The sequence below is a fragment of the Archocentrus centrarchus genome, chromosome 4, assembly GCF_007364275.1.
Source record: "Archocentrus centrarchus isolate MPI-CPG fArcCen1 chromosome 4, fArcCen1, whole genome shotgun sequence".
Taxonomy (NCBI): Eukaryota; Metazoa; Chordata; class Actinopteri; order Cichliformes; family Cichlidae; genus Archocentrus; species Archocentrus centrarchus.
Genome location: NC_044349.1, coordinates 31,012,815 through 31,084,903, shown reverse-complemented (window position 1 = coordinate 31,084,903; position 72,089 = coordinate 31,012,815). Strand labels below are relative to the sequence as shown.

At 40.1% G+C, this 72,089-nt stretch overlaps 2 protein-coding genes across 6 annotated transcripts; one reads left to right on the top strand and one right to left on the bottom strand.

Annotated features, from left to right (window-relative positions):
* Positions 1 to 22,630: 22,630 nt before the first annotated feature.
* Positions 22,631 to 27,938, top strand: atpaf1 (ATP synthase mitochondrial F1 complex assembly factor 1). 2 transcript variants are annotated; one of them, XR_004019906.1, is made up of 10 exons: positions 22,631 to 22,845; positions 23,575 to 23,683; positions 23,919 to 23,981; positions 25,229 to 25,291; positions 25,398 to 25,448; positions 25,793 to 25,840; positions 26,060 to 26,155; positions 26,598 to 26,705; positions 27,162 to 27,405; positions 27,522 to 27,938. XR_004019906.1 is itself a non-coding variant. In XM_030728356.1 (9 exons), exons 1-9 carry the CDS (start codon positions 22,631 to 22,633, stop codon positions 27,342 to 27,344), a joined length of 936 nt encoding a protein of 311 aa, XP_030584216.1. In that variant the 3' UTR covers positions 27,345 to 27,938. The 2 variants fall into 2 exon arrangements, 1 of the variants encoding a protein (XP_030584216.1); XM_030728356.1 differs by having other exon boundaries at positions 27,162 to 27,938.
* Positions 27,939 to 32,778: 4,840 nt separating this feature from the next.
* rhpn1 (rhophilin, Rho GTPase binding protein 1) lies at positions 32,779 to 54,412 on the bottom strand. 4 transcript variants are annotated; one of them, XM_030728351.1, is made up of 16 exons: positions 54,290 to 54,412; positions 53,789 to 53,873; positions 51,013 to 51,128; positions 43,753 to 43,881; positions 42,811 to 42,886; positions 42,405 to 42,482; positions 42,061 to 42,185; positions 39,794 to 39,960; positions 39,293 to 39,480; positions 39,054 to 39,210; positions 38,529 to 38,642; positions 38,180 to 38,374; positions 38,019 to 38,095; positions 37,767 to 37,913; positions 37,098 to 37,250; positions 32,779 to 35,984 (listed from the first exon to the last, which is right to left on the bottom strand). In XM_030728351.1, the coding sequence occupies exons 2-16, from the start codon at positions 53,861 to 53,863 to the stop codon at positions 35,772 to 35,774; spliced, it is 2,010 nt and encodes a 669-aa protein (XP_030584211.1). In that variant the 5' UTR covers positions 53,864 to 53,873; positions 54,290 to 54,412; the 3' UTR covers positions 32,779 to 35,771. The 4 variants fall into 4 exon arrangements, with proteins under 4 accessions (XP_030584211.1, XP_030584208.1, XP_030584209.1 ...); XM_030728348.1 differs by lacking the exon at positions 54,290 to 54,412 and adding an exon at positions 54,058 to 54,282; XM_030728349.1 differs by lacking the exon at positions 54,290 to 54,412 and adding an exon at positions 54,058 to 54,282 and having other exon boundaries at positions 32,779 to 35,981.
* Between the last annotated feature and the right edge of the window lie 17,677 nt (positions 54,413 to 72,089).

Here is a 72,089-nt window from a genome sequence, read left to right as displayed (position 1 = left end):
CAAATCTTTCATTTGAATTTGAAGATGGCACTGAACTCTCTTTGCAGACCGCTGTGAGACAAGTGCACAGGAACCATCCACAAAGTGCAACAATCAGTATGTCAGTAGTAACAGCATCACAACAGTTTGGAAAACCACACAAATCTCAGCAGGTATGAGCATGTAAGTAAAGTAAGTTGATGCAGCACTCTGCAGACATCTAAGAGGACTAAGTCAGAAGTTTGGTCCTATTTTAGATTCTATAAGAGTGCTGAGCAAGAGTAGATCAAACACATTCATTGTGCCTGCAGAGCACACTGAAAGAAAATCACATCACAACAATCAGCCACTATTTTATAGCAAATGAAAGGAAACTTTTAACTCAGTGCCTGATATGGCAACACGAGAGCAGTGACAGTACAGTGGGAAACAACACTTCATGTTGCTCCCCATTATAGAGATTAGGTACTCAGACAAAATAGTTAATGACAGATTTGTTGTAAAGAACTTCAACAGCACAGCGTTCTCTGTTTCACCAGTTTTTTTGGCTCCATTAAAACCTATTATGGGTTACTACATATACTCAAATGCAACCCAAGTGGAAAATGAATAGAAAAATAAATTCTACCAATTTTATTTACATATATTTCTCAAAAGACTTTTCTCATATTGTGATTTAAAAGTGGCTCCTTTTCTCATGGATCAAACATATAGGAATTAAGGATGAATCTAGTAAAGATAACTTGTGAAATAAATTGATGAAGTCTCATACCAAATGAAAAAGACACATTTAAGTTTTTCACTTAAGATAAAAGAAAACCTGGCAATGTTCCAAGTTAAGAACGGCAAATACTTCAGTGTGAAAAATATACTTTTACGGGAGATATTCAACACTAATGGATGTAAAGAAAAGGGTCAGAATCGAGGTGCAACACAACTGTTTTGAAAGTAAGACTCACCATTGGGAAATGTAGAATGACCAACTTAATAAACTGTCAGGGAAGCATCATATAAAGTTGAACAAAGGAAAAATAATAATAACAAAAGTGGGAACCACACTTGTGGTGGAAACTTTTTTTTTTTTCAAAAGTAGCTGTAGCTGCAGGAGAAGAGATGAAAGATGCCTGCGAGCTGTCAGTCCACATCTGGACTGGATTGTCTTGTGAGCTTTGTCTTATGTCCTGATAACTCCCATGTCTGAGGGGAAAGGGGTACAGTGACAGGAAGCACTCGAGGGACGAGGTCCTCATCAACGCTGACAGGAAGCATGAGTGACACCTGACACACGGACGACCTCAGAGCGCTGTCTGCTGCTAACAGCTGCTCAGAAAAAGACCTGTGATTGACCAGACCTGACACAAACGCCAGTGAACACACACATCCACACACTCACACATGGAGCCGTGATAATACAGCTGAGAGGTAGATGTGGCTCAATAACACAAATTCCTTTCAGATAACAGTGATAACCACTACTGCTGCAGCTGTTATATTCACATTGATTTATAATTGTCTCAGTTAACTACCTGATTGTATCATCTACGCGTGTGTGTGTGTGTGTGTGTGTGTGTGTGTGTGTGTGTGTGTGTGTGTGTGTGTGTGTGTGTGTGTGTGTGTGTGTGTGTGTGTGTGTGTGTGTGTGTGTGAAATAGAGAGAGTAAGTGTAAATATCCAGCAGCAGCAGTCTGAACCTTCGATATGAGCCTGCTTGGTTAGCAAGCTGCATCCATGAACTGTACAGGTGCAACATGCAGATGCTGATAGGTGCCAGTCAGTGCTAAATAACATACTAACTAAATACTATGAAATACTTATCTCATCAGAACTGAGGCACAAATGCCTTATGATGCTTTAAAAAGCGCCAGCAATACAAACAGTGTATAAAGACAAATGATGTGGTTCTACTTCCTCCCACTGTACACAAGTGAAGCCAAAATTTCCCGCCTATGGAACTGCCATGTTGCATGTTTGAAGCCAAAGCCTGGGCTGTAGTGATTTGGGGTGGAGTCAAAAAGATCAAACTCCAACCTACACTCCTGCTTGACTCAAACACACCCTTGTACTTTTTAAATAGCCCAGCTACTCCAGTTTTAACATTTCTGCTGATGGGTTTGCTGATGGTGAAACAACCATGTCAATATATTTAAAAAGGCAAGCACCTTATCATACTACAGTACCAGACAAAAGTTTGGACACACCTTCTTATTCAATGTTTCTCTGATGAGAAGCTACACACTCCCTGTGGGAACTCCTTCAAGACTGCTGGAAAACTGATGATCACCTCATAAAACTGACTGAGAGAATGCCAGGAGCGTGCAAAGCTGTAATCAAAGCAAGAGGAGCCTTTGTTTAAAAATCTAAAATCTAAAACATATTTTGGTTTGTTTAACACTTGTAAGTTTACTACATGATTCCTTATGTGTTCTTTCATAGTCTGGATGGCTTCACTATTAATTTACAATGTAGAAAAAAACCCTAAAAACACTGAATGAGAAGGTGTCCAAACTTTTGACTGGCGCTGTATATTTCTATCCAAAAACACAATTTTGTAACTCCTACTGTTACCATATGCATTCAGTGTTTTAGCAGATTGTAGTTAACTAGTTAATTCTACATGCTCGTGCAATATGTTTAAATGGACAGCTGGTCACTTTAGCTTTTATCTTCATTTTAGCTGGGGCGGGCTCCAGCTGAGGTGCTGAGGTCCATATCTGAGGGCAGCTGCTGTGAGCGCATAAAGAGAAAAGAATCATCAAAAGCAGTAAGTCGTGAAGTTTATCCCTCAAAGATGACGGCAAGTCTGATCCTTTCTTGTCCTGACAGACTTCAGGTTCTGAAGTTCTCTACATTTTTTCAATCTGCAGTTCTGCTGATTCTCATGAAGTGTTTTTTTTAAAAAATATTTAAAATATATATTTTCCCTTTACTTTTTGGGGCGCTGTCTGGTCCTCCATTTTTTTACAGAGACTTGAGAGAAGTCCAGCTCAGTGACTTGATTCAGCAGACGTGAGGCCTTGCAGACAGCAATTAGTTACAGTAGCCTGTGTCAGCTGATCTGTCAATCAAAGCAGCCACAGCCCCAACTTGTCACAGTTGTTATGAAGGCGGACCCTATACGTAGAGGCCAAAATCATTTTTTGTATCAGTGTAAACATGAATTGAATGCAGCATCTCACTTTAGAGGAGCTGCAACCACACTGGCTTCATTTTTTTTTCAGCCCTTGAGATCGCTCCTTTAAATAGAACTTTGTTGTTTTTTGTTGTTTTTGTGTGTGTGTGTGTGTGTGTGTGTGTGTGTGTGTGTGTGTGTGTGTGTGTGTGTGTGTGTGTGTGTGTGTGTGTGTGTGTGTGTGTGTGTTGTTTTCTCTTGCATATGTGTTTGATGTGCTTTCTAAATAAACTTGCCTGGTGCTGACTCGCAGCTCTCACATAAACTAAACCTCTGAGCCGACCTCCGACTGCTCCCTCCTGCTTGTGCGTGCAGAGTTGTTTGTAAAGTCCTGTGTGAGAATGTGTCTAAAACGCATGTGAATGTGTGCAGTGAGCCGAGTGAATATGCATGGCCGCACCCACTTTAATGTATGAAGCCTATCTGCTGCTCATTCATATTTATCTGCTGCACATGCATGCATGCTGGCCCACAGCTGTTCCACTGCAGGTAATCATACGCTCACTGTTTCTAATGTGAAGCAGCATGGGTTGTGCAGCAGTGTGTTGTGTTTGCAAACAGCTTGCATTCTCACTGTTGGTGTTCTCTGTGAAGCTACATCATTTGAGTGTGTGGTGATCCAACCCACAGAAGCAATAAGACCCTGTCAGAGCTTTCAGAGGTTGCAAACACACACACACAGACGCACACACACTCAGCTACTGTCATTGAGGATATTGACTTGGCAATCAAGTGGTATCAAGGATTATCTTAACCTTCGCCCTACTCCTCCTTGGACTGCACAAACATACAGGACACTCGATCACAGAGAGAACTATGGGGGATCAAACCTGACACTGACGTTCTCACTTTGTAATATGTAGCATTATCTAATCTGAGCTTCATTCCTGGCCCATAAAGACATGGCAGGAGTGGACAAAGTATATCTGCTTATGCATTTATCTGCTTATCTCCTCCCCCCTCTGTTATGCTTTACATTCCCTCACCATCTCTCCCTCTCCCACCATGTCTCCCCCCTCCCCCATCTCTATCTCTCTCTGTCTCACGCTGCCTCTGACACCCTGATCAATTCCCCATCAAATCCTAATGCTGCGGTTTAACTCAAGTGTGGCATCTTAATTAGAACGATAACTGCACACTGTCAGGGTCATCGACTGCGCCGGCCGCCAACCAATGCTTCTCATCGACAGGCTGCCAGCGCTCAGAGAGCCTCTAAAAGCAGGGGACAGGGGACAGAGAGGGATGGATGGACAGAGAAGATGGACAGGTGGGAAGTGAGGGCAAGTTAAAAAAAAAAATAGGAGTGAGTGAGGTTTACCTGAGAGGACTCAGTGACTGTGAGGCTGGGAAAACCTGAGAAACATGTGACTAGAGGTTTGGTAACAGTGAAGATGGAATTAATAATGCTTTAGAAAAATTGTTTTTCTGGCCATATCAATGCTACCAATGTGCAGAAATTATGGAGGAGAGAATGAGTTCTGGCCCCTTTTCTCTGGCAAAACAGTGTTTTCCTCCTTAGTACATCACTGTACTGATATATGCTAATTATGCAATCACCAGACACTTTATTAGGTGCACTGGTTCAACTGCTCATTAATGCAAATGTTTAATGAGCCCATCACATGACTGAAAATTGGTGCAATTAGGCATGTAGGCATGGTTGCAGCAAAATGGAGAAGAACGTTTAAGAGACTTTGAAGGTGGCATGGTTGTTGGTGCCAGTTGGGCTGGTCTGAGTAGTTAAAAAGTTGTTTGATCTACTGGAATTTTCCTGCCCAGCCATCTCTACAGTTTACAAAGGATGGTTTGAAAAAGAGAAAATGTCTAGTGAGCGTCAGTTCTCTGGGCAAAACTGTCCTGTTGATGATCAGAGGAGAATTACTAATTCTAGCTGAATGGAAGGCAACAGTAATTTAAATAATACAAACAACACAACACATCAAACCTTGAAGCAGATGGCCTACAGCAAGAGGTGACCACACCAGGTACCAATCCTGACAGCTAAGAACAGGAAACTGAAGTGATGATTCACATGGCTTCACCTAGAGGACCAGAAAAACTTTGCCTGACCTGATGAGTCTCATTGTCTGCTGCAACATACTGATTGTAGAGTCAGGATTTGGCACAAACTACATGAAAACATGGATACATCCTGCCTTGTATCATCTGTCCAGGCTGCAGCTGCTGCTGGTGTCATGGTGTCATGGTGTTATGGTGTCATGGTGTCATGGTGTTATGGTGTGGGGGATATTGTCTTTATACACTTTGGTCTCAGTGCCAGTTCAACATCATTTACAGTTTTTCTCAATTGTTTGATGCTTTGATGAAACGTGAATGATTTATTTGATACATTTTATCATTGCTGAAACTGACAAAACCAAGATGATACATATGAAACTATCTTCGTCTTGTTCCAGCTGCTCCCTTTAGGGGTCACCACAGCCGATCATCTGCCTTCATCTCACCCTGTCACATCAATCCTCTGCATTTCCTCCTTCACTGCATCCATGAATCTTCTCTGTGGTCTTCCTTTTTTTTTTTTCCTCCTGCCTGGCGGCTCCATCTTCAGCATTCCTTGTTCAGTATATCCACTATCCCTCCTCTGCACATATCCGAACCATCTCAGCCTTGCCTTGCTAACTTTGTCTCTGAACCGCTCAATGTGAGCGTTCCCTCTGATACATTCACTTCTAATCCTGTCCCTCCCAGTGAAAATCTTAGTATCTTCAACTCTGTCTCCTGTCTTTTTGTTGCTGCTACTATCTTCAACCACAAATCACAGCATATATATACTTAGATTATAGTATCAACTACTATATAGTACGGTAAAGTCGCACTAAATATATGTACAGTATACGCTTGTGTGTAATTAGCAGTGCCATGACATGCACCTGTCATACAAGACTGAGGGCACGCGTTTCAGTTTGTTTCATGCAACTATTTGCTTTCAATTACAATTTTTCTCGGTGGCTTTGGTGCAGTTCTCACAGCAGAAAAGTCATTCTCACCATTCTTAATGCAGTTCTCAGATCAGTAATGCTTTTCCCCACCCACATTAGCCTTTCTCATTGTTTTAGTGCACACTGCTATTGTTTCTATGCATATTTCATGACTAAAGATATTTTAGTGTTGATGCACTTCTCACTTGAATCTCACAACTCATCAAAATACAGTAGTTTGCACTTCTGTCGCTCACAACTCTAGCTCGCTCATTTTCCTGAATACAGTCCAGCACTGCATCAGTGTTTTCAGTCAAATTCCTTCAAACGTTTTTCAAATGTGTATAAAAGAGCAAAGAAGAGGTCTAGTTGAATCAAATAGAAATACATACTCTTTGTCACAAGTGCATGTCATGGCACTGCTAATTGCACACAAGCATACACTATACATGTGCACTCATTGACCAGTTTATTAGGTACACCTTCCTTGTACAAGGTTGGGCCCCCTTTTACCTTTAGAAGTGCCTTAATTCTTTGTGGCATAGATTCAACAAGGTGCTGGAAACCTTCCTCACAGATTTTCCTCCATAATGACATGATAGCATCACACAGTTGCTGCAGATTTGTCAGCAGCTCATCCAAATTTCTTCTTGTTGTGCATTCATATATGCTGTTCTGCACACCTGGTTTTTAGTGCATTACGTGATTGAGTTACTGTTGCTTTCCTATCTTCTTAGCTTGAATTAGCCCAGTCATTCTCCTCTGACATCCACAAGGCATTTTCACCAAGAGAACTGGATATTTTCTGTTGTTCAGACCATTCTATGTAAACCACAGAGGTGGTTATGTGGGAAAATCCCCACCACATCAGCAGTTTCTGAAGTACTCAGACCAGCCTATCTAGCACCAACAGCCACACCATGTTCTACCCCCTTTCCCCCCATTCTGATGCTTGGTTTGAACTTCAGCAGGTGGTCTCAACCAGGTTTTGAGTTGCTGACATGTGACTGGCTAATTAGATATTTGCATTAATGAGTCCCAATAAAGTGGCTCCTGAATGTACGTAGCATGACTTTAGTGGACTATACAGTAGTTGGTGCTGTGTTCTCAGATTGTAGAAGTTATATATAATATACAGTACCAGTCAAAGGTTTGGGCACACTCAAGTGTATCCAAACATTTGACAGGTTCTGTAGTTTCGCTGTTTTCTGATCCAGTTTCCAATGTACCATTTTGCTTTCCTCAATTTCAGCAGTTTTGTTAGCTTTTAAATAAATCCTTCATATTTCATTTTTGTGTCTTAACATAGAAGAGTACTGCAGTACTCTTTCCAAAGTCAGTACGGTTTTGATAAAAGTAAAAAAAAAAGAAAAAAAAACAAGCATTTGGTAGGCTGGAGCTGATCCCAGCTGTCAAACATATTTGAAAAAACGCTTGAAGTAATTTGATTGGCAACACTAATGCAATGCTGAGCAGTTAAAGGAAAGCGAGCGACCTAAAGTTGTGAGCGACAAAAGGACAAACTGTTTTAATAAGTTGTGAGATTCAAGTGAGAAGTGCATCAACACAGTAACAAATGTCTTCAGTGGTGAAGCAAGCACAGAAGCAATTAAGAGAAGCGAGAATGATTTTTCCGCTGTGAGAGCTGCACCAAAGCGACCGAGAAAACTGTCACGTAAATGTCTAATCAGCCACTGACGGCTCAGCAATTCAAAGCAAGACAGCCTGCTGAAGTTCATCCTGAGCATCAGGAAGAAAGGTGAGTGAAAGTGGTCTGAGTGTGGGACTTTCCAACACAATCATCTCTAAGGTGTACAGAGCGGTGACAGGAAGGTGACAGTAACTCAAGTAACTTATTACAAACAAGGTGTGCAGAAGACCATCTCTGAAAGCACAACACATCTGACCTTGAAGCAGATGGGCTACAGGAACGGAAGACCACACAGAGGGCCTCTCCTGTCAGCTAAGAACAGGAAACTGAGGCTACATTTCATGCAGACTCAACAAAATTGGGCAATGGAAGATTGGAAAAATGCTGTCACCAGTTGTCAGTCCAGTAGAGCAGGAAGTGGTTGAAGGGGAAATTTGGATGACAAATCTGTAACAGCTGTGTGACGCTGTCATGTCAACATGAAGCAAAATCTGTGAGGAATGTTTCCAGCCCCTTGTTGAATCTATGAAGGAAAGCAAAGAGCAGTAGGAATAGAAAGAGGAAGAAAGGAAAGACAAAAAGACAAGAGTAAAGGCCCATCCGTATATTTGCCCCTAAGCAGAGAAATGAAGCTGGAGTCGCAGATCCCTCGCAGCAGACAGGAAACTCACTTTCAAATGGCAATTTGTCCTCTTTGCTTTCTTCTCGGAGCAGAAAGAAGGAGAGAAAAAGAAGAAGAGAGGTTAAAAAGAGACAAAACACAGAGACATTAAGTTTCCCTTTATATGTGACAAATGTAGAAATCAATAAATCATTGTGGGCCTTTGACAGGTTGTGGCGAGGACGGGCCGCTCGTTCCTCATCGACTATTTATGAAACTGTCAGTGCTGTCTCTCTCTCTGCTCCTCTCAGAGCATGTGTTGGCTGGCTGGCTGGTTGGTTGCCAAGCAAAAGTACTGTCTGAAATATTTAAATGTTTTTGTGTGCATTTCACACTGGACCTGTGACGCCCACAGAGGGAACAGTTCACGGCTGCATGAGGGGAGGAGGAGGAGAGGGTCACAGGTTCCCTGTGTTTATCACAGGCTCGACCACCATGACTCATCGTGGTATAAAGAAAACCTCCATGTTCATGCATGTCTCAAAGCCCAATGCTGGTACTTGTAACATGTATAACTGCGTATGCATGTATTTCTGTTTTAAATATATTTAAATACAGCATGTCACAATATTAAAACTACTGACGAGTGAAGAGAGTAGCAATTTTAATCCTTTCATTACAGAAATTCATACACAGCAAAGCTGGTTCATCATGGTTTACTGGCTTGGGTTGTACAGTAGTGGAGTGGTTATTACACAGTGGTTTGAACCCTGGCTGCGGCCTTCCTGTGTGCCGTGTGTTATCCCTGTGCCTGTGTGGGTCAGCCTCCTCCTACAGAGTTAGACTCAGCAAATAATTTAAACCAGGAAATTAATAGAAAATACTGATTTCATAAACAGGAATATAAAATGGGGCAATAAGGGCACAGGCTCTGTACTAAGAAGAAGCTTCATTCAGCTGCATCTTTATTCACCAGGATGCACCACAGCAGGTTTGATTTGGCAGATTTTGTGCACCAGATACTCTTCCTGATGCAACCGCAAAGGGTTTTGTGTCCTCTTTCTTTCTCTCTGCCTAAGCGCTTTCTGACATTCCCACACACACTCTCACTCTGACGGATGCATCAGGAGCAACTTGGGGTTCGGTATCTTGCCACAGGACACTTCGGGATGCAGACTAGAGGAATCGGGGATCAATCCACCAAGCCTCCGCTCTACCACCTGAGTAACAGCTGCCTCTGCCGTGCACACACACACACACACACACATATAAACATACATGTCACACAAACCAAATCTTTGAATGCCTGTAAAATCAAATAATGAAGTAATGGCTGTGTTCTCCCACTGCAGTGGCAAATGTTGGGAGCTGGTTGATAATTTTCTGACGATGCAATTAAAATCATTGCAGGAGAAGAGAATGCAATAAAATGATGTAATCAAATGTGGATATAATAACTGGATACTGGAGAATTGGATGCTTGACATTACAATAAAAACTGCTCATCAGCTAAAAAATCTTTTCCAAGTATTTTCCACAAAGGAAACTCTCAGAGTTTTAGGGCTCATAGAGCATGTTCATTATCACCCTTCTCAGCTGATACATAGAGCGTGTAGAAGCAAGATTCCTGGCCCTGCCAGCTTGTTTTGTGTTGCCCCCCAACACACACACACACACACACACATACGCATAAGTGTGCCTAAACAAAGGAATTACGTGACTGGTCTAATCTTTCACAAAGCTGTTGGACTGAATGAATCACTCATTTATTCATTTTCATTTATTCTGAAAAGTGTGAGATCAGCTGCACTGAGCCACAACCGCAACCTTCACCTACTGTTATGATCACTGATCAAGAGTTGTTTCCACAGGCTGACTCCCTAATATCAGCTGAGATGTGGGAATATGTTTCCAGGGCCAGCTGAAGGACCTGGAAGAAGACTTAAAGAAAACTGAATAAATCCAATTTTTGACAAAACAATTTACATATTTTTTATTCTCAGAAATTATTTGCTGTTGAGTCCTGGTACACATGAATGGAATGAAATGTTTCAAATCAGTGGCCTGCAGCTGCTGGACCAAATACTCCAGAGTACCAAATGTGGATTATTCCTCAACTCCTTGCTAAAAACTTCAGTGGCTGTTGGAAATTATGGAGCCATCTCAGTTTTTTTTATGATTTCATTTAAAGCGTTGTTAACTTGTGTATCCTTAGTAGCTACCAGAGATGTTAAGACTGAGAGCCACAGAGAGAAGGAAGGTCAGGAAGTACTGAGAGACAGGCCAACACGCTTAGATTTTAGTTTAAGAAAATTAAAAGTATAGAATAACACCAGCTTTACCATCTGAAATTAACATCCGTGGACAATGATGACGGAGGCCTGAAATTCCACTTCTCAGAGCTCCGCTGAGTCCCTCTCTAAGCAGGCCATGAATGGGCATTAGTTAATTAATGAATTCGTGTTTAGATTCAAAGGGGTGCTCTCCCAAAGAGTGCAGTCTCCCTAACCTGCTGTAATCCAGCTATTACAGACAGATTATCCTGATTATTACACCAGTGCAGATTTACCAGACCACGAGCTCAAATTACCCAGAGGGGATGGATGAAAAATTTGTCAGTTTTTACTTCAGGATAATCCCTAAATGAGAGTGATTACCCTAAACCTCCACTGTGGACGTGTTAAATACTGAGCTCCATATATTTGCCGCTCCATGCTTATTTTTATAGATATATTTAATTCACCCCTAATGATTCTGACTAGAGGGTTAATGACTAAAAAAATAACTAAAAAAAAAAGTAATGACTAAAAAATATATATACAAAAAAAATATTAGTTTTATAGGTTTGACCTTTTATTAATCACATCTTCTGATCAACTATTTCTATCTCATCATAATTTCCATAACATAACCAAATTTTTGTGATTATGTGGAAAAAATACAGTCACAAAATATCACATATGAGTTTTTATGCATTCTAACCCATATGAATTCTTTGCATTCATAAACTGGATAAATTCATAAGTGGGTAAATTGCTCCCAGGTGTATTCATTATGCTACATCATACTAATAAAAGTTTGAACCATTTTAGTTAATTAATTGAATTATGCATGCAATGATATTTCTGACTTTGTGTTATGAGAGGAGCTGTCCAAACTGTTCACTTCATCTGAGGCAGAGGTGTGAAAGACACAGCCTGTCACACCACACTGAAGTAAGAAGGTCGAGCTTTTATTTTGATTTAAAAGAGTATAGTAATGACAGTAGACTGCCATAATATTGCTGAAATTGCACTGCACATCTTTACAGTTAAAAAAAGGCATTTTTGTACAGATTGTCACACAATTGTTTTTCTTCTTTTACCCACTTGGGAATCAGTCTGAGTTTGACATACTTGGACTTCCTGTTGTCTCAAATGAGCCCCTGAATGTCCCTAAAGCAAATTATAGGACCATTTCCACTTGAAAGGACTGACAAAGCCTGCCTTAAGAGGCGCTCGAATACCCCACCATCTGAAGGTGTCAACAGCAGTGCATATTTTACACTTAATCCAAACAGCCTTATTCACGTGAAGCCCGTCCAGCTTTAGGGTGACCCCAGATCCACATGAACTAAACCTCCAACTCACCTGACATCAGCAATAGCCTTCAATAATGCTCAACAATTCTCGTGTGTAAACAGGAGCAAATAAGCAGTTATATTCCTGGAAGCCTGAAATCTGAAGATGGCGTCTGCATGTTGACTCCTACAGTGTTGAAACAACACGTCAGTGCTCAGTCTCACCTGCTTCTCTCGCCCAAAACTAAGTCTGAGCAGCAGCTTTACATGAAGCTTTTAATAAAACATTTTTGTTTCTTACTTTTGTGATATGCAGTGAGTCTTCATTCATAGTAAGTGTGCACCTGTGAAGCCTGATGTGTGCAGAGAGAGAGAGAGAGAGAGCAAAAAGTAGATGAGGCACTTTGAGAGCTTGCGGCAATGCTGAGATTTAAACTCATTCTGTCTACGGCTCCATCAGATAACGAGCTGAATCAGCACGCACTGTGGATATGCACCGAGTGGGACACACACACACACACACACACACACACAAAGTTAAAGTGAGCATGCATCAGACATTCACAGAGATGCAGGAGGAAAAGACAAAGTCTGACACTGGCTGTTCTCATGATCAGGGGTCCTTTCAAAAACACAGCTGTCACTCCTTCATACGCCACTGTTTCTCTTTCCTCAAAATAGCTCTCTCGTGGTGTCTCAAGGGTCACAGGATAATTAAAGGTAACTAAATTGGTGTGTTTATCCTTGATATCTAATGTTTCCTGCATTTCCTTCCTCTCAAAACATTTGCAAAGCCAGATTTAGGAATAATGGAACCACTGTAGTCTTTACAGTGATTGTCCTCCTTATCTTCCTCTTCCTTGCTTTGAGGAGTGCATTGCTGGATTAAATTGCTGGGCTACTTTAAGCTCATCATGTGTCTGCACACCATAAACTGTATATAAAAGATGGATGTGGCTTCCAGGTCTGAAGCTGAATGCAGAAAAGCCTTAAACCTGACTTATGTCTGCTGGCCAGTAGGGGGCCTTTGGTTCCCTTACTCTGTGACTTCTGTACACACTTTTCTGATGAATTTCTGGTCTCATTTGTTAGTTTCATGCCCTGATTACAACATGAAGTTCACTTTGTAAACAATCGTTTGCAAACTGTGGTAGTAGGATGTGCTTTATTGTGACTGAGAAGCCAGTAGGCAATCAGCTGCTAGACAGTCCTTTGGTTTCTCAGTCAAACACCAAGACAGCAACTCGAGGCTTCTCAAGAGGGCTCTACTAACGAGTAGGTGCTGTCATGGAGGTTATGTCCATCTTTTATATACAGCATTTGGTGTGCTCTCTTTGATCTGCAGAACAGCTGGTGGAAAGCTTTACTCTGCAACTTTAACATTTTTAATTATAAAAGATTTCTGCTTCAAAATGACTCTCAGGACCACTTTTTAATAAGATGTCCTTTACTGAGAGTTTATAAGTTGTTTCAAATGGCTTAATTAGCAGGTAATAAGCACTTTAATGCTATAGATTAGTTACAAGCCAATTATAGGAACACCTCATTTTGTCTCATTAGATGATATTTATGCTCCACCTACATGACACATTAATGATATATGAGAGTGGATGGTATTCTAATTACATACACTATACTTGCTAACCAGCGTTGATTCCTAATTTATGATACTCCATATGCAGTCAGCGTATGGGGAAAATAACATCAAAGATCAGCTTCAGGCTCATTTATGATCAGAAAGTGAAATGTTGTGATTAAAACTTTGTTCCTGGAAATGATGATGTAGTAAAACTGATCTGATAACTTTCCAAGGTCCAAAATACATTATTATTTTTATCATTATTTTTATTATTATTATTTCTGACCTGATTAAAAGGTTCAGATTAAGAACGACAGTCTAATATTTTACACCTTCCATAAAAACCTTCCTCTTCCACCACTGCTCCTCATCCTCCCTCCTTCTTTTCCTCTTTCTCGCCCAGGCTTGTTTCAGGCTCTGTGTGGGATCACTTTCACAGCCCCGCTGTCAGTGCTAACCACACCTTGACCCTGCTGGCCCCTCTTATATCCTCTGCCTTATCTCTCCCAACCCGCCACAGCACCTCAGCCCTCACCACATACTCTGCTGCTACCTTCTCCCTGTGGAGGAGGAGGAGGAGGAGGAGGAGGAGGAGGAGGAGGAGGAGGAGGAGGAGGAAGGAGGCGGTCAGTGACGCACTCAGCTACAGGCCTGTCCCTGTTCATTTCAGGTTAGCCCATCTGCAATTGCACCAGCCAAAGTGACAGCTGTCAGCGCCACTGAGTGTGCTCCACATGCTCCCCCCTCCATCCGTCCTTGGAGCTCAGCCAGGACGAAGGAGAGGAGAGGAGAGGAGAGGAGAGGAGAGGAGAGGAGAGGAGAGGAGAGGAGAGGAGAGGAGAGGAGAGGAGAGGAGAGGAGAGGAGAGGAGAGGAGAGGAGGAAAAACAAAGCTTTAACAAAAATAGAAAAGGAAAGCAGGTATTTATAATAAAAAGGGAGGGAGGACAATATACTGAGGAGATAAACAAGTATAGGTGAAGAAGAAAGAGGTGACTAAAGGTGGGACGAATTATGAGCGAAAAGGACAAGAAGAAGATGAGAGTAAATGAAAGGGAAAAGAAGGGCCAAGAGGGGATCCAGAGAAGGAACTTAAGGAAAAGAGGAAAAGAAACAGGATGAAAGGCAGTGAGGTGAAGAATGAAGGAGAGGAAGGAACAAGGACATTTGATACAAGGTTAGAAAAAGAAGATGAGATGAGCAGAGAAAGGAGACGGAAAACACAGATGTGACAAAAGGACAGATGAAAGGAGGAAAAAAATGAAATGAAGAAGGAGAACAAGAAAGGAAAGGAAAGAATCCTCTTCTTTCCTTAATAAAAAGTGAAAAACATTTTAGTAGAAGCTCGAAAGTTCATTTCCTTTATAATAACCAGAAGGTGTGGAACTGAGCTTGGTGTTTGGTCTGTTTTCGCATCCTCTGTGACCTCTCCTGTCGGGTCTATTATCTGGACCGGCTGCTCGTCTTTGGCCTCTTCTGTGGCCTCGGAGCTGCTCCGGGTTAATGTGCGAGCAGCGCCGCCTGCTGGTTGGAAGCGCAGCAGCCCGCCGCAATGTTGCCTGTGCTGTCGGCGCTCTTCCGAACATCATCGCAGCGCTCCGTGTGAAGGCACGGAGAGAGGACAGAGTAAGTATTTGAAGGAGACAAACGAACCAGGAATGTGAGCATGACTTTGGTTTGGTTTGTGCTTGTTTACGTGTCTGTTATTTGATTCGCATGAGCTGCAAAACTGCTGCAAAGGTGGGATTGAAAGGCAATCGGAGCAGGGAATAGAAAAGAAACTTATGTGCATTGTATCGCTAATGTGGATGCAGGTAATAAACGACAAGTTTATGATGTCTGCATGCAAAAAAGTAATGTTTGCATCATTTTTGAAGAAGGAAAGCTTTCTTTATCGTTTTCTTCTTTATCTTTATCTGCTTGCTTGTTTGCTCATGACTTTATGCTGCTGAATTTTTTTTTTCCAGATTCGTTTGTTTGTATAATTTATATAATTAATATTTTGTTTGTGTTTTTTTGTTTGTTTTTTTGTTTGCAATTTTCTTACACATATTACTTCTCAGCTTCACTTCACTGGATGCCCATCATGACATTTCAGAGTGTAATTACTTTGTCTTTTATGTTTCACTTTCAGAGCAGAGTAAATGGAGAGTGTGTATCTAGCTTAGATAGGTAAGTGACGGACAGTTGCAACATAGAAACAAAACAGAGGCTCGACTTAACTTAAATGTTGCACCATTAAAATCTTTTTTCTTTTTTCCTTTAATTCCCACATCTTTTTCAAACTGTCCTCCCGTGTCTCCGGTTCTCTGAAAATCAGTCAGTGCTATAAAAATTCAACATGAAACTCGGGTGCTAAGCTCCTCACCTCCAAGAGTGAGTATATTGTTTCCTGTCCTTGGATGTGACTTAAGGTTGTGCAGACTGCATGCTTGCAGAGGTCAGAGGTGAAGGTAATGATCTCATGAAGACCCCAAACCCAGAGATAAAACAGCTGTTGTTACATTCTCGTTACAACCAGCACAACTGAGTGATGCCTGCCTCGAGATGCTCTAATAACTGTGTACATGAATAAATAACACACACACACACATACAGGTACAGAGCTATCGGCTGAGCAGCAGCAGAGCGGGTGTCTTGATTCCTAGACAGACACACTCATGCACTTTTAATGGGATCCCTCTCTAAAACCATGGGATTCCATCGCCAAGTCCAACCCATTTTCACAGAGTGTGTATGTGAGAGAGTGCTTAACCGTGTGTGTGTGTGTGTGTGTGTGTGTGTGTGTGTGTGTGTGTGTGTGTGTGCAGGAGGTGTGGATAAGGGTCATCCCCCGGCCCAGGGGTGCGATTTCAGCTTTCCAGAGGGAGGGTAAGTGAGTGGTCCCAAGACCCTGAAAACCCCAAGGCTTGAAATGAAACCTCATCGCACACGTTGTGCACTCAGCCCGACGCCTGAGAGTGTACATGAACTTATCACAAATATAATGTGCAGCTGGATCATTTTTAATAATATATGGGGAAAAAAATAATCATGCATTTTGCTGACCACTTTTTTTTTGGTGCCCCTAAATTTCATTTCCATCTCCGCACGTACAGGAAAGTCTGACTGAGTAACAAGATCACATGTTCAGTGTAGTTTTTCAGACTTCTGCAGAGGTCACACATAGTGATGCATTCAAAGACTTCTTAATGTTTCTGCATCTTTCCGTCAAACAGTAATACTGCCCACTTCTTGTGCAAAATTTTTAAGCCTGGATTACCGATTGAGTAAAAGCGCTAAAAGCAGGAGTTGTACTTCATATCTGTGGGGATTAAACGATCACAAATCAATCAGAAACTTGGACAGCTGGATCAGAATATCAACTATCCTCCATCTCATCACCTCCCTGTCAAACAGGAGCATAACAGTATTATCGTTATTATCAGGCAACTGCTCAACACATTTCAGTGAATGAGGGGATGAACAGTGGAAGAGTGCAGCCTCAGAAGTGGGGAGCTAATATGACCTGTAAAGAGTGATGGTAAATTACTCTTCTACAATTTAGCCCTGAGTCTAAAAGTGTTTATTTTCTGCATTGCCACCATTTATTTTCTTAGTTAATTGATTCACATGTGCTGCTTTCATCTTTGGTGTAGTGGTTGGTTCCAGGGGAAAATACTGAAACTGTGATGTATCCTGGGGTGAATCTGCAAAATGAGGTTCTGTCTCACATATCCAGTGAAGGTTTCTTTTTAGTGGAGATCCCAATTTTATGAAACTGTGTATAAAAGAAGGAACACAATCACATCCTTAAAAAAAAAAGAATCTTAATCAGATTAACATTTAAAATTCAGCAGCTTCACTGAGATACTAAATGCAATATTGAGGAGTAAACTTGCATTTATGTGATTCAAATGTCTGAAGTTTTCAGAGAGCATTTATTGGAGGAAAAAAAATCATGATCTTAAATATCTGAACACACCTTTCAACTCTTTATGTCCTTTTATCTCCAATTTATTGATATATGTAGTCTATTTAAGATGCTTTTTCAAAAGACTGCATATTTAATTTTTGCAAAATTATTGTTTTTATTTGATTTTATCTATGCAATTAAAAAAAATTCAGATGCACTTTTGTTTTTCATGTCTTGTTTGATTGTGGGGGTGGCCGTGGTTCAGGAGGGAGAGCAGGTCACCTGCAAATCTGCAGGTATGAAACACAAGCATTATATAAGAACCTGTCCATTTACCATTTGTAATGAGGAAATGGTATTTTGCTGTAAAATAAAAACTCTATTATTACATTTTTACATTAACTAACTGACTGTTATATAGCTGCAGTTTATTAAGAATGTATTTTGTAAAGACCAAGCCCCTCACGAGCTGCTGGAAATGAGGTCCTTTAGATTTTAAACACTGGCATCATTCATGTCATTTGCATTTTTCAGTTAACCCATTAATACAGTCATAAAATGTTACAAAATAAATACTAATGATGGAAATATTGAAGGCAGAAGTTCAGTAAAATGTCTCCCCTGTGTGTTTGACCAGCCACCAGATAAAACTCTGTACAAATTTTTATGGAATTTTCAAAAATGCCGTTATTTAAAATGTGATTAAAGCAATCAGTTATATTTTTGTAAACTTTATCAGTGATATTGCAAAGCTTTTGCTTCTCTGCTCAGTCTGTTTTGTTCCGGGAGTGAAAAAAGAGATCAGATAATCCCGTTTCTTATGAAGATTCTGTCATGGCTCAAACCAAAAAAAACAACATTTTTTAAAAGATGTTGGCCCTGTGAAAGGCTGGCGACCTGTTCAGGGTGTACCCCGACTCTCGCCCTATGGTAGCTGGTATTATTATTATTATTATTATTTTTCTCCTCTGAATTTAGACCAAATAATTCAACTTGGAGATTTTTACACCCCCCATTGTTCAGAAGCTTAAGAGTGTTGCATTTTGTGTGTGTGTGTGTGTGTGTGTGTGTGTGTGTGTGTGTGTGTGTGTGTGTGTGTGTGTGTGTGTGTGTGTGTGTGTGTGTAGGTGTGTGTGTGTGTGTGTGCGTGTGCGTGTGCGTGCGTGCGTGCATTTGATTTTGTGATTTTGTGAAATACTTTGGGAGGTTGAATAAAAAATGAAATGATAGAGCAGCTGTTCCATATTTATTACACAGAAGGCACTTAAAGGTGGAACACCGCGGAAGAAATCTGTGCATGCTGCTGTGTGACATGTCTGAGCACGCAGGAGCAGTGTACCAAATGTTTGTGGTTTTTGCTTTTTCTTTCTTTCTTTATTCATTTATTTATTTGTTCTCTGGTGAGCGGGATTACCTCTGAATTATGGAACAGTCCCCTTTCTCTCCTTAAGTAAAAAATAACATCTGTCCGGCAAATGGAGAGCTTAGTGTTTCTCTATAATTAATGGTAAAAGCCTCCAGAGCCGCACATAAAATATACATCTTCCATGCAGGACCCCCATAACAAAGAGAGCAAGAGAGGAGGAGGAGGAGGAGGAGGAGAGCAGCAGGTCAGTGAGAAAGGAGGAAGTGCTGCTCTCTGTGTCTGACAGCAGACAAAATGAAGATATTTATTCACAGACCTAAAAAATTAAGTCAAGACTGAAGTTTCTTTAAGAACTCCTTTTTTACTCTGTTTTAAAGGCCTTTGAATAACAGTGTGGTCCTTAAACAGGGAGCAATAAAACCTATATGTGCACCTAACCCTGCTTATCTTTTTGCTTTATATTTTTATATTTGTTTTGTATTTGTTCCTCACAGTTTAACACCATCTGAGTTGCAGTTGGATGAATAAAGCAAAAAAAGTTCTTATGTGTAATTAGTACATACCAGTAGCAAACAGTGCTTGCTCAGTGAAATTAAAAATAACAAACAAAAAAAAACATTTCTTTAAACACGCCAAAGTCAAACAGATAGCTTTACTTACATCGCAAACAATGTTTTGTCCCATAAAGTGTCTCACGTTGCCTCTTTGCATACATTCTATTAACACCTTATGGCCACAGTTGGCTATTTTCACTGGAAGCTAACTTGACTCTGCTTGACTACGAGCCATTGGAATCAGTAGTTTCTGTCATTTTCGTGGGTGGGTCCATGTTCCATTAACAAAGGCTGGGGTTGGGCCAACTGAGAGTTCAGCAGCTTTTTCTGGTTGTTTGTGCATGCACATTGTGGATAAACCTCTGGTCTTTGATGGGAAACTGATATGGGACCAGCATGCTAGACAAGCTTCTCCTGGCTCTGCTTTCACTGCTCTGAGATCAGTTACAGTTTGCACATTGTTGTATCCGGCAGATATGTGTGAAAACAGAACAAGTAACCAAGCAGAAGAGCGGGCGGGTCTTCCTACACCCCTGTTTCCTGCGCCCTGCCCAGGGTGGGGGTGAGCTGGTGGTTCAGAGGCTGGGTTGGCTGCATTCTGGGGTTGCTCCTGGCTCTGTGGCGGTGCCCGTTTGCCTACACTTAATAGGTGGGGCCTTTGTGTGTCCTTGTGTGAGTGAGTGAGTGAGTGAGTGAGTGAGTGAGTGAGTGAGTGAGTGAGTGAGTGAGTGAGTGAGTGAGTGAGTGTACAGCTGGGCCTGGGTCTGGGGCTTGTTTAGCTGTGGCCCTATAGGACATGGTCATGGAGGGTGGGGGTTACCCCTCCCTGGGTGTAGGGTGGTTCTCGGGTGCCTGGGGCCCTGTTCTCAATTCATGCTGGAACTGCTGGCCTCTGGCAGGGTGGGCTTGCCTCTGGTTCTCGTGCCCTTTGGCTAGGAGGGTCCATCTAGGGCCTCCCTCCTTCCTCTTCTGTGGTCCACACACAGTTGCCACCTGGATGTGTGGCCTTGGCTCTTCAGTGCTCCTGGGGGGGCTGTGGACAGTCTGATTCTCCTGGGTCTTTCTCTGTCTGCCTTTGGTTCCTGGGGAGTGCTGTTGCGGCTTTACACCCATATTTTTTGGTTTTGATTTTACTTTTTGTTTTGTTTTGTTTTTTCAGGTGCTGTTGTTGTGTGTGTTTTCTTACAGGTGCAGCACTTGATGCCTTTTTCCTTTTCTCACTGTCTTTTTTTTCCTCTTCCTGCCTGTCAGCCCTAATATTGCTGTATTGCACATGTACACAAGTGAATAATAATAAAAATGAATACATAAATTAAAAAAAGAAAAATAATAACAGGAGGAGCCTATAGAGTTTATAAGCTCACCTTGGAAAATCAAATGTGGCACTGCAGTGCATTCAGATCATGATTCTGATTCCAAAAGCTGGAAGACAGGACAGGTTATTAAAAAAAACACTGTGATTTATTATCTTAACAGATGTTTTCTCTTACTAATCACCTTGGCCAACATGTATGATGTAGAGGAGTTAGAGTTTAATATGAGGAAACTTTTAATAACTTCAGCACATCAGAAAGCATTAATGATGGATGGTTGGTAATATTTTTAATCCCACTGTAGATATTAACAGTTAACTATTTCATTCTGTTGATTTGTTGTTATTAATACATTTTAATATACTTTTTATAATCACGGTGCAGGCCTGTTTTTCTGATTTAATTAAAACATTGTACAGTTCTTTAGGTGAAGACTTCCATGCAGAGTGCAGCAAGACGCATGAAGCTGTCATCATAAATAAAAAAATGAAAGACAACAAAAAGTCATGAAATGTATTTTAATCTCATCAGCTTTGGTTTGTTGGTGTGGTAAACAGAGGAGAAAATTCATTTTTCTTCTTTTGAATGCGGTGGTGATGATTGTCTCTGCTTCGTGCCTTTCTGTAAAGCCACGGCACACCAGTGGTATATGCTAAGTTCACTTCTTCCAGTACTGAATAGATATGCTGATTTTTAAATTTTTATTATAATTTTTTTCAGCGTGCTGTGACACATCATGCATTTTGCCCCTAAAATAAGTTCAACAGTGCTGCTGTTGGGTCAGTCAACAGAAACTTGTCCTGCAGCCAAAACATCCTTCAAAATTCATCATCTCTGATTTGGAATCAGCTCACATTCTTAACAGTGTTTTCTATTATGCAGCAGCTGCTGCAAATGCACACATAATCACACACACACCATAATCATCTGCTGAGGCCCAGATGCACCATGAACTGCTCCCAACTGCTTTGTTTATTGATTAGTGATTGAACAATGATTGGCTGTGGAACGTAAACACAAAAGCACTCAGACAGTCATCAGGGAAACACACATCTCATTCAATATACAGCCAGCATGTCTTTCAGTGCGCGCACACACACGCACACACACACACATAAATGCTGTCACCCTCTATAATGGCGTAATTTTTTAATGAAAGTTTTATTTTTGCCTAAATCATCATATTTTCAGTGTTTTGTTCAATTTTTTGTCTTTTCTGAAAAACCGGAAAACATGATTTTAAGTTATTTTAAGAGGGTGACGGTATGAGGCAAAGATGAGAGTCTGAGCTGTAAGTGAGTATCTGGTAGCTGATAGTCCTCAGTAAGTCACGGCTTTAATGTTAGGAGGCTGTTTGGATGCGCGGTGAAAACATTGAAGGTTTTATTGAAAGTAAACAGTGACCTCTACAGGTCACAGCGTGACAGAACAAAACTCAACCAAATGCCTCAGATTTAAAGCTGCTCGTCGTTCACGTCTGATGTTTGATACACGTAGAAATAACGAGAAAAATCCTCCAGTTTTTAGGAGAATGGCTGTAATCACAGCACTGCAGGCTTAACAAGATTTGTGTCTGTATATTTAATGTATTTACATTTTTACATATTTCTTACTCATATATTTATTAATGATTGTCTGGATTGTCACAGACAATACAGAAACCTGCATGTCTTTATCTTATCTTGCTTATTGTTAAACTCTTATATATTTGAAGTTGCATTTTAAAGAATTATGTATTGTAAAGTATTGATTTTTGTCATTTATTTTCACTTAATTTTATTTTATTTGGACATTTTGATTTTATTTTTATACACCTTCATATTTAGTTTTATATATTTTATCCATTTTTATTGCAATAAGGAAATTGTTATATTATATTACTACAAAATATGACTTTATTATTGTGGTTTAAAATAGATAGTCAAAGCACAAACATATTGAAATAATTCAGTACTTCATCTGTAATCGCTGGTGTTTCAGCGGAACCAATAATGTATAAACCCAGCTCTCCGCCGGAGCATTATATATGTGGAACGGGAACGATGAAAAGATGGCGGCCGCTATGGTGCAAATGTCGTGTTTGTACCGGGGGATGTTAGCGGTCAGGGCCACTGGCATCAGGACGCTGATTCCCGGGCTGGTCCCGGTCCAGTTCCGAGCGTTTTCAGTGCGGAAGGAGCCTGAGCTGGAGGAGAATCCGTACTACAGCAAGTACCAGGAGAAGATCCAGAAGCTGCGCAGGTCAGAGACCAGCGACGAGTCCGAAACCCCGTTACAAAGTCACAGGTTTTTAAATAGAATTCAGTGGTTCACAATTTCACCTCAACGCTGACGGACACGCAGCAACTCTTCAAAACTGTGGCACGCTACTGCAAAATTCTGCTTACATCATTTATTGATATTAATTATTAATTATGGAATTCTTAATTCATCATTCTTAAAACTACAACCCTTTGGCATCAAATCAGTCTGTCACATACATAGTGATACCAGGTACAACTAGCAGTGAAATGCTTTGACGACTACCAATACACAATAGCACGAAGATGAAAGATGTAAATGGAATACTTTACAGAATATTATCAAAATATACTCCAAATATACACTAAGATAAAATGAGTAGTAAAGTAATTAACAAAATATATACACTAACATTTGTATATATGCACTCAGACAGGGTATGCTGGGGGGGATAGCTCATTGCGAATGCAGAAATATGTGGAACTGCAGAGAAATCCTGCAGTAAAAATAGAATATGTGAGTATGGCTACAACCAGTCTTAACTGTTACCTTTGACTGGTTGATCAGTTGTTTTTAATGTGATGTTTTCAACAAAAGTTCCCAGAGATGATGATAACTGATGAAATGATAATGATACACTCATGGTAGAATTGTGATCAAGCTGATAATTTAAAAAAAAATGTATTTGTTTTCTTGAGTTTACACTAACTTTGCCCAAATCTTTTATAGTGCTAAACCGCAGGAGTACGAGGCCCGAATGGAAAAGCGGCATGAAGCCAAGAAGGAAATGCTCGGACACTCAAAGCAGGCGGAGTTCGTCAGATTTATGGAGCAGGAGGTGGAGTATCAGCTGGGCTCAGAACTGACCAAAATGAAGGCCCAAGATAATAGAAACAAAACAGAGTTTCTAAAAAGTCCCACTTGTTAGAAACCACTTTTATTCGGATGTTTGTATTTGTGGAATTGTGATTTAGTTGTGAAATAACTGGCATCAGGTTGCACTGGGATGCCCTGGTTGAAGTTAGAGAATTTAAATTTCTCTATCTTTTTTTTTTCTGTGGGAATCTTTGCAGCTGGAAAAAAGGGACAAGATGGCAGCTGGTGACGGAACATCAGGAGGTTTTACTAAGAACAAGGTGAGCTGAAGAGAGGAGCAGTTTAGGGCTCAGTCACACGGGCCTAGGTTGGGAAACCCTGGCAACCTCCAGTCTGTAGGGAAAAATGTGCATTCCCTAACCGGCTAGCAAGTGGCTGCTGGGTGAAATGAGTCGCAAAGAGGGTGCTGGACCAAAAACCTTCCTGTGATTGCTTTGTTCACTAACAGATCGCTGTATTTGCCCGTAGTTTGCATGGAAGACAGCGACGACTCTGAAAACATTCGCTGAGGACCAATAAAACTTAAATAAGTGCGACACAAACCAGAAACTGAGAATGCTCACCTTCAAAGTAAAAGTGGTTCCTCACTGCTACAACCAACTCATTTCAAAAGGTGCAGCTTTTACTTTGAAGGTGAATGGCCTCTGTTTGCAGTTTGCAGTGCATGCTTCAGTTTCGGTGCTTCCTTTATTACCTCCTTTAGCATAGGATACACTGAGACCATCCTTTTATGAAAGGAGAGGAAAAAATGCGTGCCATACTTCATAACGTGGGGCAGTCATAAAAAATTACCAACAAAACTGATGAAGTGCAAAAAATCATATAAATGTTCATTAAAATAGCATTTTCCATGTCCTGCCATAACCTGATGAACTGACTTTTCAACGACAGGCTGTTAAACGCACACCTGAACTCTGATCATCACACTGCTGCAAGAAAATCTGCTTCTTGTGCAGGTGTTGCATAAACATAAATTTATACAAGCGCTCTAAGATTAAGATCTTACAGAGCTTGTATAAATTTATACATTATTGTGATGCCACAGCTGCAGCGTGATCTACTAAGAGTGCAATATAATTCACATACAAAGACCCAGCCAGTTCACTTCAGTAATAACAAGCATTTTACCAAGAGCAGCACAAACCAGCATCTGAACCTTCAGCAGACATCCAGCGTCACTCTGAGGAGAGTCGTGTAAGGTCGTTTGGATTCTCAGGGCACTCATATTCTTTTTTCTAAGTCCTGATGAATCTTTCTTCCCACCTTTCCTTGAACTTGTGCACATTTTCATTGAGATCAAGTAAAAGAGTTGTTTTTTTTGTTTTTGTTTTTTTTGAACACATGCACCACTTGGCAAGCAGCTTACAGGTGTTTGCAGATAAATTGGTGTCTTCCTTGCAAGTTCCGAGTGACTGCAGCTAACGGCCCGGATAGTAACTAAAGGAATTGCAGAGTCACTTTTTCCAGTCTGGTGCGTCTGTTTCAGACTTTGATGTGTTTTCTTTAGACTTTGGGCTCCATCCTCAACTTGGAGATGATCGGGGACAAGACAGGCGAGGAGATTGCAGAGGTGAGTGTGTGAGTATTGGTCTGTGCACATCAGCCTCACATTCACTTTACAGAAACCTTTTGAAACTTGTGTGTGTGTGTTTTCTCACTTCCTGTTTTTCTCACAGCTCTGGATGAAGTATTATTCCACCAAGGATACGATCAGCGCCGTCATCCCAGTGAGCTTAACACTTGTTATATTTTTATTTCCTTTATTTTCTTTTTGGATCTAATTAACAAAATAACGATCATGTTTGGTGTCCTTGTTTTTTTTTTGTTTGTTTGTTTTTTTTTGGTCTGTTAGCTTTTTAGTATAGATAGAGAAAATCTGTTTTATTTCAGTGAGCTTTGGTGGAAAGATGTTTTTAAACACGTGATGTGACACATGCTCATAGGCTAAAGATTTATGATTGACATGATGCCATTGCAGAAACATTTTGATATATTAAACAGTGATATGCAGTGTTCACACTGGATCCCACCTGGTAACGATCTAATAGCCTCTCTTCCCTTACATTTGCAGACACAGACCTATGAGATGATTTTCAGCAGATCGAAGTCCTGCCCGATGGTAAGCTCACTGCTGCAGGAGCTTCATAAGCAGTAACAAAGCTGATTGGCTGCAAAATGCAAGATTTCAAATCATCCTTCCTGTGATTATTCACTAATCCCATCATTAAGACTTCCATGATGCTGTTATCCTGTTTTCAGACGGTCTAATTTTTTGTTTTCTTTTAATTTTTCAAAGTCATCGCCTTAGTGACCTTCCTCTCTGTTTCCTTTATCTCAGTTTCTTTACGCTTTGCCTCAGAAGGAGGGTTACGAGTTCTTTGTGGGTCAGTGGTCCCAGCACGAGCTCCACTTCACCTCCCTAATCAATGTCCAGGTAAAGTGCTTCACACTCACACCATCTTGACATGCTTCTGGGATTTCTGCTTTCATAGCTTGTTCATATCAGGAAATAAAACACTAGCAGACTCTGTTTCATCAGCTAGCTGAATTTGATTCTTTTAGTTTCTCATATTAAAGTTCATGTCTGTTTTGCTGCAGTTTGGAAATGGCTTGTCCAGGATTTTTTAAGAATGAATATAAGCTTAAAGTGCATTTTCAGTTAATTTCCACAGCACCCCAACTTCTTTGGAATTGGGGTTGTCGCTTATATCTGTATGTAGCAGGTCTGGACTTGATTGCAAGTGTGTGTAATCATATCTTCAGAATCTATAGACATAATATACATAAAGTTTTTTATGTATATTTTTATAGGTATGAATGAGTTTTGTGAGTATTCGCATGGTAAAATGATGTCACCTGATGGTGTATGTGTCCAGACGCTGGGCGAGAATGCTCCCAGTCAGCTGATCATCCACCACTACCCAGACCTGAAGGAGGAGAAGGGCATCGTGCTGATGACAGCAGAGCTGGATCTCAAGTTCATAGTGAGTCCACAGAATGAATGAATTCAAACATACATGCAGCAGTTATAGTGTATCACACACGATACACACACACACTATACCTGTATTAGTTTTAGTTTAGTGTATTCTTATTCTATTTTACTTATTCTAGTTTATTTATTTTATATATTTAAATTCTATTTAATTTATTATTCTAATTCTATGTTTGACCTACTACATACACCAAGACCTTCATTCATATTATGAACATTATTAGTAACATATAATTAACATTATATGTGATGTGAGCACATATTATTATTTATATAATGTAATGTCATAATAATAATAATAATAATGTCATTATAATATTATTATTATTATTATAATAAAAAACATTATCACATTATTAGTATTATAGTCTGAATGACATTACAGCAGAGTCTGAGTCTGATGATGCCTATTTAAAGACTCACCATCTGTCTTTCATCTCCACAGAGTGTCCACCAGGCTCAGTGCTTGGCTAATCAGGTGCAGCTCTTCTATGGCACCCAGAGGCAGGAGACTTACCGATTGGTGGAGCTATTTAACCACCACCCTGCAGAATTCAAGCACATGTCAGTGATAGCAGAGCTGGAGCAGAGTGGTTTGGGGCCTGCAGCCCCCCCCAGAAGTTCCTGAGATGGGCTGAAGTCACCACCAGGCAACCTGCTGTCAGGAACTGTTGGTCTATGTGTAAAGTCACAAAGATGTTTGTGCTTCTTTGCTCAGCACTTTCAGTGGGATTCAGCTGCTTCTTGTTCTGTGTATCCAGTTTGCAACAGCAGCTGCGAGTTAGGAAAAAAGAACTTAAAGAAGCACAAATAGCTTCTCTCAAAATTTGCTCCACATCTTGTGTGTTATCAATGTTCCTCCATGAAAAAATGATGTTCAAATGAGCAGTTCTGTAATAAATAAATCTTACTGTATCCTGTTCTTCATATCAGACTGAGAGGTGAGCAGGAGGACATGACTTGGCTGTAGCTAACCAAAAAAGCCCATATGAAATGTAATGACATGTATTAAGAGGCTAAAGTGGAACTTGGTACGTTGGGAACCCTTGGTTCTGGTGATGCATGTAAAAATGACTCAAAGGATGTGGCAGATGACGCCCCTCCCTGAGCCTGGTTCTGCTGGAGGTTTTTTTCCTGTTAAAAGGGAGTTTTTCCTTCCCACTGTCATCAAGTGCTGCTCATAGGGGGTCGTTTTGACTGTTGGGTTTTCTCTGTATTATTGTAGGGTCTTTACCTCACAATATAAAGCACCTTGAGGTGACTGTTGTGATTTGGCGCTTTATAAATAAAATTGAACTGAATTAAATGAACTGGTTCTTATATAGTGCTTTTCTACTCTAAGCACTCAAAGCCTGTTTTTTGTTTTTTATAAATCTTTTACAGATGCATCATTTGGTGACCTGTTGTGCTTTGTCCTTTTCTCATATTTTCCCCCTGCTCCTCTTTTTTTAAATTTCTTCTTTGTTGCTTTGCCTTTTTTTGTGCTAATTTGTCCCTCCCTGCCTGTCAGCTCTGGCACTGTTAAAGTACACATATATTATTGTGACTAATAAAGTAAGTAAATAAAAGAAGAAAACTAACTAGAGGAACCTATAGAAAGTTCAAGTTCTGTTACTGAATAGCAAGATTAAAATACATCCAGGCACTTACTTGGGCAGCTATATTTATGGATTATCTACATTAGCTTTCATTTCAATAGTCAGTATGACATAAAAATTGCATATACAGAATATCTGATTAAATCTGATGTTTGGAAAAAAAAACAAAACCCTTCAAACCCTTTGCATCTATAACAGCTTCAACTGTTCTGGGAAGGCTTTCCACAAGGTTTAGGAGTGTGTTTATGGGAATTTTTGACCATTCTTCCAGAAACGCATTTGTGAGGTCAGACACTGACACTGGACAGAGTCTCCACTCTAATTCATCACAAATGTGTTCTGTCAGGTTGAGTTCTTTCCTTTGTGCACTGGTGTGCAGTCATGTTGGAACAGGAAGGGGCCATCCCCAGACTGTTCCCACAAAGTTGGGAGCGTGAAATTGTCCAAAATGTCTTGGTATGTAGAAGCATTAAGAGTTCCTTTTACTGGAACTAAGGGGCCGAGCCCAACTCCTGAAGATCAACCCCACCTCATGCCATGGAAACCCATTCTACGCACTGTTCTTGAGCTAATCTGAAGGCCACATGAAGTTTGGAGCGCTGCAGAAAGTTGGTGACCTCTGCACCCTATGTACGTCAGTGTCCACTGACCCCACCCTGTGATTTTACTTGGTCACTTCTGCTTTATAATAATACCACTAACAGTTGACTGTGGAATATTTAGTAGTGAGAAAATTTCATGAATAAACTTGTTGTACAGGCGACATCCTATAACAGTACCAGCTGGGATTCACTGAGCTCCTGAGAGCGACTCATTCTTTTACTGATGTTTGCAGAAGCAGTCTGCATGCCCATGTGCTTAGTTTGTGTATACACCTGTGTATAAAGGTGTATAAACACCTGAATTCAGTGATTTTAATGGGTGAGCAAATACTTTTGCCAATATAGTGTATAATGAGGACATTATACACTATACTGAGTAAGATTTCAAGTTTAGCAAATTAAAAATGATCTTGCTGAAAACAGTGTTTGAACTGTTCCTGGCCTCTTTCCTACCATAATTTTCCATGGTTTCCTCTTTTCTTTTTTCATTTTAAATTACAATTCAGTTCAATTTATATATATTTTTTATATTGGTAAGAGTATATTGTATAAGGGAAGGACCCCAACAATCAGATGTTTTTATGCCGATTTTAGTGCCAGAGGAGGTTTGGAACTCTGCAGTCACTGAGTCAGCAGTGCATTGGTGACTTATATGCACCTCAGCACTCTGTGACCTCACTCTGTAGCTTTACGTGGCATGCCTCAATAATACCACTTACAGCTGACTGTTGAATATCTAAGAGGGCTAAAATATCACTGACCTGTTGCAATGGTGGCATCCTGTTACTGTACCATGCTCCAATTCAGTGAGCTCTTTAGAATGACCCACTCTTCCACAAATGTATGGAAAGGCAGACTGCATGTCTAGGTGCATGATTTTATACACCTGTGGCAATGAGACCGAAAATGCCTGAAATCAGCAATTAAGAGACTTGGCCCAATACCTTTGTCTATACTGTAGTGCAGATGAATTTATAGAGAGCAAAAGAATATATCAGCTGTAAATGATTCTAGAGCATCATCATGCACTGCTGCACCTATTACAGTAAATGCAACAATAGGAATGACAGTTGATGTTAGTAATGATGTTCATTATTCATTTTTATTGTATTTATACACAAAAAAGTACTGCATAAATCCCCCAAATACAGTATTAGGGACAGTCACAGGCAAAAACACAAAGAATTTATTTGTCTTTACAACAGTCAATGCCAAACATTTATTCAAATACACACAAACGAATGCACGTGCGCTCACACAATATAGCGAAAGCCAGAGATGATGCTACAACAAAAAAGGTACCTGGGTATTATCACAATAAAGATTTATGGAAGTCAACAAACATACAAACTATGTAATTGCAAAATAATGCAGGGTATCTGCAGGTTTCAACACATTAAATTTAGACTGGGAGTTGTAACACAACTATGAAGCCATTTTAAGACTTATTCAATATCAATATTAATATTAATATTAATATCAATATCAATATTAACTTCTTTTTTCCTTTCCCTTACTTTTTTGTAACAGATTTCCTATTAAAATACTGTTTCTCAAACTGTTTCTTAAGCAGTATTTCACTAGCAAGGACCCCCAACCCCAAACGAAGCAAGAAACTAGGCCAGAGGTTGTGGTTCAAGGAAGGCCTCATCAAGGATCGGCAGCTCCCGAGCCTGGCAGATCCCTGGATACCTTGAAAGGAGGTTGACAACCAGAAAAAAAGGGGAGGGAGGGGCAGAGAACGAAAACAAGTGGGCATTTATAGCTGTATAACTGGAAGGGGAGTATTTGGGGTGTGTCTCCCAGCCCCAAAGCTGAGTGTTTATTGATAATGAAGCAACAAGCTGAGCCAGAGGCTGCGGTTTGGGGAAGGCCTAATCGAGCAGATGACTGAAAATTCAGAAAAGCAGGTTGGAACTGGAATGAAAGGATGAAATGAGCCAAGGTTCTAAATTTAGCCACATTTCATCGAATGTGGCTAAATTTGTGTAATGGGTTTGAAAGCATCAGAAAATTTTACCTTCACAACCTTTTCACCAATGGGTACATGTAAACCGAAGCAGTGCAACAGCAGCTCATCAGAAAGAGATGGAATGTTTGAGTAGCCATCTATGTAATCTGTAATCTGAAGGAAAGGAACAACATCTCTTGTTGCAGACAACCCCTCCAGTTTCCAGTTGTAGTCAGAGTAGTATTGACCATATAAGTTGTTGCATGCAAAAACCCCTGTGGATGGAGTGTAGACACCACACCATTTTCAGACAATTATTCATAACCATCTCAAAGATTTATCTTCATGTTCGGCTGCTTTCAGCACTGCTGGTATTTGTTTAGACTCTTTCGCTTCAGTTGATCTTTCGGAGTTAACTTCAATAGTTACTTCCTCCAACTCATCTCTGTTCTTGTCCTGTTGGACCTCAGTACAGCTTTTGATACTGTTGACCATAACATCTTATTACAGAGATTAGAGCATACTATAGGTATTAAAGGTACTGCGCTGCAGTGGTTTGAATCATATTTATCTCATAGACTCCAATTTGTTCATGTAAATGGGGAGTCTTCTTCACACACTAAGGTTAATTATGGAGTTCCACAGGGTTCTGTGCTAGGACCAATTCTATTTACATTATACATGCTTCCCTTAGGCAGTATTATTAGAAAGCATTGCATCAATTTTCATTGTTATGCAGATGATACTCAGCTTTACCTATCAATGAAGCCAGATGACGCACATCAATTAGTTAAACTGCAGGAATGTCTTAAAGACATTAAGGCCTGGATGACCTCTAATTTCCTGCTTCTAAATTCAAGTAAAATTGAAATTCTTGTACTCGGCCCTACAAATCTTAGAAACATGGTATCAAACCAGATACTTACTCTGGATGGCATTACTTTGGCCTCCAGTAACACTGTGAGAAATTAAGTCATTTTTGACCAGGATATGTCCTTCAATGCACATATTAAACAAATATGTAGGACCGCTTTTTTTTCATTATTTCTAAAATTAGAAACATCCTTTCTCAGAGTGATGCTGAAAAGCTAATTCATGCATTTATTACTTCTAGGCTGGATTATTGTAATTCATTATTATCAGGCTGTCCTAAAAGCTCCCTGAAAAGCCTTCAGCTGATCCAAAATGCTGCAGCTAGAGTACTGACAGGGACTAGAAAGAGAGAGCAGATTTCTCCCATATTGGCTTCTCTTCATTGGCTCCCTGTTAAATCTAGAATAGAATTAAAATCCTTCTCCTCACATACAAGGTCTTGAATAATCAGGCCCCATCTTATCTCAAAGACCTCATAGTACCATATCACCCAAATAGAGCACTTCGCTCTCAGACTGCTGGCTTACTTGTGGTTCCTAGGATACTTAAGAGTAGAATGGGAGGCAGAGCCTTCAGCTTTCAGGCCCCTCTTCTGTGGAACCAGCTCCCAGCTTGGATTCGGGAGACAGACACCCTCTCTATTTTTAAGATTAGGCTTAAAACTTTCCTTTATGATCAAACTTATAGTTAGGGCTGGATCAGGTGACCCTGAACCACCACTGCTATAGGCCTAGGCTGCTGGGGGGTTCCCATAATGCACTGTTTCTTTTCATTCACCTTATTTACTTTGTTTATACTCCACTCTGCATTTAATCATTAATTGTTATTAATCTCTGGCTCTCTTCCACAGCATGTCTTTTTTTCTCTCCCCTCAGCCCAACTGGTCACAGCAGATGACTGCCCCTCCCTGAGCCTGGTTCTGCTGGAGGTTTCTTCCTGTTAAAAGGGAGTTTTAACCTTCCTACTGTCACCAAGTGCTGCTCATAGGGGGTCGTTTTGACTGTTGGGTTTTCTCTGTATTATTGTAGGGTCTTTACCCACAATACAAAGCACCTTGAGGCGACTGTTTGTTATGATTTGGCGCTATATAAATAAAATTGAATTGAACTGAACTGAATTGACAACAATTTAGCTTCTACAATTTATTTATCTTTCCAACAGTGACTGGAAGATGGAAGAAGGTCGCTGCCTGGTAATACACTGGCCTCACTGAAAGCTCTGAAGACTGAGTGTTGAGATCAGGTGCCAGATCAGGCCCACAGATTGCAACAACAATGCAGAACCTTTTAAACAGACATTTGATTGGGCTGAATGCAGCCCTAAAAAGAAAGAGAACTGATATTCTGGTGCAAAAGATGAACCAAGAGCTCTTTAGAGCACTTTCATTTGCACCAGTTTCCTACAGCGTCTGAACTGATGAGAAGCAAATGTCACCAGTCTATAACCCATTCAGCAGTAATACACCTCAACAGTGAAATCCCATCTACAGCAACACTTATTTAATGTGATTGCTGTTTTATTGAGACTAAACGGAGCCCAAGAGAACGCTCAACTGTGGGGATGAAGTAAGATTTAGCAACTCTGTGCCAGATGTATAAGCAGACAAAATTAACAAGTAGGATAGAGAAAGTGCATCTGGCAACCTGCTGTCTTTAATGGGAACTGAAATATGTTGTAAAAGCAGCATCCAGAGAAGCATATCTGGTAACTCAGAGCCTGAAATGGGAAGTGAAGAATAGTTTTAAAAGTAGGATGGAGAAAAGATCAAAAAAGATTGGCCCAAACTCTAACTCATGGGCGCACCAAATTTGCTCACACAGCAGTAATAAATTCCATTAGTGGTTCCATGTTGGTTTGGATTTGTAGTTTTTTTTTTTTAAATAAATGACTCCCAAAAGAGAAACCAACGTTTCTGAATTAGCAAAAGGAGGGTGAATGTCACCATCCGACTATGTTTAAGACCTTTTAAGATTGTATTTAAGACTTTTTAGACATTTGTACATTAAAAAAAAATGTATACACAAAAACCAGACAAATGCTGAGTTTGCTTTTGTCCCCCCTGGCTTTCCATACTCATGACTGTGGCCCACCATGGCACAGATGCTGTAAAGTCAAAGCACACGCACTCACACAGCATTCATTTTTAGCTGGAACAATATGCTACATCAAGTGGTATCAAAAGTTTACAAAAAGTTCAAACAGCATTGATTTAAAGAAACATTTTCTCACCATCATCCTACAACTACAGACCGGCTGTCTCTAACTGACAGTACAGTGGCTGGACTGTTAAAAACCTCAGAGAGCAAACACAGTGGACTTTGGCGTAAACACACCTCACGTCATGCTTTTCATACATGATCTCTCGGTATCACATTTGATATCCATACACATAGCCTCTCAGTCATTACATTGTTCATTATTGCAACATCAGAAACTACATGAACAAAATTTGTCACAGTGCATTCAAAGTACTAAAACTACATTAGAAAATAGAGCAAACTTCAAGTGCTTTTAGTCACCTAGAAATAATGAAACTAAACATGAAAATAATTATCTAAGGACTAAGTCAAACATCATACTTTTAGTAATAAAATCCATGTTGATCTGACTGGCTAAATTAATACTCATCTGTGAACAGATTAACACTTGCAGGACGTCAGTGGTTAATCACAGGTGATTGTTACTGAATATTCTGTCACCTCAAGAATAATAAGATACAAGAAATTTTGTACTTTTTAACTCTGCTTTGTCTTCACTTTCAACAAATGTTACTGTTTAGCACAAAACTGTCCAGTCGTACCTCCTTATTCACACTGTAAGACTTCAACACTGGGCTCTTGTTTTTTCTGTCTGTGAATCTTTCACCTACTGCTAACCCTGCATTAACTAGATCTAGTAAGTACTTTTGATGGTATGACAGTAATTATTTGCTGAAAAGTTCAGCCAAATGAATTGTTTTCACACAAATTGAGACCATGTGAGGAGAATCAGGTGGGAACCTTTCCACAGGTAACAGGTAAGATTCATTCATACTACTGGCTAAAAACACCCACCCACCCACTCCATGTGAATTCACTGGAGAGTAACCTGAACAGTGGTTACAACATGACAGACTCTGTACTGGAGCTCTGGCAGTGTAAACACATTACATCTGATTTAGAAAGGTTCAGGCCTGCAGTGCATGTGTGAAAACAACTATATCCACTATAAAATCTGTGGCACCCTGTCTCACAGAGACATTTTAACACTTGTGTGTCCAGATAGAAAGGGTGCTGTGCAGCTGTTGTTAACAAACACAGTAACCATGTGTTGCAGTGTGTTTATAAAGCCTCAAACTGAAATCAGAAGATGCATCACTTCTGTTATTTTGCTCCCTTTTTCCTCAAACCTTTGTGCTATTATTTTGTAGATAATGTACTTATACAATTTAAAGCTCATTAAAATTGAACTTGTATAAATTTCACTTTGCCAGGTCCTGTGGCAAATTAGCATCTATTCACTCACACACTTTCCACTGACTTTGTATACATTCCCACCACATTCTTCCTGAACACACCTTTGAGACTCAAAGACAGGCTATCCTAGTGTAGGAACTGGCAGTACAGTTCAGGTTCATAGCCTGCACATGAAGACAGTTCCAAACAGTGACGCCAAAGTATCTTGGAAATGGGCAGTGCCTTATTGTGCTGCTCATTTGCAACCAGATTCTGCACAGTAGTGACCTTAGGTGAGACACCACAAACACATTTCCATTATCATCTCACCTGCTGTGCAGTCCCTGTCAGAAAGATGCCAGCGCACATTTCTGAGATATTCCAGCTTCACTTTTGTCAGTGGGAGGAAGTAGTAAACACCATATTCAGTGATTAGCTGACAAAGATGTCAGATACACAGACTGTGCTAAGAGGAACCAGGGACAACACTTGTTCCTACACTGAACAACCACAGGAGGTTGGTTTTTCATGTCTGTTCTACTTGTACCGTGTGTTCCGCTGCTGTGATTCCCTGAGTGCTTCCTCTGCAGTCATGTCTCAGTACATGGCCTCAGTGTCTCGGATGCTTCCAAATGACAAACTGAAAGCACTTCCAAGTCTCTTTGTGAGCCCACTACCTTCCCTCTTTTTCTTCCTGTTCCAGTTCAACAAGGAGGCGGAGCTCTGGCCTTTCGCCCCACCCAGCAGATGATGCCGAGTGTTTTCTTTATCGCTGCAGAGTGACAGCATAATGGCCCTCCTCTCCACCTGCTAGTGCACAGATAATTACACACACATAAGTACACAACCACTGAAACAGCAGCCAAACACACACCTTTCTAAAACCTCTCAATATAAACTCCCACGCCACCACCAAGTGCCAACACAAACCAATTAAAGGAATCAAAGAACATTTTGTTGTGAAAAAGAAACTGAAACAAACCTGATATTGACCTGAAACAAATTTCAGGTCAATATCACTAATGTCTGAGATATGGCACCTGGAGTACCCCCCTGATTTTGCCCTATACATAATAGCAATTAATAGCATTTTTGAAGTCATAGAAAATTAAGCACTGCTGCCTCACAGTTAGAGTACCGACCCCATACAGGATAAGCGGAAGTGAGTGGATGGATATTAGAACAGATTTATTTTCATTTTTTCATCATTTCTACCCAATTGATCACATATTTACAAGCATCAGGTTTTTGCAACCCCCTTATTTCAAGAAAAGACTCTGAAGAGCCAAGAAAAGCATATATTTCTAATTTAATATGTAGTCTTAGCTAGCCTAATTTTTTCAGGGCCACAGGAAATTCAAAATTTAAGATATAAAGGCCCAAAAATGCTTCCAAGACACTTTTTTGACCGGGGAAAAAAATGCCAAATAGCCTCGAAAATATCTCAGTTTCCTGAAGAACATCCTGAATGCAGTGCATGGCTTTGTTTACACCAGCAACCACCCAGAAGGCCACATCACAGTCACGTGACTGACTGCAAATAACATGCAGTGTTCACAAAATGGGGCCAGAAGTTCTCAATGGAAGGTAAATAGGTCATCTTAAAAAATTAAAAACAACCCATCAGAGAGATCGAAGGGCCATTAAGATCAACAGTTTGGTACATTCTGAAAAAAAAGGTCACTGGTAACCTTAGCAGCATGAAAAGACCTGGACATCTATGGAAGACATCGGTTCACACAATGTTTACAAGAAAAAGAAAGAAATGCCACCAAAAAGCTTGGAGTGGTTTATTTTTCTCCATGTTTCTGTCAGAGAGAAGGAAGTTTAGATGCTTGTGTGTACCCTACACATTGATGAATGGAGCATCAATGTGCTCTGGATTCATTTACAAAAGCCCAAACACTTTATACACATACGTACCTGTGTATCATGTGAGTGTAATGTGACCACACTGATCTCCACCCCTCTGTCGCTGCAGCTCTTCAGCATGTGGACCACCTCACCATGTTTGGCCCACTTACAGTCCTTCCCGTCCACTGCTACTATATAGTCTCCTTCCCGCAGTCCTGCCTCCTGAACACCACGCAACAGTTATATACCATGAAAATTCATATCAGTTTATTTTAATGACATGTTTTGATCACAAGTGTTTTGTTTTTTTTTTTCCTTTTCCCAGACACCTGATCACATTTTTGACTGTATTCTGCAATATGCAGCCAATCATGCAGACCTGCAATATACTGTAAGCTAAAGTCTCTGTGTTCTTTTGTCTCCTTCATGCCCAACAGTAGTTCGAAACTTTCTAGATGAAAATGTGCTTATGCTGTCAACTTTAAGGCTCTCTGAGTGAAAATGAAACTCATTTTTCAATATTACAAATTAATAACTGTTTTCTGCAGTTATTTACTCCCATTGACAAAAAACAAGTTTGTTTTGTTTTTGTTTTTTTACACAAAACATACTTCAGAAATGTTTCCAGCTAAGAATCAAACTGCAAATCAATCCCAAGCTTAAAAAGGCTACAAGATACAAGACAAGATTTTTTTTCTCCTCGCAGAATCCTCCACAAATGTGCAGCATTTATCTCACCTCTGCACAGCCTCCAGGGACCACTCCAGCCACCAGGACGGGAGAATCTCCTCTGAGCGTGAGCCCCAGTCCTCCTTCTCTCCTCTGCAGGCAGATCACACGCATCGGGCCCCAGCGAGCCCTCGCACAGAACACTGACAGTGGACCCTACAATACAACAAACAGTAATCTCCATCAGGCAAAGTTTAGTAATGGCTACCTCACCTGGGTAGGTATCTCTGAAGGGTGCAGAGAAGACCCTGTGGGATTTACCAGTCTTTGGAAGATATCAGTAACCTGGACTGTGGAGAAGTCAGGTGGAATAATGTCTGTTTTCTGGTGGGTGTGAGCTGTAAATGGAAGAAGCCAGTTAGTCACTATCCTTCAATCAAAGAGGAAATGTAACTGATTTTAACATTACAGATGAGACTCACACTGTATCTCTGGGGCCTCTGCAGTCTCATCAAAGTCGTCCTCTCGGTCCAGCTCTGAGTATTTGTCCAGGGAGCGTTTGTGTGTGAGAGAGAGCACATCCTGCAGGATGTCCATCTTCCTTAGGATCTTACACAGACTGTGGACACGCAAAGCCTCCTCATGTCTGATTACAGCACGCCGCAGGTGGGCCTTACCTTTATGTAAACACGGATTATTATAAAAAAATAAATAAAGGTTTCAAAAAGTGTGAATGTAATTGTTCAAGTTATAAACTTGAGCATTCTGGTTTGTTTTCATGATGCCTGCTTAAAGTCGCTCACTGCAGCTACCTGATGAACACAAACTCACCAAGCTTTCGTCTTTTTTCAGGATCTTGAAGAACCTGGCTGAGCGGGGGTCCTGCAGGAACGCTGGCATAAAGCTGAAGGAAGGCCTTCTCAGCTTCTTCCTCCCCCTCCTCCCCTGCAGACATTATGGAATAACGTATAAAGCTAAGATCTGAATAGATACACAAATTAAGTGAGGATAACCTCTGGGTAAGAGCTGGGAAATGCTGCATGACATAGCTTACAATGTATCTGTATTAGCAGGCAAGCTAGCATTAGATAATAACAGTAGGAAGAAAGAGACAGCACAGGGTCAGACTTGTCACCTAAAAACAAACCCTCCATGAGCTGAATGCTCTGTTGATTTTAAATGTAGTTTTTTCCTGATGGTCAATTTCCTGTTTGATCAGATGAGCTTCATTGGCTAAATGAAGCTACAAGTGTACAGATTTAATTAAAAATTAAATGTAGCTAAGGCAGAAGTTTATCTACAAAACAGGAAGTGTGAACACCCCCTGATTAATATTTGAGTAAAACTTGCACTTACCCATGTGGTCGCAGAGTGCAACAGCAGCGTAGTAGTGGGAGAGAGCGCGGAAGTGTTCCGATTTGACCTGAACCATGGATGCCCATGAAAATGGCACGTAGTCCTTCATCAAAGGCTGTGTCATGCTCTGCTGCACTAACAAGTAAACATCTGACACCTACAGAGCACATATGCACATACAGGTAAACACAGGGAGTCGAGGTTAACAACACAAACAAACCACAGATGTCTTTACTCACCCGTGCAGCCTCCTGTGCCAGTTGGAGCTGAGAGGTAAAGTGTGTGTCCTGTGTGGTGAGAGTGATGCGCTCAAACACACACTCCTGTACCTGGGCAAGCATGAGCCGGACCAGCATGCAAAGTGACGGACTGCTCATGTCCAGACTCGGAGCATTGGAAAAATTGTCTTTAAGATAATTAAATGCACCTAAACACAAAAGGAAATGGTCGTGCACATAAAATATCATACAAATTTATCCAGATATCAGTAATTATTATATCAAAAATATATTAAAAAAAAAAAAACTGAGCAAAAATGTTACATTTATAGCACTGGCTACCTCACCCCTGCTTGCTGCAGGTATCACTGCCATATAAAGCAGGACGGCAAGCACGCAAGACTGTTATGCAGATAACATGGACAGGTTCAGCTGTTTTGTGTAAAAAATGCCCCTTTTATTTGAAGTCTCACAAAATGAGAGAACAAAGCATTCAGTTATACGCTTTTGCCACTGTGGTACCTGCAGCTCGCTGAAAAGCATCTATAGCTCGGTCTATGCCAGCTGTTGCAGAGCGGTCCTGTCGTGCTCCGATCTGTGTGTATAGAGCCCCGATGTTGAACAACACACTTCCCTTCTCAAAGGCCAGCGCACGCTGACATGATGGGACGCCAGTCAGAGAGTCATACCTGAGTGACAAACAAAAAGCAATGCGTCATTCATTACACTGCTGTCTTTGTATAAAAAGGGTAATGATAACTTAGTATGTTATTTTATGCCAATGTGAATGCCTCAAACTCAACACTATACCTAATACAGCATCCACAGCACCAAATCATCAAAGAGGAGCCTGAAGGAAGTGGGAGATTTGAGGATTTCACACTGTAAAATAACTTGTTGCTTTGTGGTATTTTGCTTTTATGCTTTATATACAGTATGCACATATTTTGTATCATTAATTCAGCTCTATCACATGGTTGCTGATCTGAAAAGAGAATCATAGATTTACAGCAGTCAGAAATGTCTCTTGGAGCCATCTCACCAATTTAAACAAAGGTTCCTCAGTACAAGTTACAGGAAGGTGTGGTCACTTGCCCAAAGCCTGGAAGAAGACCTGAATTCTAACCTTCAGTACAGAGAAAACTGGTTAAGATGGTCAAGGACAAACTGGGAACTGCCAATGCACAAGGCTTCCCTAAAGTTTAAGCTGCTGGAACATCACTACTATCAAGCGAGGTTTCTATCACCATGCACTGAGAAACTGCCATCCAAGAAAGAAGCCTCTGCTCCACAATTACCACCTTCAAGCTTGACTAAAAACTATATAGCCAACAAAGAAAAGCACTTCTGGAGAAAGGTTTTATGGTCAGATTAAATAAAGACTGTTTGGCCACAATATCCAGAGGGATGTTTGGAGGAGGTGAGGCAGTCAGCTGGTATATGAAAACTGCACCAGCTATTCAGCATGAGGGTGGTAGTATCATGTCCTGAAGCTGTTATGCTGCTAGCTGAACTGGTACAGAATTATTTAGTATGAACTCAAATTATTAGCTAGCTGGTTGAAACCTGGACACAACTGGATCATTCAACTGGGCAATGACCCCAAATGCATATTAAAGCTGATTGTGGAATGGATAAAACCATAATGGCCTTTTTAAAGTCCTGACTTCAAAGCTATCAAACATACTGTATGTGGATTATGCTTAAAAGTCTGTGCCTAGCAATCATTTTAATTGACCGATACTGATTCTACTTAGAAGGGTGGTCAAATATCCAACCAGAATGATACCAGAAGCTGGTTGATGGCTACAACATCATAATCTGGTAAAGGAATAATTTTCTAAGGAACATTTAACCAAATATTAGATGAGCACTATGTCTGGTCTCGTGTGTATAATCTGTGCTCTTTGATCTGCTACCTAATTAATTTAAAATGAATATTACCGTATTTTCCGGACTATAGAGCGCACCATACTATAAGCCGCACCTACAAATTTTTTGGAAAAAACTGGAAACGTACATATATAAGCCGCACCGGGCTATAAGCCGCTGGTATCTCCGCCGCTCTCGGTTTTCCACAATTACTCGGCACTCAGCAGAGGGGGACAGACAACCCCAAATTTGAGTTATAACAAGTCAATTCACCATTGATTCGTTCACGCCGAGCTTACGTGCAGCGGCTCTATTTCCCTCCTGTAGTGCCAGGTCGATAGCCCTCAACTTAAAAGCGGCATCATAGGAAGTTCTTTTTGTGGTTTCCATGATGAGGGAGTTTGAAAAAAATCTCTTTTGTGCCTGCTGCTAGCACTTGTTGGCGCTTTCTTCTTTGATTTCCAACTTTGACGTCCCATGATTCATATCCTGCTAAAGAGCCCCCTGGTGGTTAAAGAAAAATCCACAGAAACGCCGCACCGGGCTATAAGCCGCATGGTTCAAAACGTGGGAAAAAAGTAGCGGCTTATAGTCCGAAAAATACGGTAATTAACATAAAATTTATATTTCTTCCCATTATAGAAAAATCAATAACTTAGCTAACGCTAGCTGTAGCTATCTCACAATCTATTACTTAATATAACCCCCTGATTTAAACAGTGCAGTTAGTGGTTTTCCTCTGGCAGAAAGCAGCAGTAAGGCACCAGGATGCAGTAACTACACAGTTAAAGTGCACATTTAAAAAGCTGTTCCTTCACACATTATTATTTTATTGCATATTCTAGTATAATGTAAAATACATGTCAGTAGTTATAATAACTCCACTGTATTTAAATGGAACGGTGCTCATATCATACCAGTGGAAGTGAACGCCCAGATTCCTCTGAACAGAGAAGAAGCGTTGATCCAGATAGTACAGCTGGTTGTAGTACTCCATCAGCAGCTCCAGACCGGCCTGGTTTCGACTGGGTGTACGCATGGCCTGGTCAAATCAACAATACACTCAATGTTAATACTCATCTAATGGCAGAGACAGACAACCTCAAAGGGAGATCGAGTTTAAATAAATCACTTTTCCACTGTTTCTTCTACCTATTATTAGAGGTGCTCTCTGGGTTTTTACAAGCAGCTTCCTAAAAACAGATGTAGGTCTGAGCAGAAAGTTTGCATTGAATCAAACTGTATGGGTGTTTCTATTAACCTGTCTGAGCTCCATAAGGTCTTTGATCTCCTTGTCATAGAGAAAGCTGTCCTCTCCGTAGTGCTCACAGATGAAGTCCTGTGAGGGCAGAAACATGGTGATACCTTCACATGTGCACACTTGCTGAAAAAATGCAGACAAATATGAGAACAAAAACTCCTATTTCATCAAACTACCTACTGTATGTGCGTATCAAGTGTTTGTCTGTTACGCCATTATTCACTTCATAAAAGGAGTGAAAACAGGTCATGTCAACTTATGTAAATTGTAGACACTGCTTGTAAAATAAGGCTAAAAAGAACTGTTCAGCAGCTTGTGTTAGAATATTTTTATTATAATACTGTTTGACTTAAACCCAACAATTTTTCTTGAAAACAACATGAAACTGGATAAATGCTGACTTCACCTTGATAGCAACAGTGACATCCACCTCTTTGGTTTCTTTTAAGCCAAGTGGGATCATTGGAACATTGACAGCCTCGCTGCAAAAAGAAATAAACACATGTAGCGCACATTTCAACAATGATCATGTTGCTGCTGCCATCTGCTTGTTTTCAAACCCAGCAGGCATGCTTGTCAGTGCTTCATCCTGCTAATCAGCAAAGCTAAAGCCAAGCATTAAGCCTGTCACCCCCCACAGTCACCTACTCCCATTCACAACAACCACAAATGACACAGAGCTGCAGAGGCCAAAATCTTATGGCTGTGACAGACTGCATGGATCTCTACACATGAATGTTTTTTTTCTCTCGTCTCTGTGGGACTGAAACCTAACTTTAGCTGAACCCTGAAAGCCTGAACCATGAAATAATTGACAGAAAATTATTTTTATATATATATTTATATATATATATTTTATATATATATTTTTTTTAGTTTTTATTGACCCTTCTGATGAATTAAAAAAAATAAATATTAATTTATATATATCATATTTGCTACAGCCTACTTTTTTTTTTTTTTGCAATTGATTGCTTATAAATGTATTGCACAAATGATGTAGGTTTTCTGGGGGTGGGGATAAAACTGATGATGTTGAAATATCAAAAACTCACAAAAACTCATACATCAATATGACATCCTTGGCGTTAAAGGGGTAAACTCATTATAAAAAACAAAATATAAAATAAAATCTCATTATAAAAACAACACAACATTTGTAAGGACCAACACACAAACTGGTCATCACAAATATGTTCACCCAAATATCTACACCCAGTGCCAGCATCAGTACAAAAATATAATGGATGCTTGTTTTCACCAATTATAATGCTCATTAGTCTAACAAGTATGGCCTAGAATGGATGGGCCAAATGTGGGTGCATTTGTGCATGTCAGAATTGTGTACCTGTCTGTCTGGTAGACTTCCATATTGCTGTTAAGTTCCTCCAGCTCCTCTTTGAGCAGCTGCAGGTTGGAGTTGACAAAGCTGAGCTCTAGAGCGACCGTCTCCTTCACCTTGTTGTTGGTTGTCGCTCTGCAGAATAAAACACAAACACATCCACGTTTTTATTTTTCCAGCTCCCAATAGTTCTTTATGGACTTTCTAAAAACAGTACTTGGACTGGTTCCTAATCTGCTTTGTCGTGCAGCCCAGGATCACAACAACAGCTAAAAACTGATTTGCCAGGTTCACTGAGTATTAGTAGACATAGTAAACCTTTCTGAGAACATAAATTCAGTATGAGGGGAACACACAAAAGGCCTCTCTTTAATTTATGCAGCTCTCTCTCCACCTTTTCCTCCCTCCAACATCCATTGTTCATTCAGTCTCTCATACCCAGAAAGAGTGGGAGGGTCAATGAGTCAGGCCAGCTCACACTGCTGTGGGGTACACACCTACACAATGTTCCTGGAAATCTGAGGCATCACTAATTTACTATGGTGACTGATAATGCACTTTAGAAAAGTGGTAGAGGAATTCCCCCATTACATTCCTCTGACATATCAGAACAAGGCTTAGACTGGGCACTGGTAAGATAAAGGAAACAAATGGTACTGAATAGTGCACAAGATCATTGAGATTTTGCACAGCCTTTTCTATCCATGAAGGGGAGAAACACTGCAACAAAAGCAGCACTGTATCAAATCCATAGAAATGTAAACGATATGGCTGCATTTAGATACATTAAAAAATTAAAGGATGGTTCGTGTGAGCTCTGGTGTCAGTTCTGGAGATGTTTTCTACAGAGCTGTCTGACTTTTTAGCAAATGTGATGGAATTAGATGGGATTTGCCTCGAGGTGCTCAAACTAATAAAATCATTTGAAAAACTCAGCAGCAATATCTCTTTCCAGAAATCATAACCTCATTACTCCAAAAAATCTACACGCATTAATGTGAGCAGTTTAATTTTCATATTACATCTACATCTGCCCAACAAAAGAAGCATCATCAACAACATCAGGAATACTCTGGATACATTTTTTTCTATCGTTTCCTGCTCTCAAGACAATCAGTGATTTTTTGTTGAACAGTCCAAAACACTCCAAAGATGACTGAACTACCACAGTGTAAAGAAAAACAACAACCTATTAAACAAGACCCATAACCAATGCAGATATCCTCCCACCATTAATGAAAATATAAAATAAATGCAGAAGTCAGGATAACATTACAGACAGCTTATTACATTCTGCAAAACTATTCTGCCCTAATTTGGAGGCCTTGCTCTAAACTTTTATCCAAATATTTTTAGTTACTCCTGGGTTAGTAAAGATATAATACATATTCCATCAAAAATATCTTAATAATAATGTTAACAATACTCATTAAATCAAAACAATTTTAAACATACTGTAAGCGATTGATATTCTGTGATTATCTTTAACATTTCTACAAATACGTTTTGATAACCACATCCTAGAACACACACAAAAAAGTTTCCATGGTAAACAAATTAGACAAAGTACATAATGCATACTTGCACAGTATTCACATCATATTCTACTCATGTGTATACAGGAATATTATTACATAATCAGCTGATATCAATGCATTATGTATAACATCACTATGCAACCACGCTGTTTACATTTGAGCGATATTATTGAGCAGTAGGTATTATTTTAATATTGCTCAATGATGAGGTATAGTCTGTACTGTTTATGGCCATGAGTCATCCATAACCAATGTGACATACAAAGCTCAGCCAATCAGAAGCTGGTATCACAGGCTGATCAATAAGGCTGCAGCCTAGAACTGATGTTACTATAAACAGACTGGCTCTTTACCCAGAAATTTGGGATTCCCCAGTTTCTCACTATCTAGCAACTGCCAGCTGTTGAGTGCCCTATGCCAGCTGCAAGATATAGGGACTCCTCACTTTCTCCATTTCAATCAATAATGGTCAAATGGGTATAGCCAATCACACTGCACAATATGATCACATGATTAGGCTAAGCCAACCAAGCATGAGAAAGAGGCTGCATATATTTTCATAGCATTAGCAGCCTGAAATCCTCCATGTTTAACCTCCACTTCAGATAAATACAGCCAAAGTGTACATCCAGGAATATCATGTTGCACATCTTTGAAGAGTAAGGAACACTTCCCACAAATTTCATGGCTCAACTTGTAGTTTTGTAATTTATAGACTGGAAAGGTAAAACCTCATGGACAGACAGATGTGATATGACAATACCCTCCTACTATATATTGTGTGGGAGGATAAAAAGCTGGACATTTGTTAGGGTGCTTATCTTCAAACAGCACTTCATCTTCAGTTTAATGTACTTGTTAACAGAATCTCTTTGGACTCTAAATCAGACATAATCAGTAATTAGACGACATCACTTTGAACTTGAAATATTTGAGGCGCTTTTTTCCATGTTATCCTTTACCGCATGACCAAACTGAGTTCAAACACGCAGCTGAAGCTCATTTTTGAGGTCTTCTTCAATAAGGTTAATCTTTCCAGTTAGACCACTTTAGCTTCACCTCTCTCTTCATCTGTCGCTCCCTCTCCCAGTCTCTCTCACACACACACCTACATGTAGGATCAAGCCAGGGCCAATCTGATTAGTCAGCATTAAACGGACTGCCAAATATCCCCATCACACACATCCACTTGCACGAACAACATGCTGCAGCTTTTGGAGGGGGAAAACAACTGTTTCTTACTCGTAACTTAAAGAACCACAGAAGTTTAAAAGTTAGAAGCTTTATTTCTTCACCTATTTAATATTTCTGTAACCAAGGTGACCCTAAGCCTAACCCAACATGAAGACCATTAAAATCACTGACAGAGTACCCCACACACCCCTTGATATTGTATAAAACCTAAATTTGGGACCCATTGCAAACATGAAGTGAAATAAATTGTTTCATTTAATAAAACTGCATAGAGTCCCCTGGGAGCCCAGAACATTTGGATTTTTAAAAGCTCTAATCAAAGCAGAAACAGAAAACAATGATGTGATATCATTAGGAACAGACTGATTGACAAAGTCATAAAAAATTCGAACGATAGAAAAAAAAACACCTGTCTGATATGAGAACAAATATACCTCTAGGGTCCGCACAGAACCCAGGCGGTAGCATGATGGTTAACAGGATTACTGTAACTCAGCTGAGCTCCAACATGCAGCACAAAACATGCCAAACACAAAACCTGATGAGTGACAACCCCTCCTTTATCTTTAATTAGCATACTGAACCCCTACCCCTCCCTCCCACACACACACACACACACACTGCCTCCCACACACCAGCACTCACACGATGACCCAGTTTCACAACAGTTTCACAGGGAGTGAAGTGAAAATGAAAGCTACATGCTACAAGCTGCATTCCAGTTGACAGGAAAGGGGAGGACAGAAAAAAAAAAAGGGTCTGGCAGCACCAGACAAATAAGTTGGGGATAAGCTTGCCAGAGCACCACTGGGAATCTCAGCATGGGAACAGGACGGGGGCAGACACAAACACAAAGCCAGCTGATTACAGGCCGGCAGGCTGTGTGGGGGTCCTCTTTGTCTCTGTGACTGAGCGCCCCAATAGAAGGGGAGGGAGTGCTTGTATTATTTCCACTAAACTGAGTCATCAACTTTCAGGATAACAGCCTCAATCAGGTCAAAGATGGAGCTTGGGAGATATTCAAAGGACAAATGAAAAGACATTAACAGCCTGTTACACAGTAATTACTTTAGGAACCGATTCATCATTTATAACGTTTAGAAAACAAAATAGTGAAGCCACCCAAATATGAGAATTTGCCCTTTTCTTTGTTTTACGCTAGGATGATTCTAATCAGCTTTAAAGATCATTCAGATCAGTTTTTAATCAAAGCAACAGTCGAACATATTCAGTTTATCATCGCTCAAAAATATGATCACATTTAAGTGAAAAAAATTATGTTTTTTCTTCAAAAAGGATGACAAATTGGTCATCAAAAGAGAAGTTGATTAATTTCATATCAGCTAGTTTTATATAGGAACCTAAATTTTTTGAGGGGATTTTGAAACGTTCAGAATTACAGAATAAAACAATACCAAGTACACAGGAAAAACAGAACCAGCCCAGCTATCATCCACCCATCCAAACTTGAGAAAGTAATCTAAATCTGTTGTAGCCAAACAAGTCCTGAGACAACAGTGAGTCTGTCTTAAATTAAAGACACTGTTACTTAGATCTCGTTAGATTCTAATGTAGCACCCATAAGGAGGCAGAAAGGAGCTCCTTGCTTTAATTAAGTGGCTCCTTCTCATCCTCCTCCTGCTCCCAAGTTGAATGTGAGTGCTGGTGCAGCAGCATGTCCCATCTTTTTCAGAGACTTTTGAACAGTGGGCTACTCATACTATAAACATTCTCAAAACTGCCACAGCAGTTGGATGCTGTTTCACCATTTCATTTTTAACTTCCCTCACTTCACAAATAAAACTCTCTGGTGCTACGTGAATGACAACTGGCTGCTTTACAACACAAAGCCAGCACAGTTCTGGGAGTTGGCTAATTAGCTTCGATGGTGCTCATGCTGCCAAAGTATAAAGTGTTTACTCACTTTTTTGTATGAAAAACTATTATTGCAAAAAAAGAGAAAAATGACACAAAGATTTGCACAACAGGGTTAGAGAAAGAAAAAGCACAAGCACGAAAACATTCATGTTCACGCACAGTGAACACAAACAGAGCTATAAAACTGGGTGGTGCTGATGTCTGTGTTTCTTTAGGATGGGAGTGCTCTCTGACCTTTTCCCATCACCAGAATGAACCAATAAAGTGACAGAGGCAACACGTACACCAACACAGATGTCACCTGAATAGCATTTCTCACTAAAACTTAGAGGAAAAGCTAATTTGTGAAGAGTGTATATACCTTATTACAATTGAAACAATTGTGATAAAGCTGTAAACACTTCCCCAAACACACTGCTTCATCGTTATGTATCCACAGGATTGGAACAACAGCCAGACACACTGGATATTGGATATTTCCAAAAGGATTTCACATCTTTCCATTAATGAGTTTTCAGTGACGCTGGCTCAGTACCATGGGGTTGCACCTTATTTTCAACATGTTGCAAGGAGGAAAAGTGTCTCAATAAATAACATTTAATCTGAAGATAAAGACGGGATTTTCCCTGACAATCTGCAAGTTTAGTCACCTAGACAATTTACATAGTAGGTTTTGCAAGTGTGCCATTATCTTACTATAATGATCGTAGTGAATATACGTACATTTGTCTGTATGCACCCTATCTGACAACACATTCTTAATCCATGGGGTTTAATATGATGTTGGCCCTTTGCAGCTATAACAGCTTCAACTGTTCTGGGAAGGCTTTCCACAAGGTTTAGGAGTGTTTATGGGAATTTTTGACCATTCTTCCAGAAACGCATTTGTGAGGTCAGACACTGATGTTGGATGAGAAGGTCTGGCTCACAGTCTCCACTCTAATTCATCCCAAAGGTGTTCTGTCAGGTTGAGGTCAGGACTCTGTGCAGGCCAGTCAAGTTCTTCCACACCAAACTTGCTCATCTATGTCTTTACGGATCTGCTTTGTGCACTGGCTCACAGTCATGTTGGAACAGGAAGGGGCCATTCCCAAACGGTTCCCACAAAGTTGTCAACATGTCTTGGTATGCTGAAGCTTAGAGTTCCTTTCACTGGAACTAAGGGGCCGAGCCAGGGTTCTATCCAGCGGTTGATCGCCCGGCACTGAGGCATGCTGAGGTCGTCTTGCGCCAGGCTGAGAATTTCACTGGTTTGCTATCGGAACTCTTCTATTACTGCAATTACGAAGCGGGCGCACACCCCACACACTAAGCGCACGCCACCCCGTCACCGATACCAGACTGATTTTTTTTTTCTCCTGTAAGATCACTATACTATAGCATTATTTCACCACAATTTGCAAGCTACCACCGGGCACACCCACTTTTGTTCACAATGTACACATGCAATCTCGCAACGGTCCTGTTCACACTTGATTTTGCAAAATAGTGACCAGTGTGAAACCAAGGGGGAAGTAAAGGAAATGGGAGCTCAATGAACAAGTTTGGGATTCCTATTAGGGGTGTGCGATATATATTGTCTACGATAATATCGTAATTGCCGTGTTAATGATGTGCGAGCTGACGTTATTGAGTATGCTAATTAGGGGGGAAAAAAAATAAATCAAACGCCTCGGCTCCACACGTGCACTACTTTATGCTTTAGTATAGGCTGCTGTGCGTGCGCATTGAGACTGCCTGTACTGTGCGCTAGCATAGCTGCCTAAACAGCCAAACCAAGACAAACCACGACTAGCGGAATAAAGAGGAAAATAGTGAATGAATGGATGTTAATCTCCTTTAAGTTAGAGCAGGTATGTTACAATCACTACGTCAAGCCCCAGCGACGTTATCGGAGCTCACCTGTTTGAAGCCTCGGATAATAGGCTTCTGTGATTTATTTTGCTATAATGTAGGAGGAATCCCCCTGGACAGCCTCTATTTTTTTTTTTCCCCATTCTCTCATGTCTTTCGTATTGAGCGATTGCTTTTGCCAAAGGTTAAATAAAATTAAAAAAATAAGTTAATGTCTCAAAAACACTGATTTTAGTCTTATATTTTACCATCTTGCACTTCTTGTATGAACACATTTTTAAATAATACAAAATATCGTTTATTATCGTTATCAAGAAAATTACAGAAAATATCGAGATATTATTTTTGGTCAATATCGCACACCACTAATTCCTATTAAACATAAAATCCCAGGAGCTTATCTTGTTTCTTTTCTTCATAAACTCACAAGGATAACACACTGACGCGTTGCTTAAAGAACGTTTATTAAGAATAGCTGTAGGTAAATGTGCATCTTATTTTCAGAGCATCGTAACACACACTCCCTATCATCATCAAGTCACATGGTCCAATCAGATTCAGGTGAATCCAATGACCCGTAGAACGAACCGTGTTCACAGAATATTACATACATAATATTATCCAACTCTTGACCGTCGCTGAATTGACGACTGACGACAATTCATTACGGTAAAGTCGAAGACATTTTTTGACGACCATCAGGACCACATAAACCCTATGCCAAGTCACAGCATGTTATGTAACATAACAACAGAAAAAAAAAATTGTGCACACAGTGTTCTAATCCATTCCAGTGGCCCACCTGAACAGGTTCTCTGCTCCAGCTCTCATCCGCATCTCCTTGTTGATCTGTTGGTTGATGCGAGCCCGTCGATGCTGCAGCTTACTGCGCTGAGTCTGAGCCAAAGGATCACAGCCCTACGGATGAAACAGAGGAGGTAAAAGAAAATTAGACTATTTTAATTCATTTTGCAAGAAAGCAAACCTTATTTCACTTATGAAATAATACTGTATATAATGAGGGTGTAAGCATTGTGAATCAAAAACCAAAAACGCCATATAAGCATCCACAATCTTGTTTTGCAGTTTTATCTTGCTATATCACAGTTGCAGTCCACAATTTTAGGTTTGTAAGACAGCAAGATGAGAGACCGGTGTTTCCCACAGATCTGCATTCTGTTTGTGGTGTTAGCAGTGTCAAAGAGGGTTCACATAACGCGTGTATGTACACTCAAAAAGAGGCACAAGCACACTAAACACACTATAATCAGCTGCCTCTCCAGTAAGTCTCTCATCCTGAGGGGAAGACTCCAAACTGCAGCTAATAGTCCTCAACCAACTTTCCACCTGCTGCAGGTTCTGGGCAGCATAGTCCTTAGGCTCACAGTGGATTTCTAGAGCACAACAAGGCTTACAGACACCAGCTTCAAACCACAACAGCAGAGTTGGAGTCCAGTGGGCTGCGGGATGAGAGACTCAAACAGCTGAGTAAAACTAATATCACTATTCCACTATTGTCACTGTTCTCTCAGACAGAAAACCATCAATATACCTGGATGGCCCACCCAAGTAAAATCTATGTGACAGAAACACTGGAGAATGGAGAGGAAGCTAAATGATAGCGAGTAGTAGGGAAACACAGCAGTGGAAAGGGTCAGAGCTAGCTGGTTAAGTTAATGAACTTCCAGAACAGGAGCAAAGAGACATATTACCAGTAAATCAATTGTGGAAGTTGTTGAAAAACCTAAAATTAAAAAAACGCTACAATGGGCTGCCAAATATACTTTGGTGGCTGTTAATATATGTTTTCAGCCTGCCCAAGAAAACACCAAGCAGTTGTGCGAATGTCACAACATTACTTCATGCTGTATGAGCTAAGTAAGAAGTACTTAGAAGTAGCAGTTAGCAGACTTACAACCAGCTAACTAATGTTTTCCCTTAAGGGAATTCTCCTGTACAAAAACAAAAGATAAAAAGAAACTGTAAGAGACAGAGCCACAACTGTGGAGAGTGAGAAATTACTTTATGCAGTCCAGGTGTTAAATTTAAGACCATTTCAAACTATTTGTGCAAACAACTATCAATGCAGTAGAAAAAAAATCAATGCAGTAGAAAAATGCTAAAGTATAGAGTCAAACAGGTGTTTATCATCTTATTAGTGTAAAAAATGTTGTTTGCTGCTTAATTTTACTAAATGTTCCAACTTAAGTCCCAAAGTTGAGCCTTCCTGTTAGATTTCACATGACATTAACCCAATTTTACCATTAGCAAATCAGTCCCAGTAGAGAGCAGTCTGAAAGGTTTGCTTCCAGACCAAAAAGTTAGCATAGCATAGTGATGAAGGATGTGTCAACGTGAAGATCCTTGTGGCTTGGTAATGGCCATGGTAAGCTGAAGACACACCTTCTCCCAGAAGGTTAGGAACTTTAACAGAGCCTGGTAATATGTGAGAGCTGTACGTGTGTGTGCTGTGTATATGTGTTTTTAAAATCTTTTCCAGTAAACACTGGAAAAGCTCCCTCACAGCTGACTGTTAAATGTGTGCTCAGTAAGACCAGCCATGTGTCATACAGTGCAGAACACTTTCACACTCAGAGGTAAACAGATGTACAGTTACATGACAGATGGAGCAGCTGTACTGTAAACATGCTGAATACTCCCTTTTTTATCCCCTACTGCTTCTTCTATCACCTTCTCTATCCCTCTTAAAGGGTCTTCTACAGTACATAGTTGCTATCTTTGTCTCTTTCTCTTCATTTTTCTTGTTGTCTCCTAGTCAAGGTGTTTGTTTACACGCACATCAAGTAATCCTCAAGTGCCTGTGTGCACTGATCTCCCACTTCTGCTGTACATCAGTAAAGCAGGTTGCAAAGATGGAGCTACACCAAAAATTTTCTTCTGATTGCTTTGGTCACTAGCAGATAGCCACATGGAAGACATTGACTCCTCTGCAAACATTCGCCATTCACGGCAATGATACTTGAAAAATGCAAGACAAACTGAAAACAGAGTGTATTTGCCATCCAAGTAAAAGATGTGCGTCACTGCTGCAACCAACACATTTCAAAAGTTGCAACTTTTACTTAGAAGGCAAATGTTCACTATTGCGCGACATGTTTTTCACAGTTCCACTGCCACTTGGTGAATAGTTTGGGAGTATTTGCAGACACATCTGTGTCTTCCATGCAAACTACTGACAACCACAGCGTTTTCAGTACAGCATCATATACCTCTCATTTGACTGCAATGTAACTATTGTAAGCAATGTAACAACATATTGCTGTTAATGCAGCAGTTATAAATGTTGGCAATTACATCAGCCACTTGTGTAGGCTGTAATGTAATAGGTTCAACACAGATTTACCACAGATGTATAAATTGAAACAAGTGTTGTTTTGTTTTTGGGTTTTTTGGTTTGTTTGTTTTGGGGTTTTTCCTGGCCCAAAATTATCCCCAAGTGAAGCCACACAGCTTCATGATGTGAGCTATATTCTAGTTATACTGAAAAATAAGTGAAGCCGTTTGTTTTCAAAAGCTTTTTCGGAGCTGAAGTGAGTGTATGAGTGTAACCGTCTCACCTTCCGGATGCTGCCGTCTGTGGGTAACGTTAAGGGGAACTCGTCGTCGTCCGAGGCACCGTCTGACAGGGACATCTCAAACTCTCTGCGAAGATTAATGTCAACATTTTACTTCACTCACTCGCGTTTAGACACACTTCTCATACACCACAGGGCTCTTTGAACACAAATCTTAGCTTTAATCACCATTTTTAAAAAAAGCAGCTTTCATCCCAATAAAAAAGAAACAAACAAACAAAACGTTAAATTCGCAAATATTCATCGCTTGCCTTATCGTTGGTTCCTCCATCTTCAAGCAACACCAGCGGCCAAAATTTTCTCTACATGTCTCCTACCTTTTCCACCACGTTGTGAATTCCCAAGTGAGCACACAATTCCAAAAGCAGCTAACAGCAGATAAAGTTTTTACTCCTAAAAAACAACCCAGCTCCAAGTATACAACACCACCTCCTGAGCGCTCGACTTTTTCCGACCTGTGTGCAGCTGCAAGCGCTTACTCACCGAGGCGGGCTGCTAATGTAAAAGATAGCCAATCATGTTGCAGCTTCTAACAGCGACAGTAGATTAAACAAATCAGATGGAGGTTTGGGACCGAACAACAGCCCGGTCTGACCAATCGCAGGTCGCTCGTGGACTCTCCCTTGCGCCGCTAACCGTTGCTATGGTAACGCCAGGGCTTCGCCTGGTGTGTGGGCCTCGAAAAGATTACCGAAGCTCCGCCTCCACCTGGACTGACACAGTTTTTAAATATTTCTCTTAACTGAATTAAATGAACATGACGTCCATCAATAGGAAAATTTAATAAACAGGCGCAGGTAATGATAAAACTTGATTTTTAATTATTATTACCTGTCTATCTAACCTGTCGAAAGGTTTTGAATGAATTCTGATGAAACTTTGTAGTGGTGTAGATTGGAGTCATGCCAACAGTACATCCACCAAGGTCTTCAAGGTCAGCTTCATGATTTATTGGTCAAAAACTGATTAAAAAAAAATCTGATAACTTAGAAACTACGAGTATTACAAGTGTGGTATACATATACTATACTTATATAATTATGTCAAGTATATTAAAATAACAAAATATACAAAATGCAATTCTGTGCCCTTAAAAGGAAACAGTGCCCCAAAAGTGAGCTGGCTCGGTGGAGGTTTGTGCTCCATCAAGTGCTTGTAGTTACTGATGAAGTAAGAAGCTGAGTTTTAGTGTGCAGGTGCTTGTGGGGAGTTTATTTCAAAAAGAGTTCTTTTTATGTGACATCTGCAACTGAAGAAGCCACTGCAGCAGTGAGAAAAGCAGTGGGTTGAAAAGTGCAATATTTGCATGTAACAAAAGGCTTGGATGATTGAAACATAAAGGAGGGGAACAGCAACAATGCTGCAATAAAAAGACAAATAAGAAAAAAAAGATATACTAAGAACTTTACTTTTTAGAATCCAGCCCAAATTCCCAAAGCTGTTCACACTTGGTTTTCAAATGCATCTTAGAAGTGAACAGCCACGAAACACTGCAGTTTAAATCTGCATTGGCATGTATCTCCAAGTATATAAATAAACCACATACTGTATATAAAAGACTGACTTTGAAAAGTGAAGCCAACACAGAAGTGTCTTAAACATGCATTCTTCTGGTCTGTTCAAGCACTTTCTTGATGGATTTATGGTCTCAAGCAGTCTCCAGTTTAGACTGCACAGTCTAGCTAGTTAAGATAACTAGAAGTTAAGATAACAACTAACCAAGATGATGAAGGAAGTATCAAAGAACCGTCCAATGATGTGTGAGTGTCACTATCAAGCATCATTAGTAGGTGGGACATTCTTGCTGACACACTGTGTGAGAAGAAGGAGAGAATAGCTGCTTTAAAATCTTATTCAAAATGTCACAAAAATAATTTTTTAAAATAATGTGTGTATGCACGAAGGTTTTTTTTTTATGTTTATTTGGCATGTTCAGAAATTCAGCTTTTCTTTTCAATGTCGCAGCGTTGTGCAGTAATGGGTGCTTTTCAAATGTGTTTGGTATTGTGTTTGAATGTTACCACATATTATCACATGTATTCACAAAATATAGACTCTAAATATAACTGTATTTTTTGAATCTTTTTGGCTGTTGGCACATTTTGACAGAAAAAATAGAAACGGGCAGGATGAAGACAGAAAACAATAAATGTGAGAAGCAGTGAAAAATTGGGCTTTTAAATATTGCTTCTGTGGCTGTTATTGAACTCATTTATACACAACAAAAATGTCAAACGTCATTTGTTAAGTTCAGTCAGCATACAAAATATGAGTCAAATATCAAGCTGTATTCATTCTTGCTTTGGTTTTGCTGGCACTGGAAACTTAGTTTATTATTATTATTATTATTATTAACCCTTTTACTACCACAGGGTTCAAGGCCAGCAGTGACCCCTGTGGTAATAGAAGGGTTAATAGACACTCAGGATAACAGTGATAACCCCTTAAGATCCATGTCTGCCTGGACACTACCTCACACTGCTCAGTGATACATGATGAGAAGTAATGATGCAGGTTTCCTGGCTAACAGGAACACCCAGAGTTATGTGCGAAAAGTGTAATGAGACGTCTGTTTCACAGCTCCGAATAGCTGCATTTCTGAAATTTCACACAGAGTGAACTCTCATTGAATCATATGAGAACACGCTAGATGACAGGAACCTGCACCTGTATGTAAATATGTTTAGTGGTTTTTTTGTTTTTCTTTCTTTCTACTTTGATATTTGTTATCATTTTAGAAAAGCTTTTCTGTTCTTTTCAGAGCATTGCCTAATGGGTCTGTGAATTCTTGGTGTTCTCTGTGATTGGTCACACAGCATCAAATAAATAATTTGGTTTCAGTCAGATCCACCCTTTGCTTGTCATCGTGCGCAGAGGAGCAGCGGTTAGCACGTGGTTGGCTACATACATCTTTTATGCACAGTGACTGTTTGCCAGCCAAGAGCCACACTTGTTTAGCACAGGCATGCATAGAAAACAAAATCTCTCAACGCCTAACATGTCACACACACACACACACAGGCTGTTCTAACAGATAAGATGACATTTTCTTGTTATGCTCTTCTTGTGATGTATCTTGGATACAAGATATGTGGTTACAGGTATTGTAGACCGCCACGGGAAACAGTCTGAATGATCACAGTGTGTCCTGGAGGTCTGTATTTGGAGATATCTACTTGTAATCTGATCATCACGGAGGTAGCCTCGGTCTGTGTTCATGGACAGTACCTAGAACACAAGACAAAGAGAAAACATACACACACACACACAAAAAACAATATTAGAACACAGAATGACATCTTACGTGTATTTTCTTCAGCAATACTTGTGTTGGGCTGCAGAACACTTGTTAGATGAGTATATAAGATATTAAACTGTATGACTGTAACATGAGAACACCAGCTCCAGTATCAACCTCCAATTAGTGGTGCTGCAAAAACTGAGAGAGCACTGGGGCACTACAGAGGAGATCTTTTACAGTTTAAAAATCCTACTCATGTTTTGCTTCCAAATCAAACCCTCCTGCTTGTCACAGGGAACTCAGTGACAGTGGTTTCATTGCCATCTACTGGACATATTTGACCCTGATCATAGCTTATGGCAGTCTAGGGCAGCTCACATTTGCAAGGTTCATGCTCTTGTAAACAGTGAGAAACAGTGGACAAAGTTTCCACATGAGAATTCAAGTAAGTGGAGAGAACTGCTACTTTATAGAGGGATGTGATGGAGCTTTGGAGGTAAAAGAGCATTATTTTTGAACAAAGAGAGAAAAGCTGAATGGGGCGAGGAAGGAGCTACTTATACTAAGCCCACATCTCCACACAGGTGTCCTCACTCTTCCTTCAGTTACTTCACCCACACCTCCACCCACAACACAAAGAGACAGTAAACAGAAGCCAAACAACAACAGGACACAGAATAATATGTAACATTGTTCCTTAAATGTGGTGAATTAGAAGTTTTAAATTCAATTAAATGAAAAACAAATACTTCAAATCCATAACTTAAGTACAGTACTTGAGTAAATATACTTAGTTACTTTCCACCAGCATTTTAAAAATATATTCTACTTTCTGCTTTACATTTTTCATGTTTCCTTCTCCCTGCATTCTACCACTTTGGTCACTTGGGGGCAGTTTTGTCCTCTTTAACACAGTAAATACTCCATACTATCATTTCTGTGCACGCTCTGACTGTATGTGTATATGTATGTTTCAGCATATATGAAATATTAGTTATTATACCAGAATGAAAAAAGCTGGTGATTTTGTTGCATTCGCTAAATCTAAACTGCAGCAAACAAAGACAGGAATTTCTCTCCACCTGTAAAACTGCCCTCTGTGCATCTGAACTTGTATGCTCACTTTGAACCATTTTGCTTCCTCAAATAAAGCATCTTAGTCAAAGCCAGAAATGCTTCATGGTGGCACAAACCAGTGTGATGAAGCACACTCACGTAAACCTCTTTAAAAAGTTTGTAGACACAACATTTTTTTCAGCTCACAATGGCCCAATAAAATAAGAACCTCTGACAGCTCGCTGTCAGTAATTTAGTGTGTTGTTCTCTCCTTCAGTGCAAACAATGAGGAGGCCCTGCTGTCAATGTTAAAAATGTCTTTGTCTTCAGATGCGGAGGGAATAATGTACATGCTGTGAAGGCTGAAAAGGACTGGAGTAGAACACAGCAGAATTCTCATTTCAAGCAGCAGCTTGAGGCTGTTGACTGGTGCTATATAAATAAAACTGAACTGAAAATGAAATACAGTACTGTGCAAAAGTCTTGAGCCACCACTCATTTCTTTCTTTACGTTTCTTTATATTTTCCTACCAATCAGTCAGACATTCTTGGAATTTTTCAAAAGTGCTCTTGAGCAATAGTTCTCCAGACTTTCTGAAGGTCTTTTAGAGTTTTTCTTTGAACACTGGATGCCTTTTCACTCATTTTTAGTTCAGTTCTTGTACCTGAGTATTTTTGTTTGTTTGTTAAGCCACTTAACACTGACCCATGAATTAATCAAGCATAAAAAGAAACTCAACTCAAAAGATGAACCGGTGTTGTGTCTGCACATAACAGAAAACTTATCAAAGAATACATTTTAAATTGTAGTTTTAGGCACTTTGTTAGCAGCAACCTATCACAAAAACATGATTTATTCCATTTCTTTAGTTGAATTTAGCCAAAAATATGGCATAAATCTGTTTACTTGCGCTGTGTGTCATTAAAAAAAATGAGGAAACTAGACACAAGTAGAACAAAAAAGGAGTGGCAGGCCTGAAAAATAACCTACAGCAGATGAACAATATCAGAAGCCATGTCCTTAAGAAAAAGGAAAACAAAAATCCAGCAAAGACCCTACACAGGACCTGAGAGATGCATCAGGTCCTTCAGCCAGGCTGTCTAGTTTGCCGAAACCTCATGAGAAATGGTCTCAGTAGAAGGGTGGTTATCATTAAGAAGACATTCGTAAGGAGGTGAAATTGGGAGAAAAGGCTGAGGTAAGCTAAATTACACAAGAACCAGACTAAAAATCTGTGAGAGCAGGTCTTATGGGCTATGGGAAGTCCATTCCAGAAGCTTAATGGGCTGGCAAACTATTCCTGAAGACTCCTTAAAGGAATTACTAGGAAGTTTGTGTAAGAGAGTTCAGGCTATGTTGAATTATAAAGGTGGTCATACCGAATATTGATTTTCCAATTGTATAAACCCTTTTTTTGCCTTATACAATGTATTTCCATATATATTTGCAGAGTAAATCACTGCACCTATTTCCCATTTTCCTAGCAAAACATTAAGCAGTGAGGAGTGGCTCAAGATTTTTACATAGTACTCTATATAAACTCTAGTCTTCTCTAAGAAAAGGAATACAGTTCACACACAGTGGCTGCTTCGGTGTGATAAACTGAAGCAAAGATAGCAGAAAGGTAGCACACTCTGGCGTGCTGGTTGTGGAGACTGAAAGTACTTACTGAGTAGTAGTACTAATGAAACAAGGTGACAGCTCTTGGAACAAAGCCACAGAGGTGACAGGAGGTCTCACAGAGCAAGCTAGGGGGCAGTTTTTGGAACAGATGGTTACCTGGGCAGGCAGGGTGTCTGGCAGGCCATGCTGCCCTTTCATTAGCTCCCCTGTCATCTAGTCTTTTAATGGGGGAGCCCCCTGACAACAGCTACACCCAGCAGCATTATGAGTACAAAGCTGGAGTTTGTCCTGGGGACACATGAAGATAGTAATACTTCAAACTTAGAAGCTGCTTGAAGGTGATGAAAAATTCAGACTGCGGTAGGCTGTGATGTGTGAGCTGTCAAATTAGATCCATCGTTTGCTCCTTTTAGCAGGAGACATTTTTATCTTATCTGGTAATAAAGCTGTGAATCTAAATAATCCAATAAAGGGACACTGATTTTCCATCAGACACTTGTTATATATATATATGCTACATATTCTTTACTGTTGCGCACTTCAACCCCTTCATCACCACGTACACAATAGTGTAAATCACTTTCTATAACTATTTATTGTCTCTGACCTAAAAAGATTATGTAGGCAGATGTTTTTTTTTTTTCCACCAAAATTGCTGTATCATGACCGAAGAAGTTATGCCTGAAATAAAAATGTCAGATGTCGTAAAGATGCTTGTTGTACTAAGATGTCCCCAATACTTACAAAAGATATTTTATATATATCTTGAGGTCTTGTTCACGAGTGAGGGGTTTAGAGAGTGGGAAACTGACAGACAGATTGGGGCTGTGCCTGCAAGTGACGCGGACGTGGTCCTTTGAAAGGTGAGCGGGAAAGCTGCACATGAAAACAAAGCTGTCGATTTACTGGTCGATCTACATCCCCACCCTCACCTCCTCCAAAGGGTGGCTGACCTCTCTCTTAGAGATAGGGTAAGAAGTGCAGCCATCCTGAAGGGGCTCAGAGTAGAGCTGCTACACCTCCACATCAAAAGGAGCCAGTTGAGGTGGCTCCTTAGGATGCCTTTTGGGCACCTCCTGGGTGAGGTGTTCCAGGCATGTCCTACCTGGGGCAGAGCCAGTTATATCTTTTGGCTGTTTTCTCGACTGCTAACATGGTAGTGGTTGATTGCCATGGTAATATTTACTAAATAGCAAAACACAAAGCACAACTTAGGCTGAAGGAAATGATTTCTGACATTATTGTTTCTGTCAGATTTTATTTTGGTCTAGTACATGTAGAGATCAGTTTGGATAAACCAACCACTTGCATGGTTGAAAGTACTAAACAAGGGTCTATGAAATTTCATGCCCCGATGCCCATTGTTTCCATTTGTGTTATATTACATGTGAGCTGCAGGCTGTGCTCATTACTATTTCCATTGCATCCTCATAGCACAGAAGTTGGTTACTACATTAAAGAACCTCAATGAGTTCTACATCTACATCTACACTGCTCTGTAAAACCAAAAAAGTGAGGTGCTGTTGAAGTATTACGCAACTTAGGGCAATGTCATAATTTTACACCATATTTGGTGAACACCAGAGGAGAAAGGAGCCATCAAACTGAAGGAGTCTATCGATATTGGTTGGCTTGTGGGATTCTGGAGACAGCTGGCAGGTATGGGCAGCCACTGCTTTGGCAGTAGCTGAAACAAAAACTTGGATGTAGGAAGGGTACAGTGCAGCCATGGACTGAGTCTTTCAATCACCTTTGAGGAAATTTTGGCAAACTGTCTTGATAGCGGAAAACAGCTTCCTGTCCATACTTGTGGGGATCAAGTGCTGCTGTCCTCAGTTGAGGATATTGTCCTGCAGTGGAGGAATACTCTGAGGATCTCCTCTCACTAGCACACCTTTCATAGAGAATGCATGACTCCCTCATCACTGTGAGGTCACCAAGGTCATTAGAAACCTGGTAGCCATATTCCTGGGTGGATCATATTTGTACCCTTAAGGTCTTGGATGTTGTGGAGTGGTTCTGGTTGATGTGCCTCAGCAACATTGCATGGAAGTCAGGAACAGTGCCTTTGGATTGGCAAACTGGGTAGCTAGAAGGGGGGCCTGGAGAGTGTTTACTATCCTCAGAGGATTACACTCTACAGCCTCTGTGGGAAGGTCTATGCCAGGGTTTTGGAGAAGAGAGCCTCTCTATTGGCTGAACCTTGGAATCAGGAGGAGTATTGTGGTTTTTGTCCTGGTCATGGAAGCAGTTGGGAATGACAGCATCTCAGCCACAAAGTGGTAGGCCCCGTGAAATCACAAAGCAGTAGAAGCGGATGCTGACACACATATTGCACAGAGGTTGCCAACTTTCTGCAGAGTCAATTATTAAAAACCTCCAAACTTCATGTGGCCTTCAGATTAGCTCAAGAACAGTGTGCAGAGAGCTTCACGGAATGGGTTTCCATGGCTGAGCAGCTGCATCCAAGCCTTACATCACCAAGCACAAAGTGTCGGATGCAGTAGTGTAAAGCATGCTGCCACTGGACTCTAGAGCATTGGAGACATTTTTTCTGGAGTGACAAATCACACTTCTCCATCTGACAATCCAATGGACTAGTCTGGGTTTGGTAGTTGCCAGGAGAATGGTACTTGTCTGATTGCATTGTGCCAAGTGTAAAGTTTGGTGAAGGGGGGGATTATGGTGTGGGGTTGTTTTTAAGGAGTTGGGCTCGGCCCCTTAGTTCCAGTGAAAGGAATTCTTAATGCTTCAGCATACCAAGACATTTTGGGCAATTTCATGCTCCCAACTTTGTGGGAACAGTTTGGGGATGACCCCTTCCTGTTCCAAAATGAACAGGAAGCAGGTCCATAAAGACATAGATGAGCAAGTTTGGTGTGAAAGAACTTGACTGGCCTCCTCCTGACAATGTATATAATGTATATGTAATGGGTGGTTTTGTGTGGTTGTTTGTCCTATAAAATGTTGATTTTGCTTGCTTTACATGAAGTGGAATCTGCCAATCCTTTTTCATATTTATCATTGCCCGACTACACATTTTGCAGGGCCACATGAAAATGCTTTCCGCTGAAGAGAGGATACAAACATTTGTTTTTCTAATTTGGGTTTAACTTGATATATAAAATACAGAAGAAGCACATTTTACCCATGAGTATTTATTTAATGATTTGAAAGGAATACAGTGACTGACAGCATCAACATGGTAGAAAATAAAAAAGGTTTTTTTTTTCCTTTTTTTTCTTGCCGGCTATTTTCCAAACCTTTACACACCATTTCATCATTTCCTTACCATTTTATTTCCCTTATAGGTACACTATCATCTGTATTCACACACTGGTGTGATTAATATGTTCAAGGAACAAGACTGATAATTAAAAACATCACTTGATTTAAATTTGGCAGATCTCACAAGATCATCTTCTCATGCACTGGTGGACAGTTTTTGGTGTGGCTGCAAATTTTGGAGCACTTAATATAAATTTTGTCCTGTCCTATTGTACTTGTACTTCTGTGATGGGTGCTGGAGCTCCTCTAATGTGCCAAAACCATGATGCTTCAACTTGATTTTCAGTTTTCGGAAGCAAAGTCACAAAGAGGCAGATGGGGGAGGTAACGAACTAAGATCTTGTTAATGTGAACCAAAACAATTAAAAAAACTCTGTGTCTGCACATGACTGCATACCCCACAGTTCACAGTTTCTACTGAATGATCTTCCTTAGACCCCCCAGTACAGATGAAGTCAGTGTTGGTAGTCTCCCCCTGGGACAGAAATTCATGGGGAAATATATATATATATATATATATATATATATATATATATATATATATATATATATATATATATATATATATATATATATATATATATAGGGCTGATGAATGGGAGAACAAGTTTAAATCAGGTAATGTTCTTAACTTTTACAGGCCTGTTCCTGGAACCTTTTATTCCCACCTCCTATGGGTGACAGAGAACTGGAATTCTGATATCAGAACTTTCAGGTAGAACAGACCCTTCCAAATACACAGTTTACGGTAGCTCTGTTTTTGCAGAGGATATGGATCACAGGAGAAATAAGCCCCATTAGTTGTATTTTTGTTGTATTTTTGAGCATTGTCATAGACTCATCAGCAGCAGTATGTAGCCCTTAACAGTGAGGTAATAAAGGTAAACAAAGGCTTTGACAAAAGCCATTCCACATGACATGTAACCATTAAAAACATGACAAATAAACATTTTTTTGCATTTTTTGCATGTGTTTAGATGTGATTAGAGAGGTGACAACTCAATGATGGCTTTGATAACTTCATATTTGATTTTTGTTGTTGTTGTTGCTTTCAGGGTTAACGAGAGCTCTTGAAGGCGACTCAGCACTTTTTTCCCTTTTACATCAAGCTAATACCATAAAACTACCAAATCATTTTATTTTATCTGTAATTACAGCGTTATTATTTTACAGAAAAAAAAAAGAACATTTTACGGTGATTATACAAAACCTCATATCACAGCATCAGCAAAAATGACAAAGTGTTGCTGTCACTGTTCTTATGAAGTTGAAGTTTTTGACTTTGCTATCAGAAATGTTACAATAAGCACTGATCAGCATGTATTGTCTATCTAGAGTGATTAAATATTGCGTGTAGTAATATGTTCACTGTAAAATCATGAGGGGTTACCTAGAAAAATCAAAGGGTTGGCATGATGAGGAATACGCATGAAAAAAATAACAATTTTTCCTCCAGCTGCTTGTCCAAACAAGCTGTAGCTGCCCTCTTCAGTCATTTCAGCAAAAAAAGGAGTCAACTCACATACAAACATCGGCATCTCATGCCTCCAAGTACTTTCTGGCCCAGCATTACACAGCCACCTGCAGGTGATGAAACAGTGGATAAAGCTTCCATTTGTGTCAGACTTGTAAATCCACTATAACGCAAAAAGCAAGCAAAGACGCTGCTTTATTTCTCTCAGTGAAGATCAGAAGGTCGCAGTTAAGTCCCAGAGGGAGTGTCCGGAGGTTGCTGCTGTAGTGTCTCATCTATGGTGACCACTACCTCCTCCAGTCTGTTGGAGCTCAGATGGTTGGTGTGGTTCAGGGATATGTAGCTCATTTCCACGAGTGAGGGCCTCCCACTCAGCTCACTCATCTCATTCATGGTGTTGGTGATGGAGTTAACCTCAGTCTTGTTGCGGATGGCAACACGACGAGAGCCAAACACCCAGTCTGAAATAAAGACAAAGGGACAGTCATACTATTACTTTGAAAGGCATCAAGACATGGAGATAGCCGGGAGCACAGGCCTATACTACAAAGCAGGATTAGTGATCCTACTGAAGTAACTTCAGGTAGTGTTTTCAGGACTTGTGAAACTAGTTCACTTGTACTTGTTGGTACACTGTACTGTAACTTATGGTACAGCTTTAACATGCTCTGAAGAATGTGATGTTCACAACAAAACCACCATCTAGTGATTAATCCCATCCCCAGAAAATAGCATCACCATTCCTGGAAGAATTTACTGAGCACACTGTAAGAGAATCTAAAGCAACTGTCTCCCCTTTTTTTCCTTTTATTTGTTTCTTTCTTTCTTTATATTTTTTGCCAGCTTCTTAGCAAGTGTTTAACCTATTTGTGTTTGTAAAATATCCCACTCTGCTACCATTAGACCTGTCCATGTTTTGGTGTGTGTTGGCAGCATTAACTCAGTCCCAAAACATGGACCCAAACATAATCTCTCTCACAGCTTTATTGGCAAATCCTCAGTGGACATCCCGAGCTGATGGTAATATTGATTATTTTTGAATACTCAATACTGTTAATACCACTAAAAAACATTTGTTTGAATACTCTTCCTGTGATATGTGTGTGTGATCCACAAGCTTGGGTTCTCTACTGGAGGCCTGGAGTTAATCTCTTGCCACAGCTATGACAACTGCAGTCTTCTGCTCCTTGTCACCTAGCCCTGTTGTTCTCTTGTATTATTGTTTGGTCTTTACCTTACAATATAAAGTGCCTTGAGGCGACTGGTGTTGTGATTTGGTGCTATATCAATAAAGCTGAATTGAATTGACATGAATTGAAATTCTCAACCACCTTTGGTGGCGTCACCCATCGAGACTTGGGGACTTCTAGTCCATATGTGGCACAGATGTTCCTGTACACTATCCCAGGCACTCGGTTGTCCCTCTCAGTGTACATGGTCCCAGCTTGCATCTTACATCCTGCTACTCTGTGTTGGATAGTCTCTCAGGCACTTTTGCCTCTATCGTGCTCTATCTGGTGCTTTGGGCCTGTCCTTGTGCTGCCATTTTCAGAGCCTCTGTGCTGTCCTTTATGTCATGATTTGGGTTGTTGCTGAGTCCGTTCTGTTTTACTGGTTTACTGAGCTATTCCTACTATGCCTACTATTCATTTATGTTTCAAACTAACTTCATTCAATGTGGGGCTTCAATGTTCACAATAAAAATCATTAGAATTTCTTTAATTTTCAACAGATTTCCAAGTAGCTTGGTTTGAGTGCTCAGCTAGAGTAGAAAAGCAATTTATAAGAACTAGTCCATTTACCATTTATTCCCTCCATCCTCCCCTAGAACTCAACCCCTCCCCATCTCTTGCTGTGTACAACCCCATTAAAATAATCCTGGAAACACAGCTGTGTTTATTATTGTAATTTAAAATCTCATTTCAGGAATTTCAGCCAGAGATGTGAAACTTCAACTGTAGCTGTAAGTAAAGCTTACACTTTTCCCGTTTAAGTTTATGATAAGCCTTCATAGACGGGGCGTAGAGGAAGCACAAGAGGCATAAAGTGCAAACACATACATACTGGAAAAACAAGCATGCTGAGCATTTAGAACATGCACTGAACAAGGCCGTAAACTTCCTCTGACAGAAGGTTGTAATGGGTTCAGGCTCTGTAATTCCATTAGAGGCAAAGCACCATAAAATTGTTTCTGGGGGGAGATGTCTACTGCACAGCAGCCCCGTCATGTGTGGTGGAGCCTCTTTGAATTGGAACCCATCAATCATTGTTCTGTCAGATGAGGAGCTGAGATTATAGCTGACAGTCATGAGTGTGAGGAAAAGAAAGAAGGCAGCGCGGGATTCCTCAGAACCATAGATTCCCCTCTTAAGTGATGCATTCAAGGCCCTCGTGCAAAGGAGACCAAAGTGACAGAGCAAAAAATGAGTAGGAGTCAACAGCCTGCTACATTAAAAATTCACATTTAGATTCATCGATATGATAAATCTTAAACCTATTTTTTGTATACTTGTTAGGTTATTCTGTTGGCATGCATGAACTGACACTGCCATTAAAGTGGATCAGTATGGTTTGTAGGTGGATGGGGTGTTTGCGGTCACTGTAATATGTAGGTTGCCTGTGTATGATTTTCTGTGTACATAGTTTCCTTTATTGTTTAGAAATTTATTTAAATGACCATACTCATACTGCCTAAGGGAAGCATGTATATATATATGTAAATATATGTAAATAGAATTGGTCCTAGCACAGAACCCTGTGGAACTCCATAATTAACCTTAGTGTGTGAAGAAGACTCCCCATTTACATGAACAAATCAGTGTCTATTAGATAAATATGATTCAAACCACTGCAGTGCAGTACCTTTAATACCTATAGCAAGCTCTAATCTCTGTAATAAAATGTTATGGTCAACAGTATCAAAAGCTGCACTGAGGTCCAACAGGACAAGAACAGAGATGAGTCTACTGTCAGAGGCTCTAAGAAGATCATTTGTAACCTTCACTAATGCTGTTTCTGTACTGTGATGAATTCTGAAACCTGACTGAAACTCTTCAAATAAACCGTTCCTCTGCAGATGATCAGTTAGCTGTTTTACAACTACTCTTTCAAGAATCATTGAGAGAAAAGGAAGGTTGGAGATTGGCCTATAATTAGCTAAGACAGCTGGGTCAAGTGATGGCTTTTTAAGTAGCGGTTTAATTAGAGCCACCTTCAAGGCCTGTGGTACATAGCCAACTAATAAAGACAGATTGATCATGTTTAAGATAGAAGCATCAATAATTGGAAAGACTTCTTTGAACAGTCTAGTAGGAATGGGATCTAATAAACATGTTGCTGGTTTGGAGGAAGTAACTATTGAAGTTAACTCTGAAAGATCAACTGGAGCGAAAGAGTCTAAACAAATACCAGCAGTGCTGAAAGCAGCCGAACATGAAGATACATCTTTGAGATGGTTATGAATAATTTTTTCTCTAATGTCTAAAATTTTATTTGTAAAGAAATCCATGAATCCATGTACCCTGCCATCTCGCCCTATGATAGCTGGGATAGGCTCCAGCCCCCCCCGCGACCCTGAACAGGATGAGCGGAAGCGAATGGATGGATGGATGGATGGATGGATGGAAGAAATCCATGAAGTCACTACTAGTTAAAGTGAAAGGAATACTCGGCTCTACAGAGCTCTGACTCTTTGTCAGCCTGGCTACAGTGCTGAAAAGCAACCTGGGGTTAGATTAGAGCTCTCTGTAGGGCCTCAGGGTTTGTTTGGTTTTGGGAACCGAAGAAGTGTTTGGACCTGGAAACAACTAATGACATCAGACTTAACAAGCAGATGGATTGAATCTGACACACATGTAAGCTCTGAGTGACCTCAGCAGAATGTGTGCCTTTTTCTCCAGACATGTTAAGACCTTGTTCAAAGACAACAGATACTGATGGAGGATAATTCTGCTCAATAATAGTCATTTTTTCAGTACTGAATAATTTTAATGTTACTTAACTTCAGTCTAGTTAATGATCATACTAGCAAACATGACCATACACGCACACAACATATATGGCTACTTTTTGTGACCAGGTTTTTGATCTTATTTTGGTTTTAATTCCATAAATCTTTGTAGTGGCAAAGACACCATCAAAGAGAGTATGCTCACTGTGCCTTCAAGACCTTTGTCATACATGGAAATGTGCAGCATGCCCGGCTGCTAGCAAGTAAAAAAACAAGACAAGAACTGTCCTGATTAAAATGTTGTGAAATGACTTTTTTTTTGTGGTTACTAACTGATGTGTAGTAGCATTACGGGTGGGGATGATACCACACATTGTGAACTGGTGATGCATCAGACTGCAAATGTTGTAACTACTGTAACTACTTTTCAGTTGTTTAAAAGCCTACGTTATATCATGTTTTACAGAAGCATTATTTTAAGACAAGTATTCAATGTAAAAAAAAAAAAAAAAAAAAAAAAAAAAAAAGAAGCAATATATAGATGTTAGAAAAGTTGTGTATTGGTAAGTGAAATTCTATGTAGATAGAGGGAGGGCAGCCATTACACCGACGGGCATCATGTGGGACTCTGGAGCTGGAGAGGCTGCCTTCGAGTTTCTGTGGTAAATATTAAATAATTTCATTAATATTACGTTAGCTTCAGTTTCTTTCTGTGTTTACACAGCTGTTACTGCTAGCTAGCTAACAAGCTTAAGAGGACCTGTGACCTCATTTTTCAGAAGCTTCTCTAACATTTAATGGTCATGGACGACAGACCTGTGCAAAAGATTTAGGAGGGTATGGGGAAAAAAGCTATAAATTAAGAATCCTTTCAAAAATTCAAGTGTTTATAGTCTGTTTTCATCAATTAACAAAATGCAATGAATGAACAGTAGATAAATCTAAATCAAATCAATATTTGCTGTGACCACCCTTAGCCTTCAAAACAGTATGTTTTTTAGGTAGACTTGGAACAGTTTTTAAGGAACTCAGCTGTTAGGTTGTTCCAAATGTCTAGGGTGTAGGCTTTCTCAAATCCTTCTGTCTCTTCATGTAATCAGACAGACTCGATGTTGCGATCAGGGCTCTAGGGGTGCCATATTATCACTTCCAGGACTTCCAGGCTGAAGATAGTTCTTGGTGACATTGGCTGTGTGTTTGGGGTTATTGTCCTGATGGATAAGTATCTGCCTGTATTTCTCAGCACTGAGCACACATTAATCCTGACTAAATCTCCAACTCCATTTGCAGAAATGCAGGCCCAAACTTCCAAGAAACCTCCACCATGCTTCACTGTTGCCTGCAGACACTCATGCTGCTCTGCACCCCTTCAGCAAACAAACTGCGTTCTGCTACAGCCAGATAATACAAATTTTGATTCATCACTCCAGAGCACCTGCTGCCATTTTTCTGCATCCAAGTTTCTATGTTTCCGTGCATACTGAAGTCACTTAGCCTTGTTTCCATGTCGGAGGTTTGGCTTTTTGGCTGCAATTCTTTTATGAAAACCACTTCTGGCCAGACTTGTTTGGACAGTAGATGGGTGTACCTGGGTGCCACTGCTTTCTGCCAGTACTGAGCTGATGGCCATCTTCCAATTTAGAAGGGAAATAAGCTTGGTGCTTTTTTCATCTGCTGCACTTAGATTCCTTGGCCGACCACTGCATCTACAATACTCGATGTTGACCGTTTCTTTGTGCTTCTTCAAAAGAGCTTGTCTGGGAGAGCGCTTGCTGATGCAGTATAACTACCTTTTTGCAGTGCTCAGTCAACGGTGCCAACGGTGCTGTCGAAGACAGTTTCTTCCACAAGGTGAGGCTGTGGAAGAAACTGTCTTCCACAGCCTCACCTTGGTAGCAGAGTTTGGCTTTTCTTCACCCAGTTTTAAGGTTCCTACACAGCTGTTAATGTCTCAATTAATGACCGTGTTTCAACCTACACATGAAACTGATGATCATTAGCACCTGTTTGGTATAATTGGTTGGTCCTTATATAGACATAAACAAGTATCATTTATATTTTTGAGAGCATTTTGAAAGTAACTGTGCTTTGCACATGGTTTGCTCCTCATTGTCTTTGAAAAGCAAATGCTGTTCTGTCAGATTCTGCTGGTATGTCAGATATGCACAAGGTATTCTTTGGTGTTAGAGCCTTGGCGTATTGACATAATACTGGATCTAATACAGAGAAATAAGCACTCTTTGAGGGTAAATATTTTTGAATCTAGAAACTTCTATTGTTTCTACGTCTGAAATTTTGACTATCTCTCTGCGAAATACCTACGGTAGTGGTATAACATACTATCTTAATCTGCAAGGCAGTGATTCTAGCTTAAAGGTACTCTGCAGATTGGAAAATGAAATGTATGTCACTGTTTGTCAAACAGGTATCCTGTCTGAAGAAAACACTTTGAAGACACTTGAATGCATGCATGTGAACACATTTAGATGAGGAAAAGCTGATTTCAAGAATACAAAAATGCTGTAAAGACTGTGAGCTCTTTTGTTCATGTATTGGCTGTTTAGATATTATTTCACATGACAGTACATTAGTCTAGAGATGGAGGGATTTTATTTTAGTATAGATTTTGAGTTAAAGAAAATAAACTGATTTTTAACATTGAATGTGCCAGTTATTAAGTGTACCAGTGTTGTTGTGTACTAAATACAAATGATAACAAAAATGAAGACTTTTTGAGCAAATGCTGGATAGGTTGTAATTGTACAGGAATGTATGCTTAAGGATATAAGAAGTATATTGAATGAGTTACAGTGAAAGGAAATGCCAGTGAATGGTAGTATATATATATATATATATATATATATATATATATATATATATATATATATATATATATATATATATATATATATATGTGTGTGTATTTTAAAGTCAGGATCACTGCTGGATTTTTATTCTTCGCTAAAAAAGGAGAACTTTCCACATATTGGGAAACATGCTCAGAAAACATATTCTGACCTTTACATGTGAGCACACATTCTCAATGATGAAATTTTAACAAATCCAGACACAGATCTCCTCTCAGTGATGAGAGTTTCCACCTCAGACTCTGACCCTGACTTTAATGCACTTGTTCAAGCCCAAACCAGACTAGATTTATGTCAGTGAGCGAGAAAAAAGAAGTGAAAAACTGCAGTTTCTCATGTGGCCCCTTGGAAAAATGAATCGCCCAGCCCTGTTTAAGATTAAACATGACTGCCATAACAATAAAGTCATAATTAGTTGCTATTTTAAAAAGAGTAGCTTGAAAGCCTTCCAAATCTATTTCTTTATTTTTCAAAAAAAAAACCCTCTATATCTGGCCCTAGATGTGATTCTCATTTCTAGTGTAGTCCTTAGTGAAACCTCTTTAGACACCCTTCTGCACAGAGAAGCTGTCTACAACCATTAAATCTAAGCTCTGTAAGTCAAAGCTGAAGCAAACTGTTATTACCGGGTGTTTGGGTCATTGTCACTACTTGCCGTTGTTTTTTCCTTCCAAATAAGTTTTTCCGAACAGTCCCCTGAACTCAGCAATGAACTTGGTGGCAATAATTTCATTACTAATATAAATGAGGCCACCAAAACACAATATAAAATTGTCAGTATTGC

Bases quoted from the DNA above. Each gene is read 5' to 3' on its own strand.
- rhpn1 (XM_030728348.1), bottom strand. From the start codon at position 54,077: ATGGAGGAACCAACGATAAG. The intron at 42,483-42,810 runs GTGAAGTCAGCA...CTGCCCTCACAG, and splicing joins ATGTCACTGTTGCTATCAAG to GACTTCATCTGTGAGCACTA. The intron at 37,914-38,018 runs GTAAATCCCACA...GTTGTATTGTAG, and splicing joins CTGATATCTTCCAAAGACTG to GGTCCACTGTCAGTGTTCTG.
- atpaf1 (XM_030728356.1), top strand. From the start codon at position 22,631: ATGTGGAACGGGAACGATGAAAAGATGGCGGCCGCTATGGTGCAAATG. The intron at 25,292-25,397 runs GTGAGTGTGTGA...TTTTTCTCACAG, and splicing joins CAGGCGAGGAGATTGCAGAG to CTCTGGATGAAGTATTATTC. The intron at 25,841-26,059 runs GTAAGCTCACTG...CCTTTATCTCAG, and splicing joins GATCGAAGTCCTGCCCGATG to TTTCTTTACGCTTTGCCTCA.